The following is a 60,948-nucleotide window of genomic DNA, read 5'->3' as shown; positions in this document are numbered from 1 at the left end:
TTTCAACACCTGTCAGTTTGTTTTGCATAAAGCACCGTTCTCCCCATCACTGTACAAAGGCAATCCACCTACGCATCTACAAGTTTCACTCTTTCGTTAACATTTAAAAAAGGCATTAGGATATTTCACAAGGACGACATGCTGAATGCTGGTTAGCTGGGTAGAATCCCGCTTGATCGGCAGGTGCGGCTTTCTGAATGGCAAGTGCCGAACACAGAGGCTCTTAAGCCTGTTGGCTGTGCTCTCTTGTATTTTTGAAAAGCCACCAATGTCAACTGCTCCTTTCTAAAAAAAAAAAAAAAAAAAAAAAAAACCTGCCAGTCTGCCATCTGATAAATGCTCTTAATGCTAACAGCTACAAAAGCCCATTCTTGTTTAGTGCAAAAATAACATTGTCAAATGTTTGAGTTTTATCTACAGGAAAAGCAATGCCGTTCTGATCTACTTTAAGGTGCTGGTATAGGTCATGTAAAACAAGAAAGGAGCAGTAACAACAAGCACAAAGCCATCTCCCCCAAAAGACAACCTAAGCATGATTTATACTTACGTATGTTGGTACGTGGAGACACGGACCTACGTCGGACTCTACGCCGTCGCCTGATGTGCACCTCTCGAAAAATGTAACACATTGCGGGCGACGCACGTCGTGTCTTGGCAGTGCTGCATTTCCCCCTAGTAATTTCCTGGTTCTCCTTCTCCGTAAACAATGTGAAATCAAGGAGAGGGTTAACTTCTCCTGCCATAGATTTCACCGTGGTCAGAAAGCACAGGGGAGACACTTTGTTACTCTCACTATGAAGCTAATCACCGTCAAACTCTCACTTCTCCCTCGCTCTACACACACACACACACACACACACACACACACACACACACACACACACACACACACTCTCACTTCTCCCTCGCTCTTACACACACACACAACTTACGTAGGCTACAGCGAAAGCTCTGCATGGAGCCGACGCAGAACCATAAATCACGCTTTAATGTTCTGAATTTCAGCACGCTATCATTTAGACGCGTCCCACTTTCCAAACAATATGACACTCAAATTTCCAAACGATGGGGTTCCACCTGACATCAGTCTCCATAAAACCCAACGGAAGATCACATTTGTACTTGAATAAAAAATGAATTATGGCATTTGATGACAAATTACATAATGTTCTGTGATGAAATTTAACTGATAAAATGTAATTGATCAAAGGACTTCCTGAATCAAACACTGTACAAAACATTCTCACATGGATTTCAATACGTGCGCGACTTTTTTTCAGGCTGATGAGGTACGCTCTCTATTGTTTTAGGTTTGCAAGCAACTCTAACAGTCTAACAGCACCACTAGGGTGCGTTTACAATTTCTCCAACTCCAGGATATGCAATGATCATAGCTGATGTGGGCTTTGCATTTGTTGTTATACTGCTGAGGTGGAAAAATCACGGTGTGAAAAGTCTGTCATTTCACTGGTGCATAGAATAAAAAGGAAAGAAAGAAGGGAAAGCTGTGTGTGAAAACAAACACACTTCAAGAATTTGGTCATACAGCTCAATGCTCAAAACCCCTAAAAGAAAAAAAACAAAAAAAACAAACAAACATTCTCTCTTATCAGTTTGAGTAAAATATAAAATAAAATATCACAACATAAACTGAGAAAGCGCTTTCACCATCATGCACACTAAGCGTTTAAAAACCTCTACTGTCAATGCAAGACTCAAACAATGCCAATTAGATAGATAGCAGGGGTAATTATACAGAAATGGCCAGCAGTGTGATGTTACCATAACACTTAAACAGGTAACGAGAGGTAGAACACACAGCCATTTCCATACAATTACACCAGTGTCACGCAATATGGCCGAGCCTCCTGCTTCGATTGAGGAACACACATCTGAAGTCCTACCAACGTTCTGCTATCAAAAGTGCATCCAAATTTACATGTTGTGAGACCAGCACCGATAGGAACAATATTGACATCTTAACAGTAAATATCAAGTACATGATTTTCAGAATGCCCCACAAACACAGTCAGTCGGATTTCTAGTTGCTTTACAGATAATGGCTAAAAAGGGTAACGCACAGAGGTCGTCGAAGGGAGAGAAAAGATCCTCAAAATGACGAAGGATCTTCTATTATTTTTTTTTTTTTTTTTTTAAGCATACAAGTTAAAAAGCCTCATTGACCAGTCCAGTGAGGATTTAAGGTGATTTACAGTGAAAACTTCTAGCACCTAGAATCAGGATGTCCTTTTGTGCTTCCATGTGTTTTGAATACTAATCATGTAAAAGTCAGTAATCTTGTCTGGCTAAGAAATATTGTGTTAAAGGATACATCGAATTTTCAGGCTATAAAAACTACAATGTTACAAATGACCACAAATGCTTCATCCCATTAGAAAGGCATGAAGACGCTGATAAGCACTAAGAAACACTACTAAATGCAACATGCTAAAAAAAACAACAAAAAGCCCTGATTATCTACCTCTATAAATGACCAAATGTATGTGAGATGCCCCACTGCTAAATCTCTAGGTTAAAAATGATGCATAGTTAGAAAATATACACTACTCGCCTCCAATCAAGACTATAAGAACATTCGCCAGCTTAACTTAGTAGTAGAACTTAGATGGGATGTTAGGAAATGTCTAGAATTACTGGTAGTAAGACAGTAAGTCTTAGAAGGCAAGAGAATAATTGCATTTAAAATCTGTATACAAATAGACAGTGTTAATTTAGACTACATGTGGGCCAGTCATTTAAAAAAATGCTAATATTTTCAGCAGCCTCCACTGAAAGCTTATTCAAAATATACCTTATTACCAACATTATTATATAGTATAAAGACTCACAAAAAGTAATTTGCATAAAACTCAAGCGTTTGTGCAACAACTGCTCCCAATTCATAGAGCAAACACTATATATATATATATACACACACACATTATATATATATATATATATATATATATATATATATATATATATATATATATATATATATATATATATATTTTTTTTTTTTTAGGGAATTTCAAATCAGTCAAACTCTAAAACGTTGCAGCTTTCACTCCACTGTACCGAATGGCTGGATATCAAGATGCCACACAAATATCCTGCTCTGACAAAGACACCGCCGAAAACACTATCCTGCTGCTATTTACATTAAAACATAGAAGTAGGGTTAATGTTTAAAAAGGAAGAAATAAACAATTATTACAAATGCCTAAGTGTCTAAACATGAGTCAGCTACATGCATATTCATTACAAAACTGATTCAAATTAAATTAGACTATAAAAACCAAAGGGAACATTAAAAAAAAAAAAAAAAAAAAAAAAGGATTTTGTTAAGTTCCCCTCTATGTTGATCTTTTATCAACATGGCTCAGACTACATTAGAAAGGTGTCCTTGTTGGGAACCGGTCCCAATACACCATGTCTTAGCATGGGAATAGGGTAACACAAGAGGCAAAAGAGGATACAGCTGCTGTTGTTTCAATCTCTATCTGAACACTAAAAGCCCTCATCCAGAATAAACTAAGTGTTGGTTCAAGGGTTGACAACAAATCTGATGCAAAGAATCCTTTGGTTATTTGTCACCAGATTTGGCATAAAATCAAGGACAAATACTGAAAACCCAGCAGACGTGGGACTAATAATTCATAGTTTTACACAGAAATGACAACAGAAAGGTGGTCTCAAATGGCACTTTTCATCACATAGTGCCCTATGTGAAATCACACAACCCTCAAATTCCTGATTGAAGTACCCATTTTGGTCAGTGCACTTTGCTTTGATTGGCTGATAAATAATATTTGTCAGAGGAGCAAATCTTTAGGCATATAAACAGTGAACAGGCCCCCTTATATTTTGATGAATGTGATCCTTCTCCCTTCAAGCACCAAGACCCTAACATACAATAAAAAACAGGAGGGTAAACGGCTTCTTCTAAATTATAAATCACCCCAATGTATAATGATACTGCCCACTAGTTTAGAAATTGTAGATTTCTTCTATCAGTGTACAAACTTTTCGTTTTCCTTTCATACTTTGAAACATATTTCCCTACAACAAATACAAACGCACACTAATGCACAAGATGTAAATAAAACCTCTTCCCGCTCAAACCCCATGAAAGAGGGATGCCTTTGCATCTTACAGTCTAATAGCTGGCTTGATTTGGGTGGGTCAGGGGCTGAAGTACAATTGAAGACATATGGGTAACTGGACAGGTATGTTAGGTAGGGAGATCACTATGTGAAACCACTGTGATGCTATCCACAGCTGACAGTAAGACAGCGAGGGGTAGTGTGTTCCGTCAGTGGGGTCTCTCACCCATGGCAACCTGGGGTTGTGTGCTCTCAGGCAAAGTACATGGTGCGCAGGGTGTCCTGGTGGATCTGAACGGCCTTGGCCAAGGCTTGTTGGTCACGCCCATTACTCTGGCCTGATGTATGACTGCCCTCGGCACTGAAACAGCAAAATAAAAAATAAAAAGTTGTAATTACACAAGTGTGAAAACTGTCATTAGTTTCGGTTTACCAGAATACTAAAAGGTGGCAAACACAGGAAATGGCTAATACCATACAACCATATTGTTTAGTATGCCAAAAAAAGATTGCGTATGCCCCAATACATAGCGTGTCAAATGTAGCATGCCAAAAATTCCAGGATGTCCTATTGCATCCAGTCGGATTTTGTAGTACGCAGGCCAGCATGCTTTTCTGGCTATTCGGACCCACAATTCTTTGTGCAGGATATTTGAGCAAGAAGGTCAATGTTCAAGGTGCAATGTTATGAATAATTAGTATGTCTCAATTGTGTGAATACTGCATGCAACAGTACATACTTCGAAGGGCAGCTACAGTTTGTATGAAAAGTGAAAAGAAAAAGTATGCAATTTGGAACTTACCTGTCGTGCTCTTTGTCCACCAAATGATAGCGAGCCCGGAATGCCACCAAATGGGCATAGTAAGCTGGTGCTGGGATGGAAACTGATCGGGTGCAGCGTACATAGGTGTGGCATAGCTGGTACGTTAGGACCTGCAGTTCATCTGAAGAGAAGTGGTTGTCGTCCCAGAGCACATGGTAATGAGACGGCCTGCTGGTACCCTGCAAGGTGTGATCATGGACGACAGGTGTTGCTTTTCTGTCCACGAGGAGAAACACTGCCTACACTATCAACAGTCTTATGCAATTGGCTAATTTGGCGGATGATCCATTTGTTTTTCATGTAAATTAAAAATCCATTAAATCTGACCTTAAACTTTAATTCCTTTCCTAAAATAATTCACAGGCACAGTTTCACTTTTTAGCTCAATTTCTGGATCAGAACTTACCTGAATGCCAGCGTGACTGCAAAGGTAGAAGTCAAATTCTGATGGGTGAGTGATTTTGGTGTCCACTGTGGTGCCTGCCGGAATGTTGCCACTCTTCCCAACCTGTAAAATAATAAGAAATAAAATAAAAATCATACAAAAATGCATTAGTGAGTTAGATGGTTGTCTTACAGGTTTGGACAACAAACTTAAATTTGGTGGGAAGCAAACATGAACCACAAGATTTTGACCTATACACAACTTCTTTTTTAAATGATTATAGAAAAGTCAATTTCCAGATATGTGAATGCCATTTCCAAGAACAGGTTTGAATGCTGGTGTACGCTAGTGTCACCAAATTAGTTATGATTACCTAGTTTTCCCAATATAGGAACATTGGATGAACATATTTTTCTACTGCTGGTTCACGTTTACAAGGTAACCGCAACTAAGTACTAAAACAATGGTTTGAGAAATGTGTGTGCGCTCCTTCATCTTTTTAGTTAGGTTTGCTAGAAAACTGACAAAACTCCCACTTCTACCAATAACACAATACTGACCCTCTCATTTCTGTCCATACAGAACAGTCTCGTGTGGTGTCTCTTCTGCACGACCACAAAAGTGATACCAGGCTGGTAGTCCTTCTCTAGTTTTATGCAGGCCTCGCGGATCGCCAGCAGTTCATGCTGAAGGACCTGCATCTCAAAAGATATTAAAAATTAACATGTAAAAGGTTAGATTTATGTACATGTATATGTATGAGTATATATATATATATATATATATATATATATATATATATATATATATATATATATATATATATATATATATAATAAAAAAATATATATATAAAAATAAATATATATATAAAAAAAAATATATAAAAATAATAATAAAAAAATAAAAAAAATAAAAATATATATATAGACACAAACACAGGAATTAACATTAAGCTCTGCTAAGTACATTTTTTTCTTGTACTGGTACTAGCGTCTAGGAATGCACTGATCGGATACTGATATGGGGTTGATACTGACCCAAATAGCTGGATCAGGTTTTGGTGCAATAGGGCCGATGTATTCAATTCAATTCTATGTTCATGTCTATATTGTGATTTTTGTTCTCTCCACTCCTGCATACATGCGCTTATCTGAAGAAAAAAAAAGCGTAGCTTACAGGACGGTAGCGTGCAGCTAACATGGCCACTGCCTAAACAAACAATGAACGGTAAAGCAGGTGGAGGGGACTGCATGGTGCGTTCAGGCGCCACTTGTTAACCTCTTGGCGCGTTCAGGTGACCCACTAGTAAACTCATGGTGCATTCAGGTGCACCTCATAATGATGTTGCCTTACACATAAAAGAATGATTCCAGTTCCACCCACACTGGGAGGCATACAGCTTATTGGCATCGGATCAGTAATCTGTATCAGCTGATTCCTAAAGCCCAGGTATGGGTATCGAGAATGAAAAATTTGAATCTGTGCATCCCTACTAGTGCCGAAACATACTTGTCAATATTTTACTTATATTGATAGTTTATTCTGCATCATCCCTGATATGTGTATCACCTGGTTGAATTGGCCCTCAGAGATGCCATCGCGGTAGTAGATGATTCTGGTGGGCTTGAAGCGGGTGGACTTGTAGAATTGGATAAGCAGCTCCCTCACCATGGTGGCCAAGTCCTGGATGATGTCCTGACGGTGCTGCTGCACCCGCACTGTGGCACAGTATCTGCTGGGATGGGCATCCATACTACCAACAACCTGAAAAGGAAATATCATTTAGTATCAAATGAAAGGATTGACTTATGGGGTTTTCTGCTGCAGCTCAGCCACACAATAACTGGTTCTGCCATAAAATCAAAACAATTACTTGAAAGAAGCTTTAAAGTCCCCCTCCACCCAATAAATGTGATTGATGAGAGAGAAATAGATAGAGAGATAGAGAGATAGATAGATAGATAGCAGGGCTCGACATTAAGGCTTGTCCGCTTGTCCGGGACAAGTGGATTTTTTGTAGGGCAAGTGGAAGAGAAATTTACTTGTCCCACTGGACAAGTTAAAACTCAAACAAAATAAAATGCCATGTTAGTTCACGTTATGTGCCACTCATTACGTCTAGGTTACCGATTTGAAACAATACATTTTTCCCCCCACAATCCCGGGCAGCTGACCCAGCGGTAGTCGGTCAGCGGGCTGCCAACTTTAGACCCAGCCCGCTGTTCAGCTCGCTCTCTGTAAGCAATGCAGCATGAAAGCACGGCGAACCTGCCGGTGTTAGTTAGCTAATGTTAGCTTGCTAACTCCGCCTTAACGTTACCTCCTCGCCACATCGTTGACAGAAAACAAGAGACCCGGTGCTAATACGGCACCGGTGCCTTAATGACCGTTATCTACCGGACCGAATTGCAACGCAGATTTTGGTGCCACTGAAATGCCAGCGCTTCTCTCTGATGCTCCGAAAACGGACAAGGGAACCTAAACATCGCCGCATGTCACGTTAGTTAACATTACACTTGGCAGCAGGTAAAGTTAACCTACGGTTAACTAGCAGCTAGAGTAAACACGGTTAAAATGCTGACAGCTAAACGGTGTAAAAGTGTGACTGTATTTCACTGGAGCTGCTCCCCCCGCGACCCGACACCGGATAAGCGGACGAAGATGGATAGATGGATGGATGGATGGAACGCATGACGTTGTAGCTGCTGTTGTTGGAAAAACACAATTGTTGCGTTCACTTGAAATTGGCCTCGCCATACTCGTGCTGCATTCAAAGCTGTTGTAAAATACCCTTTTCCCATCCAGAGGTCGTTTTTGCCTTTCTATAATGTCGTTTTTTTGTGCTCCTTTTTGAAACAAATAAATAAATAACATGCTGATTAAATATCAGGTAATAATCCTTATGTAAAGTAGCTACAGCTTTTAAAGGATCTCTAAATCAGCCTCTGCTGGTAGAAATTAGTGAAATTGTATAAAAAAAAAAAATTTGTTAACACCAACATTAAGTGGCAAAATCCATTGTTATGTCTACAAAATTATTTTAGATATAGTATAAGTTCAAGTTTAAGTCACCACTACGTCTGGTCAAAATATTGACTTAGTATCTCAGAATATAAACTAAGAATCTCAAAGTAATGAGAAAATGTAAAATATTGCTTTAGAATCTCAATATATTGACTTAGTATCTCAATATATTGACTTATCTTAAAATATTGACTTAGTATCTCAATATATTGACTTATCCCAAAATATTGACTTAGTATCTCAATATACTGATTTAGTAACTCAGAATATTGACTAAGAATCTCAAACCAATGAGAACATTTAAACTATTGACTTACAATCTTAATAAATTGACTCAACATCTCAAAGTATTGACTTAGTATCTCAATATATTGACTTAGTAACTTAGAATATTGACTGGGAATCTGAAAGTAATGACAAACTTTAAAATACTGACTTAGAATCTCAATATATTAACTTCTGCACACCGGCGTGCAACATATTACTTTGTACTATGAAGTCTGGAGATCCTTTTTTCTTGTTGAATGGGAAATCTATTGTTGGGACACGTTTGTTTCTACTGTTTCAACTAAATTGTATTAATGCTGATAGTGTTTGGATGCTTTCAACGGTTTGTTCGAATTCTTCATTAGCAAAACAATTTTTTTTTATAAAATGATGACTCTTTACCCGGACAAGTGACTTTTGTGCATGGACAAGTGAAACGTAAATGTAGCTAGTGGGTAGTAGGGCGTTTGTGTCACATTGAATGCTATCGCTACGTGGTTAACCGTGCTAATATGGTCAACCGTGCAAATGCAGTCAATACGGCTTCACTGTGGAAAACATCGCACCTCCCTGATAGCCTCTGTGAGTAACCCCGCTAGCAGCATTGTTGACCGTGTTAGCACCGTCAGCCACGTTAGCTGCCTCCCCAGCTCTATCATCTCCACGGCTGCGCGTGTCCCCACACGGCCTGTATCTTGATAGATGTAGTCGCTCTTAGCGAGCTCATAGACTTAACTGTTATGTGTGGACTGGGGCATGTGAAGGCATCGCGCAAGTTAAAGCTGCCAATCTACAGACGACACACAGTCGACACCTGCCTGCAATTACATCTTAAAGCCAAAGCTGCCACTAGAAACAACTTAACTTAAATCTTAAGGAGAACAACTTTAACTATTTTGTAAAGGGTAGATGGGCATGTTGTGTTGTTACTTACAGCAGCGATGGAAGGCTTTTTTCCATCTCCTGCAGGCGGATGAGTCACATCTGCACCAAGGAAGATCACTGGCTGCTGGAAAACCAATGGCCTGGAACAAGAATGCAGAGTGTAGACACAATTGAAATTTAGCACAAAAAAATATATTTTCAAAATGTGGATAAAAGTTGATAGGTGTCACATTACAAAGATATACTAATTGATTCATTTCAGGATTTTATTATTAGTATCTTCACTAACCTGCCCTGCGGGAGGAGGATGTTATTGACACCGCCCAGCTTGACATTGATCTTCAGACAGAGGTTGGAGAGGGTCTGAGGTGTTGTCTTTTGAACATTCTTCACCTGCACACACTGTGTGGCCATGCCAAGTACCGTGTCCCCAACACGTTTTACCTCAGCTGCAACACACATCAGGACCATTAATATATATCAATTAATTAAACAAAGCAGATAGGAAGAATGTAGCTTTATTTGGACTGTATTTCCTTGTGGTTATTTCCCAAAAGCAGAAATAGAAGCATGTTGTTTGCTCAGTTTGAGACCAACTACCGGAGCTTCAAATATAACCTTCTCTCTCCTTAATCACACAAATCCGCACAGATTTGGAAAAGTGTTTTGTTTTAAGCAATGCCTTGCAGCTGCAAAAACTTTAGTATAAACATCAGGAGTTTGTGATGTCAGTTAGCATGACAACTAAAACTATCCAACCTTAATTGCATGCTGTCATAGCATTATTATTAAAGTCAATTTGATCTCTAAAAGTCAATTTGATCTCTACAAATAGATAAATACTTGTGAAGAACAGTGATCCATAACTCTAGCAAAATAATCATTAGAAATAAGCGATAGAAAACTTTAACCTGTGGAATCAGCAAGATGTTTGCAGTTTGAAAGAAGTCAGTCAGGATTTGACTTGACAAAAAGTCCTGCATGTATCTTATCTCTGTTGCAGGAATATAAATCATGCAGGAACAGACTGCATGAGTGGATCCCTCACCGTAGACGGGCGTCTTCCCCGGTAGGATGACGACCACCAACTGGAGGCCCTGGTAGGTGTACTTCAGGTGCCTGAACATGGGCTCCACACTGTCCGCTCCCTGGGCGTACTTACAGAAGCAAGGCTGACCCTGGATGGGCATGCCTGCATCCCTAGAGATCTTCCTCAGCTGATCTGTGAATGCTCTGAGACAGATTAGGAAGTTGTTTATTCACAATTCAGTTAGATTTAGAGGTTTAGGTTGCAAGAGAAAGTAATAGACAAACATCAAAGAAAGAACAAGTCCAAGTCCAGTTGTGAGCCCCCTGAGCTACCTTGACTTGAGTGTTCAAAAATCAATAAATCCAACTACTTAAATGCTTCTTTTAGCTTAACAATACTGCATGTGGAAAATTAAGGACATGGTTTACTCTGATAAAAACTAGCCTGTTGAGCTAACTCTGGCTCATTTACAGTTGCTTTGCGGTTAATTAATGTGCATTGTCCCTGTCAAACAAACAAATAAATGAAACCACAATGTATCTTAAAAAAAAAAAAAAGAAGACAAAACCCAGATACAATGGGACGTTTATGTCTGCTCAAGAAGCACATGTACATAATGACATTAAATACATGCACTTTATGTATCTCACTTACTTAAGCAGGAGTTCAGTGCACTGCCTCTGTGGCGCAAAGCAGGCGATGGCCCACACTTTGATCTCAATGCCAGTGTGGAACTGTTTGTTCCTCATGTCCCATACTCCCTGGATTGGTGTGGCTATTGCTTTGTTCTGCAATTTGTAATGACAGCAGCCTTATAAGTGCTTGTCACAGTACACAATATGAAGTCATTCCAATACAGATCAATTCATTTGAGTTGTAGCTACATGCAAAAAAAAAAAAAAAAAAAAAAAAAACTATCAATACATCCAAACTGGTGATCAACATACCCTGCCTCCATACAGAATGGAAGGTGCTTGAAGGACACGGCCATTCACTTCTGTCATCTCATCCCTCACCATCACTCCAAATTCACGAACATAAGGGTCAGTGTTGAAATTGGCACTTCTCATCTATAATAAATAAAAATAAAAATGAAAAAAACAGCAGTTGATTAAATGTAAATGTCATCTGAATTCCTGCAAACTTAACCAAGTTAAGATTTCAGTTTGGATTTCTTCAACTGTAGTCATGTTATATAAAAGCCCTTTCATATAAAATGTATATAGCTTCGCACTAAAATCATTCATATAAAAAATTCAATTAATATCACTAATCCTTAGTTCAAATTAGCCTAACTTTCTAAGCAGAAATCTCAATGTGTTGCTGTGGCAGTGTTGGCGTGAATCCACACGCAGTATACAGTATACCGTACGCAAATCTACAATATGATGGCTGAAAACTATAGTACGAGCCAAGTATGACCGAGGTCATGAACCTTCTACTCCAGTAGCCGATCAGCAAACACCGCCAAGCCTGTGCTTGGCATCAAACTGAAAAACTTGGCAACACGGGCAGAAACTTTTTCTTATCTCACCAAAGCAGTCAACTAAAGCCTATTTTTGAAAATCAGTCAAGCAAACAGGACGCCTAGCCACCGAATCTTTATATGTTTTGGAACCATTTCTGTTCTTTTCCTTTGCTGCTACAAATTTTCTTGACTGAATATTGGACCATTGTGTTCGTGACAGTGGCAATACTGTGCATTCAGTCAACCTTTATCTCACAACAACTTACCAATTTACTAATCTCGTCCTGGCGGTCTGGAGCTGATCGGGCTGTGGCACGAATCATAGTGGAGGTCTGATTGTCTGTCAGCTTTTTTATGCAGCGCTGTCCTGCCACTATGTTACACACCTGTAGAAACACACACAAAACAGGTTTAGAGGGAAAATCAATATTAAATAGGGTACTTTTTCAAAAAGTACCCTATTTAAGTTAAATAAATAAGTACAGGGGGTAGTGATGCTTACCTCTAGAGGTAGGTAGGTGTGCTTCTGCTCCTGTCCCACCTGTAGACACGGAAGGTGAGGGTATCTCAGAATGAGCTTGTACTTGTCTTTGAAGTACTGTGCTACTGTGCATTCAATAGTTTGGCCGTTCTCCTGCTGCAGGGGGAACCTAAGGGGAAGCACACAGCAGAAAATTAAGAGGAAGAAAAATACAGCAATTCTTTTTTTTCATATAATCTGACAAATTTATCGACAACATGATGGTATAGAAGAGCTTTCCTACGTTTGGTGGCTGGCTGGTCTTCTGGTCACGTTGCACACTCTGTACTTCCTCTTCATCTGCCCACAGTGAGTGATCTCCACCTTCAGGCCTGGAAGGAGGAATCCCGATGAAGGATAACACGATTACAAAAATAACCAAAAACTAAAATAAAAGCTAATTTTTAATGGCCTGTGACAAAAGACATAGGTCACAACTCCTTACTGGAAAAAAACCTAGAGTTACCGCCTTGTGGTAGTATGCCCACGCCAACCAGTGAAGTTGCAGTTTAAATCCATTTCTGTCCAGGTTCATATATTATGTAGTGTAGACTTTGAAGCAATTTAATAAAAAGCTATTAACTGTATTTTTGGCAAAACATGGATCTCACACACACACACACACACACACACACACGATCTGTACAAGCACTACAGTTTCAAGGTGGGCACCCAAGATTAGTGTCACATATAGAGAATCCGACCAAATGTGAAATATGGTCAGAATCTTCTGTTCCAGAGCTATGGCCTTTAATTATGCCAGAAAAGGGATTTTGCTGAAAAAAATATGATGTTGACCTTTTGGATATTAAATGTCATCACTTCATTGTTGTATTCTATTAGACATTTGTGTGAAATGTTGTCATAATTGGCGTAGAAATTCTTGAGTTATGACAAAAAACGCTTTTTGTGAGCTTTGACTTCCAAAAATCTAATGAGTTCAGCTGCTGAGCTTAACTTACCTTTGATTTCCTTTGTAAATTTCACTCGTTGAGAGTCTGTTAAGGGCTTCTGTTGTTCTTCAATGCTTTTGAAATCTAAGACCTCACACATGAACTCAATTACGGGCTGGGCTTTGTAGAATGCAGTGGCAGAAACTGCAAACAAAACAAGCACACAGGTAAGATTCATAGAAACAACTTTACTTTATACAACTTGTTTGCAATCAGCAGGAAAGTTACCATCAATGTTGAGCATCATTTTCCAAAGGGAAGGCCTGACAGACTGGTGAAAGCCAAACCACACCTCTCTGCCACCACCGAGGGGGTTCGAACATCCCTCTGAGGGAGTGAAGAAAGAGCGGCCCACCGGGGTATACCTGTAACAGGACAGTCAGTCGTAAAACTTGATTAACATGTTCTAAAAAACACAAGTTATTCAACAAACTGGTTAAGATAACAAACCCTTAATAAAGAATACAATTAAACAGAAGTCTTAACTCTCTACCTTTCAGTTAGAAAGCCTTCATCCCAGTGGTACATTAATTTGGTTTCTGTATTTGAATACAACTGGGTAATTACTCATATTGTGCGACCAGATTTTCACTTATTTCAATGGACTCTGCAGGTCTGCACCTCACAGCATATTGAAAGCTTTAGAAGGATAGTCAGATACAAATTAAAGTACATCTCATTTGTAATTAGTGCTAAAACATCCACTGTAGTCATTTGACTACAACAGGCATAAGGTTAGCCATTCATTTATACTTTTTTTTTTTTTTACAACAAATATGGGATAATCATAATAAATGAATAATTGTTCAATAATAAACCCACCTCATAGAGGGCAAATGTCTCATGACCACATCCAAGGCTTGGACAGTCTCAAAGGGGACGCTGGGTAGCCGCCCTGATAGTGCCTCGTGTAGCGCTTGCAGGCTAACGCAGGACATCCACTTGATGGAAACTTTGAAGCTGCGGTCCTTGCCTTCACCAGGAATGGTTACCTCAAGCTCCACCTGTGTGGGAGATGGGCAAGAAATGAAAAAGACAAGAGGCACCGCTTTGATATTTTAAGACTAACATTTTTTAACAAATTTTTAAGCAAATTCTTACAAAGTGGAGATTTTATTGTTGCAAGTTGTTCTGAATAATGCATACTTTGTCTCTGCCTATGGGCAAGGGCATGGCAGTGTAGAGATTCTTCCTCCCGTCATATACTGGCTTTCGATCACCAAAGATTTGTGTTTTAAAGTGCTGGACCATGTGCTCCACAATTTCACTGAGAACAAAATGAAACCGATAAATTATATTCCAACAACTGATCTACCACATGCCAAAGGCTGAAGAATGAAGTATATACATACCGGTTGACCCTCCTGGGGCATTTCTCAGGCTTGATGTCAATGTCATAATGGTAGACCTCCAGTTTGGGGATTTCCATCTCGAAGAAGTTGGCCTGGAGCTTGATTGTCCTGCCCATGGTGCCAAAGTCCGGCCGTGATGGTGGCTTGAACACATATTCTGGCACTGGGGAGGATGGCGGGTCTACAACAGGGGGGTCAAAAGTTGGAAAGGTGCAAATTGCTTTATTAGGATCACATTAGACATAGAGATGGCCAGATACCACTTTTTTGCTTCCCGATACAGATACCTGAACTTGCGTATCGGCCGATACCGAGTACCGATCCGATACCAGAGTGTCATATATTTCATTATGTTTTAACAGCTGTATACTACTATCCCTGTATGGATGTGATATGATTTCTATCTTTGTTGTCGGTCTGGCTCAGGTTAAACTCTTTGTGAAACATGAACAAACACAAACAATGAATGCCCCAGAACTTTCTTTTATTCTCCAGTTTGACAGTCAGTTATAACGGAAAAAGAACATAAATAAACTGCTATAATGTAGATTTTCTTTAGGGCTTTATTACGTGGTATCGGATCGGTGCATAAACTCCAGTACTTCCCGATACCAGCGTTTTAGGCAGTATCGGAGCCGATACCGATACTGGTATCGGAACATCTCTAATTAGACAGACATCAAACATTTCCATCAAGGCCCAATTAGTATGTTTTCACCCAATATAAATAAAAAAAAAAGAAATATATATATATATATATATACATACATACATACATACATACATACTGTATATACATATATACACACATATATATATATATATATATATATATATACATATATATATATATATATATATATATATATTTATTATACACACACACACAAGAGGTATGTGCACATAAATAACTACAGTATCACTTACAAATAGCAAAAATAAGTATTGTGCGTTTTTCAACTGGTCATAATGAAAAATAAATTTGTTTTTCTCCAGTTAAACAGTTTTGATATTAACACATTACCAAAGGAATGACAATGCCAAATTAGAGATGTAAAAGGTTTTCTTTTTAATGGTTCCCTGTAGCAAAAACAATCCAAGAGCTGTGTGTGACATCTCTCAACTAATTCTGCACATCCTGTTCAGCCATGTCAACTAGTAGGCTGTGGTGGCCTAAAGGTTAGAGAAGCAAGTGTGTGACCGGGAGGTCGTCGGCTCAGTCTCCGGACAGTGACTATCGAGCTTGTGAGTAGGGCTGGGTGATATGGACCAAAAGTCATATCCCGATATATTTTGGCTGAATATCGATATACATCCCGATATTTTTTTCCGCAAAGCGAGAGCAGTTCAGTCAAAGTCAAGTATGACATGTCACAAGTAGTTTCATAGAAACCGGCTATTTCAGTGAACAGTGGCAAAATCAAATGAATAAATAATAAACAGGTTTCTTCACCTTGTTCATGATTTAAATGCTCAGCTGTTCAAATAACAATATAATGTAAACATAAATACTGTATAACAACAGGAGTAACTTTTTTTTTTTTTTTTTTTTTTTTTTTTTTTTAAATCAAAGCTCCATAAGGTGCACATTTAAATAAAAAAAAAATCTTAAATAAAAACAGCCTATAAAATAAAAGAGGCCAAGTTCCGAAAATGACATCACTTTACTGTAATGTAGCCTTTAAAACCAGGAAAAGACACTTATGTCATATCACAATATCCAAAATCTAAGACGATATCTAGTCTCATATCACGATATCGATATATCGCCCAGCCCTACTTGTGAGTTGGCTGGCATCAATGAGCTATGTGAGTATTTGGTAGCCTCGTGAGACCGTCCTGATCTCGCGAGCTCCAGTTTTCCACTCGCAGATCAGTCTGGCATCTTGAGGCAGAGAAAATTTGGAGCCGTTAGCCAAACGACCGGGCCAATCAGCGTTGGTTTTGAGGTGGGTTAGGTGGTGATAGACAGATGGTTTATCCAATCAGCTAACCAGTATTTTCAGACAGCGGTAGCCCTAATTCTGTTAGCCGCTCGCTAATGCTTTTTTTCTCTTGGATCCTTCTTTTGGAATATGGTCCGGCAACCTGAAATGGTGCCTTTTATTCCTAAATTCTCGTTACACAAACGGCAAATCTCCTTTACCGACATGTTGCTTGTATGCTGAGCTAACGAGCTATGCATTGCCTGCAGCAGCAGGGGCGGGCTTGTGGTTGTATTTTCATACGCTTCGTGGATCTGATTGATTTGGCCCATCTATCACCAACATAGGTGATAAACAGATGGTTCATCCAATCAGCTAACCAGTATTTCCACCCCTTCCCAAAAGTTCTCCAACGGAAAGTTCCCAGATGGATATGCCGAGCAAATGCGAAGCAATCCATCTGGCGGAGTCAGGTTAAGTATTTGGACCTTCCCAGCTCCAAATCAGAAGTTTGTTTAGATTCTTTGAGGTGTCATCCATTCTTGTATTATCCTGGAGAAAATACACTAGGCTTTCATCACTGAACCAAGAAGCTCCATATCTGCAACTTCAGGTATAACAGTAAGACTGTCAGGGCACACTTAATTGCCCTCAGTGCCTTATCTTTGTGCTCCAGCTCTGTTCATTCAAACAGAATAACACCCATAAAACCTAGTAACATATGGTGACTATTATTGACTAACCTTTATTGTGTAAAAATGCATTGCCATTCAGAGCACAAAATAAGGTGCATTTAGAGGAACTTGACTATTTAGAAAGACATTGTTTTCTTGAAAATATCACCTACAGCACCAAATTGCGTGTCCAATTTCCAGGACAATTCCTTTATTCAGTCAGAAGGTTAAATTGTACTTCAGATGAGTAGCCTACATACTGTAATGTTTGAACAATGTAAAAATGCCAGATGTTGCAACTTACACTGGACACCAATGATGGGACCAGTTTAAGGCTTGAACGCACAAATATGGGAGAAGCTTACCAGAGCCGGTTGATCCAGAGGAACGGGGTCCCTCTTGCATCTCGGTGACTACAGATGATAAATATAACATGTAATGATGAATGCTTAAAAATCCACTTTCTGATACACACTGTACTTATATACTTAAATAGAGTGGTAAAAACATACATTTGAGTCAATTAAAACATGATAGAAATCGAGGTTTACAGCTTAACAAGTGAACACAAACAATTTACTTATGTAGCAAGTGGCAAAAAGAGGCAAAGTACATTGTGCTATTCATCTGTACTCGTACATTTCCATTGAAAACACTTGCTTCATTTCAGTATGTCTTGCTCTCTTATCGCTTCCACAACACCATCGTCCACAATCAAGGGCGACTTTTCCAAACTCTTATCAATATGCACACAGAAGGAATCAAGCAAGCTGGCAATCTAACTCTGCTGAAGCCACCCATTCTCCTGGAAATAGCCTGATCCTACACGCAAAAATTAATTAAAATTAAAAGAAAACAGAGCTCCATCCAGCAGCATAGAAAACAAACCCTAAAGCAATTAATAAATTCAAGAGAAATATACTGATTGTTTATTCCTCAGGATAAAAACCCAACGACAGAGAGAAACCCTTATATAGTAAAAGCTGCAATATTCTAACATAGTTAGTCTAACTGCTAAATAAGAGTTAAATGTATTTATTTCTTATAGTGTATTTTACATAAAGTTGCATTGTAATATTTCTATTCTATATTTATGTCTTTAACTGTTGCAGTACTTTGCTCTATTGTTTATTCCGTTTACATAGGTTTATTGTGTGCATCCAACACAAATACATCCAAGGCAAATTCCATGCAAGTGAAAATTTACTGGCAATAAATCTCATTCCGATTCTGAACTGCTTAAACTATAACTGTAACGTTACCTAGCCTCAGTCAAACTTCATATGCCTACTTCTCGTCATCCCCTTATATGTTCAATGTCACAAAGTCCGTGGTACATTGACAGAGCAATATGATGGCGTCGAGAATGTTTTTTTTTTTTATCGTGGACATAAACGATGCAACATAACTACATTAACCAAATTTAAGTTGCATACTGTTAGCTAACCATAGCTAAAATTGGTGATGAGATTAGATAGCATGGTCGGCCGCTAAATATTGCTTTAACTCTGTACTTAGTGTTAAACTGCGAGACAGTCATAACAAAGATCACCGTGTTTATACTTGTATGATTTAACAAGAAATATATACGCCAATCGATCCCACGTCGTAAAATTACACCGGGATGCTAAGTAACAACAAGTTCAGAAAACGAGGCACCGTTGAAGCTAACTTGGCTAACAGCAGCTTCTTGTTGTTGCACGCTAGCTAGCTAAGCTTGCCTCTACTACTAATGCCTCCACTTAAGACTGGGACGACATGTTCTTGATCAAAGCATTTGTTGAGTTTTATAATAACAATAATAATAGTAAGGCAAATGACAGAAGTCGAGACTGTGTTTCAGCAATATAGCAGCTAAATGCTGCAACTAGTGTGTTAATTCTTGCTAGCTGCATCACTTAGCCGATGCTAATGTTAGCTGCACCACTTACCTCCAGCAGAGGAATACATTTTGTCGAGTTTTTAAGCGTGTCGTGGACGTACAGATACTCCACTTTATTTTGGACAAATTCCACTTTAACTCATGCGTAGTCGAAAAGTTGTATATACAAGAGCGAGAGAGGAAGCTCAGTTCGGAAATAAAGATATTTAGTTAGCCAAGTGGTAAATATTTGGAGTCTCTCATCCTCGGCACGGCCCCATCCCCCCAACACACAAAACGGGAGCCGAGAGAAAAGATAGCACAGAAAAGACCCATGCAGCAAGTGGTTTCCCTCCCTTCTACTTCCGTCTTTGGTACCGTTAAGCAGCCTAAAACTTTATGGTTCTACTTTTTTGTATTTTTTATCTCACAGATGTATTTGTTCCACACGCGCAATAGCTTGAGTTGTTAAAAAGCTAGTATTCGTGACATCTATCGAAGCTTGACACTTCTGTAAAAGAAAAATACAACAAGTACAATGTGTGCTGTTTCGGTATAAATTATTTACAGTTTAGATAAACTGACATTTATCACACATTCATGCTATTAGTTTCATAAAGTGACACGCGTAAAACGCTTCAAATTTGCTTTAAGGGACAACGTTTTATGTGATTCGGAGGGGAACTATCTTGTTAGTTGAACTCTTCAGTGACGTCAGACGCATCAGGCGCAGTTTAAATCTAACAACAGTAAAGGCAGTTTTTCTGTTTTCTATTACAAAACAAAAAGCACGACCCTGTATAATGTGGCATACAACACTGGCCTAGTTTAAAAAAAAAAACTTGTCACAAGCAAGACACCACAGGAAGATCGTGGCCTCGATGGGGGGAGTGTTTCCCTATGTCAATGGTGTTGCCGGGGTACCAATGTCAGGTAACACATTTATTAGTATTTAAATAATCTTCCATCATTTAGCCCCGTTTACGTTATTGATACAAGAAAAGCATAGCAATGTGTGCAGAAGGTTCAACAAGGCAAAGTAGTTTGTTGAGGTTACTTGTCGGCTTGAAGCAGTAGAAAATCAATAGAACTACAATTTAGACATGTAGGCCTATATTTTATTTCTACAGGCGGTAGGCTACAGTAATAAAAGCACTGGTCTTACGGTACACAGTTAAGGATTGAACGGTATAAGAGACATTTTCAAAAAAAAAACTTGAGTTGTGAAAAGAAAGTAATGAAAGAGCAATGAAAAAGTAATATATATAGGCCTATATGCCATAATTGGTATAGGACTTAGTAGGCTAATAGTAGAAACATAGGCTATAGACTGGACATGAAAGCATCAGACTTATTGCAAATGTAAAGTGAGTGCAGTTAGAAAAGCCTGGTCTCCACAGTGAACTCTTCCTTCCTTTTCCTGCACTGTGTATACTGGGTACAATGTACAATGATGGCTACTGGCAATATACTGGTACAATGTAATGCAATGTATCTAGTATTGGTGATTTCTATCCTCACACATTTTGCCCTAGATAAAGCCTTTTGGTTTGTTCATTTTAGTTTAGGTTTTATCAAGCTTTTATTTTGAATAATTGCGTGTTGTCCTTCGTTTTTATTAGGGGGGTAATAAGGTGAGAACATTCCTTATCTATTTTTCTGTGTCAATATTATATTTCTTGTCGGTTTGCCACTAGGCTGAGCGTAGAGTGCAGCGCGCCAGTTTGCCCACTGGTCGGCGCTGTTCACCACTGAATGTGTAGACTGAGGGGCTAAGCGTTGATTTTGCATCCTCTGCAGCATGTTTTAAGATGAGATAAGATACGGCGAAGCTTGAATTATCCCTTTGGAGAAGCTGGTCAATTTTGAATTTTTTTTAAACATGCCAATCAAAGAGCAGTTGGCATGAAAAAAAAAAAAAGATTGTTAGGTATGGAATATATTTTATATAGCACATTAAATATTGGATCCGCTGATAATATATTGGACATTTAACACTGTTAGATGTAAGTCTATTTTTTCAGGAATGGGCTAGAATATCTAATTAGGTTTAGCCTATGTGGCTATTAAAACAGAAAATAGTAACCAATGTGCTCAATAATAAGCTATTCTGTTGTATGTAGTCCTATTATTTATTTTTAATGTGAGATGATTGAAACATTTGATTTGATGCTGTCATTTTGGGGTTATTTTGGCTGTAAAAAAGAAAAAAAATAACGCTGATTTTGATTTTTATAAAAAATGCATATATATAAAGAATAACGAAGACAAACGTAATAGGCTAAGTCTTACAGCAGGTGGCCGTTTTGGCAAATGAGGTTTTGTCCCTCTAATTCATCCTCCTGAAAACGTCGATTGGTGACACGGCCAACACTTTAATTGCTTCCATTGATTGATAGTATAAAAACACAACAATGCAGCCTCATAGCCCGGGTGGTTTCCCCCCTATAAGAAAACTGGCTGAGTGAATTGGGTGTAGCTGTGTGTGTGTGTATGTGTGTGTGTGTGTGTGTGTGTGTGTGTGCGCCTTGGCCAATGGAACCAGATCCTCCCTGCAGTGCGTAAGAGCACGATTTAGGATTTAACCAAGTCTTTGCTGCGGGGCTGGCTGCAGTCTTCACCAGAGCCCGACGGCCCGAGAGCATTTCAACAATGCCAGTGTAGTTTTCACACCACTTTGGAGTCAAACTGCCTCGTTTTTTGTTGTTGTTGCTAATCAAATAAAACAAACTCACGCGTTTACTCTCGAAGTATGACTGGAGTATTCGACCGGAGGATTCCGAGTGTAAAAACTACAGATTTCCAGAGCTCCTTTCAACTCTCCACCATGCACCACCCGTCTCAGGAATCTCCTACTTTACCCGAGTCCACCACCACGGATTCTGGCTACTACAGTCCCGCCGGTGGAGTCCCTCACGGCTACTGCTCGCCCAGCTCCACCTCGTACGGGAAGCCTCTCAATGCCTACCAGTACCAGTACCCGGGTGTAAATGGATCCGCTGGAAATTACTCGACAAAGTCCTACACTGATTACAGCTCGTACACGACCCCCGCCTACCACCAGTATGCTGGGACTTACAGCAGAGTGCAAGCCCAGCCGAGTCCACAAGGTAAGGCCTGCATATTTCCCCATTATAATAATATTATAGGCTATATATAAAGAACAGAGTATTTGTGGATAATCACATATACTTACTGAATAACCGAATTGTCAAATGTCATCTTGTTTTATAATTTATTTACTATTTTTATTCTATACAAATCCAAACTGCAACCTAAAGCTAAATGAGGACATCTATTGTCAATTATGTTGTTATTTGAAACCACGTCATTCAATGTGATTTTTAATTAGCCTATTACGAGAATACACGTGCTTTCCTTGTTTGCCAGCATAAATAATATGGTTAATGAAATTGGATTTTCTTGGAATTTAAGAGATATAGGCGACGACACCCACACAAACTATAAAAAAAAAGACTCTTTGTAATAAGAACACATGCTTATTATTGTTGTGATTATTTTAATAGAAAAAGAGATAAGCGAGCCTGAGGTAAGGATGGTGAACGGCAAGCCGAAGAAAGTGAGGAAACCCCGGACAATCTACTCCAGCTTCCAGCTGGCCGCCCTGCAGAGGCGGTTTCAGAACACACAGTATCTGGCGCTGCCGGAGAGAGCCGAGCTGGCTGCCTCGCTGGGACTCACGCAAACACAGGTGGGATTTTAGATCTTTTTTTTTCTTAAACAATTTACATTATTTTAAATGTATATAATGTCGCTTCGTTTAAAATAATAGCCGTTTTGGTGTGCTTTGTTTCTGTGCGCATTTACGCGCCGTGTCTCTTCTGAATCTATTGTTTCTGAGGTTACATTTGAGATATTAATGCTCTTGTTTTTCGCTCTTTTCCAGGTCAAAATTTGGTTCCAGAACAGGAGATCAAAACTGAAGAAGATTATGAAAAACGGAGAGCTTCCACCGGAGCACAGCCCCAGCTCCAGCGACCCCATGGTGTGCAACTCTCCACAGTCCCCGGCCGTTTGGGACACACAGGGCCCCTCCAGGCCGCACAGCCTGCAGCCACAAAACATCAACACGACGGCTTCTAACTTTTTGGAAAACTCGGGGTCATGGTACACCTCAGCCGGCAGCTCAATGACTGCCCACCTGCAGACCCCTAACTCGATACAGCACTCGTTGGCTCTTGGAGCGGGGACGTTATATTGAAGAAAAAAAAAACCCTGTTGTTCATTTCAAATCTTTTTTTCTCCTTCTATGGGACTCGTGTTCAAATTTCAGAGGAATATGCAATGTATTTGATGACAGTCATAGACGAAACGTGTAAAATGTGTAAATGTGTGCATGTAATTTATTGCATTTTGGAAGACTATTAAACGTTTAAATGGACAATGGAACTTTGATACCTCCGGCCTCACTGCAGTCTCTTGTTATTTTAACCCTCAGTTATTTACACTGAAAATCACGACGAAGACATACAGACATAAATAATGCTTGTGAGCCTCAGGTGACATTTCCACAAGGTTGTAAATCACAGCTTCTCCGTATTGTGATGGATCTAGAACATGTCGTAAATCTTTGTAGTTTTCATTCGTCATAACACCCACAATTTATATTTGTTCTGTGAGTTATATATATTTTTCAGATATTTTTTAAAATATTACGCAGACAAACTTAACAATGGTTTTGGACATGAGGATGAACTATCTGCTTTTTGGGAAAGAATGTGCCTTTATTTTCCTTTTTTATTACTGGGCTCATTTGTTAATCTACATTTGCGATTGTGAAAGACTTACAGTACAAATGTATGACTTTATTAAACAGACCTTAAGCAAAAATGTGTTATTGTAAATACATTTTTGAGAAAACGGCTACAGTGTGTACCACTGTAAGGCTTAACCCATAATAATTACACATAACTTCACTGAGTTTGTTTCTTGAACTGGATTGATAATAGCCTATTACTGTTGTCATTTCTGCAAAATATTATAGACTAATAGGGTGCCTGTAGAAGTCAGTGGCTCATTTCCTTGATCATACTCTTTTATACAACCTGGTTAATAGTGATGCTTTGTATCCTGATATTGTTATAATTCATATTTTCAAATTAACCCAAATTGTTCCAATAATCCCACGGTATTTTGCTGTGTATTTTCCCCTCATATTTAACATTCTGAAATCGTTGGGTTATTTATTATTATTATTATTATTATTATTATTATTATTATTATTATTATTATTATTATTATTATTATTATTATTATTATACTATTCGCTACTGCCTCTGATCACCATGCACCAGTATGATCACTTTTTATCATCATAACCTATTGTATTTAAGTGGAGAACCTGATTGAGCCTTTCAGTTGGTTCCAGTTCGTCTGTAAAGAAAATGCCCGCTTCTCGCAGCAGACAGTCTGCAGTCGCTCTCGCTTTGTGTCCCCTACAATTAGCCGCTTTGAATGGCAGAGAGGAGGCGAGGGGGGCGGCACGGAGATCTGAGACAATCCGCATTCCTGTGGGGGTAGACCGGCTCCAGAGCTCTGCCACTCCCGGCCGCAGCCCACCTTCCGGGTGAAATAAAAAAAGAAAAGGAAAATCCTTCACAATATCACCATGTTATTAGCAGGCAGTAATAGCATCGCCGCCGCTGCAAAACCCGCTAAACAAACCGTGTCAATATGGGAAACATTGGGGATTTGAAAATTGATCTAATTGTGCCCGGCCATATGCACAAATACGTGAGTTTTTTCAAAGGAACATGTTGCACAAAATCCTCCATTCTCCTCTCTCTCTCTCTCTCTCTCTCTCTCTCTCTCTCTCTCTCTCTCTCTCTCTCTCTCTCTCTCTCTCTCTCTCTCTCTCTCTCTCTCTCTCTCTCTCTCTCTCTCTCTCTCCCTCTCTCTCAAACACACTAAACAACACTGCATCTGACCCACACACTGACCCATGCATGGTACCATTTCCACCTGACACAGAATCCTCTTCCTCTTCCTGATTGCAGCCTATACTCCTATACTAAATACACACACACACACACACACACACACACACACACACGCAGGCGCAAACAGAAAATGCGCTTCTAAAACGGCACCGTTGTTTTCATCTTCATTTCTGCTGTAGGCTAAACGGTAGTCTCTTAATTACAATGCGAGCAGGTCACTGAGAAATTTGGATTTTTCACATTGCACGTGCAAGCTCTCAAGAACACTCAGGCGCGCACAACCTCGTGCACACATATGCTTTTATATCTCTCTCATACACACGTGCATACACGTACACTACTATCCCCCACTATCCATCTCTCTCTCTCTCTCTCTCTCACACACACACACACACACACACACACACACACACACACACACACACACACACACACACACACACACACACACACACACACACACACACACACACACACACACACACACACACACCCCCCACTATCAATATCTCTCTCTCTCTCTCACACACACACACACACACACACACACACACACACACGCTGGTGGTGCCATTATATCGAGAGCCCCCGTTTATTTCCCACCGAACATTTTCCACTCAGCTAGTTTCCCCCCGTTTTGCAAATCGAGTCTAAATAATGACAGTTAGCTTTACTGGACAGCTTCAACTGTAACACTCCACAATAATTATTCTCCAGGATTAGGGCCTCCATTATCATAATCTGGACATTGACAATTACCTATAATTTGCAAAGATGCGCTTGGTTCTTGATTGCAGAGGGCTTTTTTTTCAAGCTCGCCATCACTAAACAGTGACAGTAATAACAGCTAATTTTGCAGGCAATATATAAGAGCTTACCGGGGTGTGCAAACACTTTCCCACCTGGATTTGCTTATTCAACTACCAGCAGTAAAACCGTGCAGAGCTTTTTGGTTATCTATGTTAGAGAAGCGGAGAAAGGTAAGGATGGGTCTTATATTTTCTGTCCTGTGACTATACCTGATCTTAGAGGACACTCTTGGCTGAATATTACTCTTCATCTTAATCGTGTAGTTGGGACTGTGACAGAGAAATGGAAACATTTTGCATTTTCCTAAAACTCGGATTCCTTTTTTTATTTGTTGGAGAGAATATTTGGATTGTGGATGTGTTTATGAGAGGGTACAGATGAGGTGTAACGTGGTAATGTGTGAGATCTTGTCAGATGCTGTATGGAGCTTTTATATGAGAAGCCTGGTGTATAGTGCATCAGCTACTGCTGATAGAGCTCACAGAGCAAGAAGTGACACATACCTCTCTGCACTCCCCACCCCCATATCTGTCACAGTGCTGCACTTTACATCTATCTATTTATCTATCTATCTATCTATCTATCTATCTATCTATCTATCTATCTGTGTGTATCTATCTATCTGTGTGTATCTATCTGTGTGTGTGAATCTATCTATCTATCTATCTATCTATCTATCTATCTATCTATATATATATATAAACTCATCTGATATAGCTCATCAAAGCCTTTTCCCATTACTGTGCAAAACACGATGAAACGTGTCAGTTCTGTGTATTTTTGAGCTTTTGTTGATGTTTGCTCGACTGCTGCTTCGGGCTCCATGCAGCCTGCAGATCAGGGTGCACATGGCCAAGGAGCTGTTAGGCCCCAGTCTGGGGGCCCAGGTATAGGCTGAATGTGCGCCAGTGGGACATCCGCGACTTGACAGCTGCACGAAGCTTTTCAGCGTTGTAATTTCAAATAATATTCCGAGCGCTCACTCTTCTCAGCAATTTGTATGTGAATAACCGAATAATTTCCCCCTTTTGTTCCATCTGTGCTACCTCAAATCCAAATAAAGATGCCTTTTAGTATTAAAAGTGGTAGAAAATTACAGGTAATTATCTTTGACGGTAAAAACGCTGTAATCAGCAGGCTACATCAAAAATTACCCTAATTATGCCTGCATTTATGAGAATGGGGGGGAAAAAAAGCCTCACTTGGATAAAAACCCACAAATTGTCCCAAATATCTCCTTCATATTGAACGCCGCTGCAGCTGGCTGCTTTGTTCAACATCCATCCCGTGGAGCTTGGCATTTAACGGCCTGCATTAGGACGGAGAGAAGGGAGAAAACATTTTGTCAATACTTCTAATAATTGAGGGTGAAATGACAAGATAAGCTGGACCTGGAGCAAATGTTTTTCGAATGTAGGGAGCGGCGGGGCAGGGTAAGTTAATTTCCTCCGCTGTTGAGTGCATTTGATAAATCTATATACTGTGGCGTTCTTAATCAGCCATGCACTGTGCGCTTTGGATTTATTTAAAATGTTTACTCTGATGAAATGGGCTTTTCACTGAGCACTGTGTCATTACCTTATGTATCGTCTCTTAGAAGCTCGTACACACCAAGGGGACGGGAAATGGGCCTGTTATAATGTGATGTTGGCCCAATATGAAGCATTAAAAGGGCTACAATGCATTTATTAAATCATTCCACATCAGGCATCTGTTTTGAGTCACGGTTTACTCAATCTGACAAAACATAAAAAGTGTATGTACAGCTAAAATCGCAGATTATATTTACAGACAGACAATTTGCTTGGTTTTGCATGTTGGAGAAACAACCAAAAAATAGCAGTCAGGAGTCCACCGTGGCGAAAGGCTCTGGGCGCCACAACGCATGAAGAGTGTAAGCAGTCTTTGCCCAAAGTGGCTAAAATGTCACTGGTAATATTTGGTATATTGACGTTCAGATGTTGACATGAATGAAAGCATAACAATTATGCGAGCCCACTGAACAGTCATGTACGCTAAAAAAAAAAAAAAAAAAAGAGTTAGTTCCCTTGTTTGTGTCATCACACCGAGGCTTGGCTGCGTTTTTATCCTTCAGCAGAGGAGTAGCCGAGGGGGTTTTCTCCACTCCAGCATCCAGTCTCTGCGCTGACACAAATTGTAGGCTACGTTGGAAACTGCATGGCGGAGATCCGGGGGCCTCCAGACAGCTCACTGACCTTCTTGTCTCATCAGTCTATCTCTGCATTGAATCTTGATGTGGGGAGGAATACCAGTGAGAGTAGCCGGGCATATAGCTGTTGGCCGGCATGTTTACTCCTTTGGAAGAGGCCGAGACGTCCCATATTGGAGGGATGGTCGGGGAGCGCGGGGAGAGGGACATGGAGCCCGGCATAGGGTCGCTCTCGTGCGGGTTGCCGCCTTGCTTGAGCAGCTTCTTGAACTTTGACCTCTTATTCTGGAACCAAATCTTTACCTGTAGGAGAGAAGGGCGCGTGTAATTAGTGTAAGACGTGGATAATGTGGGTTAGTTTCTGCAAGTTTTCAGGTAGCCCATTACATTTAGTATTAAATAGAAATGTATAAAACAAAAATACACAACCAAAGAATATAGACCTAATAATAATAATAATAATAATAATAATAATAATAATAATAATAATAATAATAATAATAATAATATTGTAATCTTTATTATAATTCTATAAATGATGGTTTCCCGGAGTTAATGTAAAACCCAGACAGTGTAAAGTCCCCCTCATACCTGGGTTTGTGTCAGTCCTAGAGAGGCAGCCAGCTCGGCGCGCTCCGGTAAAGCGAGGTACTGTGTTTGCTGGAAACGGTGGTTCAGTGCTTGAAGCTGCAAACTGGAATAAATTGTCCGAGGTTTGCGAATCTTCTTGCCTTTCCCATTAAATCGAATTTCCCCGTTTTCAATCACCGTCGTTTTCTGCTGCTCTGCAACAAAAACAACCAATGTTAGTATTCAAAACCCACAGGAATGGCATATCTGCATTTTTGTGAATAGGAAAAATACAAACGCGTCCAAACAGCTGAGGGAAGGTGAATATAAATTCATAGGCGCCGAATGAAACCGTCTAAAAATTAAAAAATGCAGGCCGATAGACGTTGACATCTCACATTGCCTTTAAGCGCCGTGGCAGCCACAATCCTCATACGCTGTCATATTTAGAATATTGCTGGTAATGACATGTCAATTAAATGCTAATTACAACAGTCAAGGCGTGCGGGCTGCCTAATTTTCACGAGTAGTTGGTGAGGATTGCACGGTCGTGATGATCACACCCCGGGCATTAAAACGGGTTTTGTGGGAAGTGAGGGGAGAGCAAAACAGACTGGGAAGGCAATAGGCTGGATCTCGAAATATCCGGTGCCGTTTACGCACGAGTTTCTTCGATGTAATCGCCCACCGACGCTTGAAAGATCATTCGTCCGAATTTGGAGTGGCCGGTGACTTGTGTATGACACCACACTGGCAGGCAGAAAGGTTTGATCCCCAGTACTAAAAAAAAATGGACATGCCGCGGTGCATTTTCCACATGGCTGGTGAAAAGAAGGTCTCTTACCTGTGCCGTCTAACCTTGTCTGTCCTCCCGTGTTGTTGTGATAGGATGGCAGGTACGGGCTGTGGTGCGGATGGCTCACGTAGGGGTAGGGTAGCGACCTGTTGTAGGTGTTGGTCCCGGTGTACGCGGTGTTGTCGTGCTGGTGGTGAGCGTGTGAGCCGGAGTGGAGACAGTGCAGCGGGTAGTGGCCGCTGGCCATCGACGGGGAGCTCTGCTGTGAGTGCGACTGCTGCCCAAACTCCATGAAGGCAGACTTGGACGAGTCCTGAGCCTCCAGACCGTCAGCCATCGTAGTCATGGTCATCATCGAATTTTCTGCCTTGAGAGCACTCACCCCCCTCTCTCTCTCAAGACCAAATCGGGTTTCTCTCTCTCGCTGTGCTGTTGTCTCTCTCCCCTCTCCACCGCGAACAGATATTGTCCTATTAACACCCGTTTTTTTTCCAGAGGCGTCTTTATTTCCCCCCTTGTCGTGTGATATGCTCACTCAAAGTGGCGGAAGGTAGGCATAAGTTAAGGGAGAGATTTTAAGGTGGATTCTGTTAAAATTGAGCCCTTGCTTCCAGACTTGATGCAGACACTACAAGTAAAATGGTTTGTCTCCAAAGGGCAGCGCCTCCCGATTGGTCATCCAACCCAACGTCATCAGTGCTCTGCGCTTCACGGAGACTTGAGCTGGAGTTAACCCACCTTACCAGCTCCCACCACAACTATGGGGGAAATAATATATGGTGGGAAAGACGCATAATTCCTACAGACAAGCTTCACACAGTAAAACCAACTCTTTTGGAATTGCCGAGTCGATTTTGTTTTTTACCCAAACCCCCCAAATTACGCACGACGCGCAACATATAGCATGCACTTTGATTTAGCCTGATGAGCCAGCAGTCTATGTGCCTCTTTTTCTCAGCCTTTAACTCCTCCTCTCCTCTGGAATTTATAACTTATAAGCATCTAACAAGCATCCCATTTATTCTTTTAACAATATTAAAGTCCAAATTGATTTTCAAACCAAATACCAATACATTATTTACAAGATAGCCAGGAAAAAAACATCAATCTTCACAAGTTATCTATTGTTGTTTAGAAGGATAAGATATTTTGTATCAATTTTATTAACGATAAAAAAAACTATAGAATTATCTCATTTGTATTTAAAATACCTTTTTAAAGATTTTTTTTTTTTTTTTTTTTTTTTTTTTAAAGACACTATACTTTGGCTATGGTTATTAGTGATGGGATCGGTTTTATATCAAGGAAGCTTCTGAAACAGGTGGAATGGCCTTGGAAATAGGTGTTAAAAAAACCATACAACTCTTACTATTTTTTTAAATTTACAATTAAGAACTTTGAATTTTAAATAAGTGTAGTATTTGCTTTGATGTTGCCAAATGAGCAGCCCCCCTTTAAGCCCCCCCTCTGCTCTGAAAGTAATCTAACACATATTATAACTGTTCGTTTTCCCTGGGGCTACTGACCATATGATTAAAGATCTTCAGACAATTGAAAATGCGGTACATGTGACACATCAAATAACAATATGCCTGAGGTACAATAGGTTATTTTGCACATAGAAGGATGGATACCGTGATAAACTGACAGTGTCTTTTATCCCTGCTGTAATATGAGGCCCGATAGGGTCCTCAATATATGTAAATTATACAGTTTGCCTCTGAGGGCTGCGATGTTCGATTCTCATATAAGAATGAAATGCTATTTCCGCTTACATTAATGCAATAGGTAAGCTATTCAAATCATGTTTTGCAACACTTTAAGCGCAGTTTTTTTGCCGCAATGTAGCATATTCAGCGATTTCACCCAAAAAAAGGGCGATGAAAAATAATTATGGTTGCAATCAAACCTATTTGATTAGCGGCCACACTTTACTCAAATTGCAGCTATAAAATTAAGAACAATTCGCCTGTAATGATTATGGACTGGATCTATTTTGGGAGGGTGGAATAAAAGTGGATATAGCATAAATTATCCCCTAATTATCCTCTTATCAAAAATGGTTGTCTAAATGCAGCGTTTAGTTTCAATTTTCTCCTTTTCTGTAACAAGAACTTGGTACCTTGCTATTATCGTCAGCTACGGTTGTTATTTACTTTGTGGGATTTAAAAGTGCACAACCCAGCCGGATAATCATTATACAGCAGCGGACCAAGAGAAGAGCACAGAGGCAGGGATGTGAGCAGCAAGACATCCAGGCGGACTTCCTTTATGCTTCCAGTCTTAGATTCATTTCCATTTTATTTAAAAAGAAAATATAATAAAAATTAAAAATTAAAAATCAGGGTTCTTCTTTGTCGTCTGGAGGGCTGCAGGTAAGAGCTTCCTTTGAATGTTGACACTGATGAATGATTTGCATTACCTCTGATAATTCTGCCTTTTAGGCACACAGTAGTGCGGCCGTGCAGACCTCGCAGGAGTCAGCACACCTTGGTCACCCCTCAGTGATCTAACATAGAGGCCAATTCCCCTGCCCGTGTTCCACTTGGACACGCAGAAGAGAAACCAGATCCTATACCTTTTCTAATCGCCTTTGAGTGCTACTACAAAGACACGCATGCTTTGCACTGATGTTAGTTGCTTCCCCGCGGGCTGAAATCTCCGGGCTCGATTCAAATGAGACATATTCATTCTTCAGGGTTTTTGTTTTTGCAGCATCATCTGCGTGCCATTGCAGGATTATTAAGTTGAGGGATAACTGTGCGGGTAATGCCAAACTCTTGGTGTCCCGCAGGCGTGATGGGAGGCTTTTCTAGGCACACTGAGATTAAGTGAAGTGGTGAAAGGACGGATTTGTTTGAATAGAGAGAACATGACATACTCGACCTTGGTTCTTTTGAAATGTTTAAGATGTAGCCTATTGCGTGCATGCTGACAACCGTGTCTGATTGCAAAGCACAAGAAGAAACCTCCGGCCTATAGCCTACAGGATGTTATCAGAGGACGGAATTCATAAACCATCATTACGTTTTCGTTTAATAATAATAATCAATTGTGCGAAATCTTTTGAAATTTCGAGACATTATGCCCCTAACGCATGCTCCACCTGCTGTATCATGCCCCCTGTTGTAGCTACTCTGCCCTATTAGGAGTTCATAGCCTTATTCTGGAGAGAAATTATTTTATATTTCACTTCGTCAAAATGTCAATCCCAAAATGAACAGCGTTCAGCTGCAAATCTAGAAATCACTTTGTCCCTAAGTAGATGATTGACCTTCAGCACAATCAATGGCCGTGGTGGTTTAACAGAAGTGGTCTTTATTTTCATCTTTCTTATAAACGCTGATGAATGACTCTCTAAAATCACTCCAGGCCTGGGATTTCCCTGACATCCACTATCCGCGCCGGGACACATGAAAACAGAATATTTTACATTGCGTTTGTAGGTGTAACCTGGCGTTATTTTGGCACTGTCAGTTTAAATGTTATTAAGACGGGTTAGGTACCTTAACCTGAATTGGTCATATCAGAATACGCACTTAGGTAAGGTCCTTTACGCACATAGCCAATAACATGGTAGCTTTATGCTCAAATTGCCACTACAGCAGTTTAAAAATATGTAAAATGTGACTAGTTCCCTCTCTTCTCTCTCCTCCTCTCCCTGAATCCGTGTCACTGATTGTTTTTAACTCCGCACGTCTTTTCTTGTCTATCTGGGCACATGTGTTAATCATATGTGAGCGTTAACACGGAGTTCCAGCAAGACACAGGTCATAATTGTAGCGACAGGCTGGGCGTTTGTGGTCGGTCCCTGTAACAGCTATTGACTGGCTCGCATGGAAAGCCTCCTCCTTGGCTGCTCAGGGTCCGGGCGGTTTGGGGACGCAGAGGCTTGTCACTGCAGACAGAGACCGGGAGGCACATCCTTCTCCGCATCGCAAAGCCACTGGCGCTTCACAGACAGCAAGGCGTCGACGGCTTTCCATCTCTGCTGTGTGAATGGCGGGAAATGGCGAGGGGAAGCGCAGATGCATACACAGCCACACTGCTGTCAGTATAACATGGTTCATTGTTACTAGATTCAGAGGGAGCCCCCCCATTCACACGCACAAACACACACACATACATATAATGATAAGCCTTTAATGCTCCAGTAGAATTCATCCGTCCGTGCCATAATGGTGCTACGCCGCTTTTACGCACATAAATTGCGCACAGCGTTCTAATGCAAACCCACTTATGCAAAGCTTTGATGTGTTTTGTAAAAGCGTGTAACTACACCAAGAAAAATGAGTGCGGTTTTGTCATAAAGAAAACCACGCGCTCCCGGCCAGACGACTGTTTATAATAAGTTTTGCATCATAAATTAGGATTGCATTATCTCTCCAGTAAATAGCAAAATTGGCATATGCATGGCCCCAGGTGCAGGCGAGGGCCTTCAGATGGACCCAGCGTAGCGTGTTGGTAGTGGACTTAAATGACCACAAATAAGCAAAGGCCTGCACCACTGAGTCTTCACAGCCTCTCATAGACTAATGGATTTAATTTGGCTCGACTGAAACTGCACTGGTCCCACTCAGGGCCCGAGTCCTAATTAAGACTGCTTGTTTCTCTTGTCGCCTTCTCTCGCTGCATGTTTTGGTCCAGCTGAGTGATTGCATCGCTCGGTTTCCTGCAGCAGTCGTATTGGTTTTTATATGCTGTCATTTGTTTCTGAAATAATGAAAAGAAACGTTGGGCAATAAACCTGAAATTCAGTCATTTGGTGAAGTGTGACAATAGATGATCCTGATCAGCAAAAGGCTATGGAAATGGAAACAATGGCTTTAAATGTATAGCCATATTATCAATATTATTAAGACAGTAAACAGAGAAATAGCTAAGGAGAAAGATAATAGGGTTTTAACATACACTTGTTGGCAGTTTTAAGCCCAGAATATCTATATGGCCTACTAATATATATTTGTGTCCGTTTAGGCTCAATGTTGCTGGTTAATATAAGACCTGGTGAACACGCCTAACTCTATGATCCTGTGTACCAAGTCAATAACAAAGAAGCTATATCCAAAAAGTTGATCTGGATTTTATGTTTGTGACAAATAAGACTATAGAGCCGGGGCATGCATTGGTCCCCCTTTTTCTCTCTCTCGACTTAATACGCGACATTATTAGGTCTGACAGCACAGTGGTCGGTCTTGAAGGAGAGGATTTGGTCGATAGATGACAGACAGGAAGGCCAGCAATCATGTGCTCTTTTTTTTATCAGAATGTACTGTTCGATGCCGTTTATCCCTGATGATAGAAAATTGCTCTGTTGCCAGGACGCTGCCGCCGAAATAGGGAGCAGGAGCAACATTTCCATTTTCCTGTTTGAAAGCCATTGAAATGAATTAGTAGAAATGAAAAAAAAGAGGGAAAATGAAAAAAGAATCCACTGGTAAACAAAGGAGAGCAAACAAAGATACCATTTTCTTTTGCCGAGAATCCACCCTCCTCATTTCCCCCGTTGTTTTTTTTTTTTCCTCCTTCCTGCAGCAGAGTGAGGGTTTTTACTTCAACAGTTGCAAATCACATGCTTGGCTTCTAATGTAGTCCCTGGCCCGAGCCTACTTCAAAGACAATAATTTATTTCCCAACCTCCTGGAATAATTAGAGCGCCTTTTCATCTGTCGTGACCGAGAGAAAAAAAGAGAGAAAGAGAGAAAGAGAAAGAGAGAGAGAGAGAGAGAGAGAGAGAGAGAGAGAGAGAGAGAGAGAGGGAGAAATTAAGAAAGAATACTTGACGACGAGGAGAATTAAACAAACTCCTGAAATGTTTAATCATTAGGCAGAAATAAATAGTAACCTGTCACAGTGGGGTAAAAAATTAATATTAAAGAACGAAATCTGGGTTCATCCGAATTTAGAAAGCGTTTGGACTTCATCACATATAGCTAAACATTATGTAAAATATACTAGTCGGCAATTATTGCAAGCTCTTTGCTTTTAATATTTGTGTTTCTCAAGCATTTTGCGTCGAAACATTATTATGATTAGTGGGCTATTATTCTTGGTGTTTATGTTGCTGCTGTTATCGTCACAATCCCCAGTTCGTTTCAAGTGTTTAAATATTGTATTTGGCATTATGCTGTAGACACTGTTGTATTAAAAATAAGAAAAGGCATTTACATTTAAAAAAATAAAATAAAATAAATGAATATAGTAGAAATCTATTAAACAAGCATAATGTCAGGATGGAGGATATTTTAGGGTCTCTTATAGGGATTTTTCGTTAAGGTAATCTGATGGTGGATTATTTATCAGTGACGCAGACAGATCCTGTGGCTAGACCATCATCAGTACACAGGAGAGGGGCTACTGTCTGTGCCCGAGCAGGCAGGTGGTTAAAAACCTCCACACAGTACTCTGAGCGCGCCTCCAGTGCGCGCCACACGCTGCATGGAGCCTGATAGATGGAGAAAAAACCCCAGAAGCACTGGATTAAAGTGAGCCCTTAAAAAAAAAAGCATTTAGGCCTATTTAATTGCGCAAAGATACTAAATGTCCCACCTGTATCAGTCCGGCTGGTATAATGGGATAGAAACTGTCTGGATTCTTAATGCGGTGTGGTAGCAACCTATAATCTCAAATACAAATGCGACGGATAAAATGAAGTGTTTACTAAATAAGAAATAATTGAAACTCAGAACACAGTTCTTCGTGTCACACTACACGTATGATATTAAAGACCTAAATAAATAAATTGAGTTATATGCTTTGTAAGGCCTGCATGGACTGATGTGAGCACATTTTTTATGGGATAAGGCTGCATAAACATGTCAATATAATCTTTATAATAATAAAGTTAATAATGACAGTGAGACTTAGAATTTGGTGCATATGGTACATCATATTTGCATATGATGGATAAATAAAGCCACTATATTGACCAATTCAAATAGTACCTGCGTTAATCATGCAAATGCAACCAGATGCACATCATAAAAGAGGAATAAACACTGAGAAAGGGTACTAAACTCTCCATGGACTGCTTTGAAATGGCACTAGAGAAAATATAGACTGCTATTGAGCTTATACAGGATTAACTGCTATGAAGGCCTGTGTGTGAAAATACTGAAAAATCCTGTTGGTGGGAATATTTTGTAGATGCGTGTCTCACAAGAAGACACCCACACATCCTCAATGCACACAACATTAATAAAGTTGTGTGTGTGTGTGTGTGCCCCCCCCAAAAGTCCTCCTGGCTCTCATGCAGGAATGAATGCATCACTGGAGGAAGTGCTGCACACAATAGCCAACACTGACTGCAAAATAAAAGAGCTTGAAATTTAAGAGCACGATGTGAAGTGAAGTGGAAAACAAAGTGAAGAGAAAGGGAGTCACACCTGGTGAAATGTGGTGGTGGTGGGGAGATGCTGCTCGGGTTCTCGTGAGCTGTGAGTTGTAGGAGTTTGTCAGGTGATAGCTGTGGACCTTTGTCTGCTGCACCTTAAGACACTCCTACCTGAAACTGCATTTCAGATCAGGCTCGGTTTTGGTTTGGTCTTGTGCTTTGCCCTCTTAAGTCATCGTCTCGCTCACAGAAAGTTGGAATAACAGAGTAAATGTTGTGTGGTATTTGTGCAAACCCTACATTTTTACCAAGAGTAGGCCTGTAATTGAAAGTTCAGATTCTGAGTTCAGTTTTGCATTGAAGAAAAGAGAAAATAAGGAAATGTTCCTCTTTCCGCTGAATGTCTGAAACTGAATATGAATATTTGTCTAGTTAGTAAAAGTGCTAAGACCTATCAAATGTTCTGTTTCAAAGGAAAGGCTCAGATCACATAGTAAAAAGGTTTTCTTTGTTCCAATTGAATTCTACCCTGCAAAATAATATAAAAGCTGATCCATTGTTGCTTTTATAAAGACTCCGATTAGTAAACATATGTTTAACATATTTACTCAAAAACAATCATTTTCTCACATCTCTCATAATCACCATTAATTTCTTACTATTATTATTATTATTATTATTATTATTAGATGGCTCTTGTTGTTTATTTTGGCGCTTTTGTTATTGTTGCTGCTGCTGCTATTATCATAATCATCATCATTCATCACATCTCCAGTTCATTTTAAAGTGTTAAAATCTTGCATTTGTTATCATACTGCAGCTAAATATTAAAGAATTCCCATAATAACACCAATATATAGAACAGGAAAAATAGGAATATTAGAAATATAGAATAATTATTACAGCATTATAATTGTATGTTTAAAAAAAAAAAAGAAAAAGCATAATGTCAAAATGCACTCATCGCTGACTACACAGACACATTGAAATGCCTTTAATATTGGTACAAGATTATATAAGCTTAAAAGTACCAATACAAAATAAATTGTCTGTTGGGGTGCACATATAATGCAGAGGAAGGCCATTCACATTACTTTTGTTTTTAATCAAAGTCTGTTTCACAGCTAAAAACTGATAATAAATAAAGTGATTATTATTTAAAATGTTCAGAAGAACCTCTTTAGCATTTTTGTTTAAATGAATCCAAAAATTTGACAAAATCTCAATTCAATGGCCTCTTAGTTTTTGTGACGTGCATAAAAAAATGTTTCATTTTTGAAATTATTAAGGTTTATGACTCAAACCAGGACCATATTAACATCACTTGAGCCTTGATAATTAAAATATTAGCTTCCTCACAGAATCCTATAAACTGCTGTGAAACACTTGTCAGCCGGACAGTCCAGGGTCCTCTTAGTTAACAAAATCACAGATCACAGATCAGAGTAATGATTTGGCCAGCAGGCCAGCCTCATAATATCATAGTTATTAATTTGTTGGCTGGAAAGCTCTTAGAGCCTTTATTTTCATTTGCTATGAACTGACAGATTCGAGTGGAGGGATTTTTAGGACTTAGTCCATTTTGGTGAAGTGAAGGTAGCCAATTATTGTCATCATTGCCCTTGAAAAGGCATTACGCCTCACCTGAGGGCTCACTCAATCAAAGAGACTGAAGGGGCGATTAACAGATGACTTCTGACCTTAATCCATCGCAAAATCACCCAAAAGAGCCAGACAGCAATCAACATTTCTCCTTCAGTTTCATGTTGCAAACTTTCTTATTGTTGACATCTAACCTTGGGCATCAGAATGGCAGTTCTGGGTTTGGGACCTTGAATGTTGTCTTCAGTCAGCATTGTTTGAAAATGGTTTGGCCACATTCATTCTAAGTTTGTTCAACTTTTAATATTTTTGAGTCCATCAAACAGAGCTGTTGCAGTTTGTGAATCTCTTTAATTTTTATGAAAAATGTGTCAACAAAAATGTAGCCTACTTTAAGTCCCTCCATTTAGCATGTATTAGCCATACATAAACATTTAATAAATGGTTAATAACACACTATAATGTAGTTGTTAGCAGATGTGTAAATGAATGTACAGTATGTGTCTGAAATTATAACTTCTCCTATGAAGACATAGTTTATTACAAATGTGTTTTACTATGTTATTCACTTATTCTGCTTACAACACCATTACAGTGTTATAAACCATTTCCTAAATGTGTATGTATTGTGTACAGATATGATATGGTATATATGGGGGACTTCATTTAAATTGTTACCCTTTAAGGTAAAATCAGATTATTTCAAAATGAGCTTAATCAAAGAAAATTACTTAAAACTTAAATAGACACAATATGGTGTCTACAGAGAGTTTAAAATCAAACCATTAAAATGTTTCAAGAAAAACAAAATAATCAAGAAGTAACCATCTTTGCATCATTATACCTGATACTACTGTATGGTCCTGCACTTTGATTTCAATTGAAACACGTGCTTTCTCTGGTGTACTGCAGGCCTGGCATTAGCAGCTTCTTCACCTGGGGAAAGATGAGCACGAGTCAGGCATCATGTCCTGGCGGCAGACCTTTTCACTCATTCTTTCCCACCTGAGTAATTCAAATGAGCACTAAGCGACTGAATATACTGCGCAATGTTTTTTAATTTCAACTATCAGCAAAAGGTGAAATCGATTTTTTAAGGAAATGCTTATGAATAACTTTTTTTTCTCTCTTTGTCTCTGCCCTGTTTTCCCCTCTCCAATATCTCTCCCTGGCTTTTCCATCACGCCCACCTTCCTCTCATGTTCCCCCCATGCATGTCCAGCCACTGGTCTCCATCTCTCCTCCATCCTGTCCCCTTCTCTTCTCTCCTCTCCATATTCCTCTTCATACCCACTCTACTACTCTCTTCCTCTCGCCTCAACCTCGCTCCCTCTCCCTAACCCCACACCCCTCTCCCCCCTTTCCTTCACTCACCCCCCCCAATAGGTACGCCTCCATCCCCTCTTGGCAGCTCCATCTACTCCTCGCCTCCCCCGTCTCTCCTCCCTCTCCCTGGTTGGTTTCCACAGCTGTGGTGAGTGAGGGGCAGATGACCGGAGAATTGGCCCCTGGGAGAGCGCTGAGCCATCCTGGTGCTATTAGGCTCGTGGCTAATAATAGGTGTTTCAGACCAGGGGAAGATCAATCAGGGGGAATCATGGGGAATGTTCAGAGCAGCGCTTTTTACACATCGGCCCAGATGGATGAAATTACACTTGTCAGTTTTTAGTTGCATTACTCCCAAATTGGTTGTCTACTCTTTTTTTTCTTCTCTCTCTCTCTCTCTCTCTCTCTCTCTCTCTCTCTCTCTCTCCCTCCCTCCCTCTCTCTCCTCTCTGTTCTCTCCTTTCTCTCTCTTTGCCCTCATTCATGTGTCAGTGGCCTGCTAAAGGGATTCAATGGTGAAATCCCTGTCATTTTTGTCTTTTCCCTGTTTAGCCCTCAGCCAGCAACTCTGTTTCCTGCATATGCACTTCACAGAAGAAATCAGTTTAAGATCTGGTCTTATGGCTTGGACAATTTCCATGTTAAAGGCAACCATGCAACTGACATTCTGTATGTGCTCTGCCTGTAATGTGTAATATAACAATTTGAATGATTCTCAAACACACATGAAAAGATTAGCCGATGAACAGAAAATGAAACTATTTTAATAGATTATTTCACAGATTTTTCAAGGCAAAATGCCAGTTTTCACAAGACGAGCATGTGCTGCTTTTGTCCGTTTTTTTTTATATCATATTAAGTTGAATATTTTGCTGGTTTTAGACTGTTGGTCAGACAAAACAAATTTGAAGGTGTGACTTTAGGCTTTGGGAAACTGTGATGCACATCCATTCACTATTTCTTTGACATTTCATAGACTGAAGTCCTTGTTTAGAGTGTGAAATAAAGGCTTAGAATTATATGTATATTATATAATGCATTTCTAATGTTAAGTTGATTCACAGAAAGTTGTTGATGAATTGATAAATGTGGAAAAAGTACAATGATTGTAATGTAATCAAATCTGTCGGGTGCAAATGAAACCTTTAGGTTGTCTCTCACTGTTTGAAACGGAATAAAATTCACCACACAAAACGCCCTCTCTTTGGTATTTTATTATTTTAAACATATCGATTTGTACAAATGACAGCCTACTATTTAACTTGTTGCAGATATCTTTGAAGGAAGCGCCTAAACAAAGATTTTCAGGAGGATGAAGAAAACAATGAAATTATGATGCAGGAGGTTTACATTCGGTAGAAATCAAGGCTTTGAGGAGTAGGCCTACAATGCTTCTGTACTATTTCCACCCTAATACTTCTCTTGTGATTGACTGATTTAGACTCAAAAATTGGAAAAAGCTTCACCAGCAAGGCAGCGCAGAATATGATGGCAGAGGCAGAATCATGGTAATAGAATGACCTGAGCAGGGAGACAACAAGCTCAGGAAGGTGAAAGGGGGTTTCTGCCTGGCAGTGCATGCAAGCCATACAGCATATCATTTAAAACCCCTTAAGCTCCTGATGTGTTACATGATAACTAGCCCAGCGTGTCAGTCACAAAGGTGACTACAGAGGCTGAGAGGGAACATTTTGAGACAGCCACACAGCTATTTGTGTCAATGATTTCCACTTCTGACTAGGTGTTGACAGACTAAAATGTTTAGTGTTGAGAATGCTTTCCTTGAAACTTGTCGTCACATTAGAAATTTCCCCTTGATGTGGCTACCAGCTAAAGCATCTGGCTCAAATGGGGGGTATGGTATTGATATATTAAAGTGCTTGCTTGTGTTACTCCTGTGTAAGACAAGTGACTACTACACCCTGCCATGATAACACAAGCATGACAATCACACCAGAAGATTGGCTGTGTGCTAAAGTAGCTGCTCTGAATAGCTCACTAGGGAGACATCCCCCCCCCCCCCCACCCCACTGGAAATCAATACAACCCCCAGATGTTGGGGTCTCCCGGTCCACGGAGCAGCCTAATGCGGAGATGTTCCTCAATGTCTGATTGCACAAGGAAGACTGGAAACAGAAAGGCTTCTTTGACTGAAAGCACAGTGACCATGGGGGAGGGAACCAGTCCCTCTGTGAGAAAGAGTCTCCTTAGCAACTGGAAGAAAATTAACATTGACATCCTGACTTCCCAGCAAAACTCATCCCAGGGCTTCTCCTAGATATTTTCATGGGGCGAGCAAAAAAAAAAAAAAAAAAGAGAGAAATTCAAAAGCTGATATAAAGACACACACTCCCTGCTTGTCTTCCATTTATATTGAAATGAGTTTCTTCCCCCTCAGCTCGGCTCGTGTGTAGTGCAGAGAGTCCTAATGTATGTATTTTGCTCATTTTACTGTGTCTGGCGTTTCCGCGCCTCTCCTCTGTGACTCTGTGTTTGCCTCCTGCTGTGGTAAACACAACATTGCTATGATAGCACATGCATTTCAGAAAGCTTGCTCAAAACACCGCAGAGGAGCCGAAACATTCATTCTCTCTCTCTCTCTCTCTCTCTCTCTCTCTCTCTCTCTCTCTCTCTCTTCTCTCTCTCTCTCTCTCTCTCTCTCTCTCTCTCTCTCTAAATCTCTCCCCCCGCCCCCCACCTTTCCTCTGCCTCCGTCAGTCCTCTCCCTCACTTCCAGCCAAGGTATTCAGCTCCCATGATTGCAAACACGCATAATGACAGCATCTCCCGGGGGCCAGCGGAGGTACCCCACTGATGCTGAGAGACTCTATCCTGTCGTCACATTGCAGGGAATTTGTCGGCAGTGCACAGTGGAGCCTGGTGAGCCTTGGCAAGGCATAGCCAGAAGCTGGGCTGGCTGTTTTTTGTTAATAAAAATGAAGTGCAAATTGTGCCGGGCTCGTATGCATTGGAACAGCTCACTGCTTCCTCCGATTACGAGGCCAGGGCGAGCGCCATGGAAGCATAAGCGTGAATACATTATAAAGTAATGAGGAAACATCCAGGAGAGGGTCACGGGGGGCGTCAAGCGGCTCCAGAGGCCTCACCAAGAGCTTTCAGTGTGCTCCGTGATGGATTAGTCATTTGCGTTTGAAGAGCGAGCGAGAGGTGGAGTTCAACAATGTTACACATAGCAACAGTTGCTAAGAGTTGCAGCAAGCGAGGCCTATTCAGTTTATGAATATGTACAGTTGCTGCTGAGCAGGAATATAGGTGAATAGAGATGTTTTGTGTATCAATGATGATGATGATGGTGACATTTCCAACAATGCCACATAATATTCATGAGCATGGTAACACTGCTAGGAACCATGGGTAGTGCGGAGGATACAACCATTCATACCATAGCAGCAGAAGAGTGGTTAAGAAAATATTTCTCTGATATTTGGAATTTGAAGCAAATCTTGCTTTGTGGTTGTAAAAAATGACATCCCAGTTCCTACCATGGCTGCAGCTGGAGCATATTGTTCTGAAAAATGCCCCCCAAAAATGAAACCCATACAGGCTTGGTATACTTGGAAGGCCTGGGGTGCAAAAAAAGAAAAATCATGCACACCACTCTTACCAGCAAATCACCCGCCTAACAGGAATTACCAAGCCCTATTTTAAACTCTTTCAGATATGTCACAGAAAACATTCAGTTAGCAGTGACACATTTAACCGAGGAAGCCAGCCTTGAGTGCAAATAGACTCTCCCTGTCAATCATGCATCACACAAACAGGTCACATTCTATACATTCCTTTAGGGTGGGGTGGGTGGGTTTGAGCCCAGGGCTTTAGAGCCACTTTCGGTTTCTCCACAGCACAAACACCCTCCCACTGGCATTCAGTCTCTGATGAGCCCGCCGAGCCGCAATGGAGTCGCCTGATGGAACGCCATGGCAACGGCCGACACCTGGCAAGAGTTCATCCCACCTCCTCTCTCTCTCTCTCTCTCTCTCCCCTCCATCATCCCCCTCTCTCCTCCCCCCAGATGCTGGAACATATTTCCCTCAGACTGACTGAAAGCCCCTGTGAACAAATAATGGGTGCACGCCAGTCTAAATAAAGTGCGGTTTATGAGTTGCGGTCAGAAACGTCTCCCTCTCTCTCTCTTTTTAATGTTCTGCACAAAAAACAGTTGCCAACATTTTTTCCTTTTTTTGGGTAAGGGGGGAAGGGGGGGGCATATGGCTGGTTGGTGATTATACAAAGCCATTTTTTCCTCTCTCACAGTGAGGCACATAGTCAAATAAAAGAGAGCGGCTCCACACCAGTAGTCTGCAAACCCATTTCGTAGAATGGAACAAGGCTCTCAAGCCAAAACAAACCAATGTGTCCCTTTGCCATTTTTCAGCCTCAGCATTTCAATAATATGTTAGACCTTAGCATTGAATAAATCTTCTGCAGCAAGCTTCAGCTCAGCTGTGTTATCAATTAATCAAATTAATCAAGACTGGATGGAGTTTTGCAAGGCCCTTGCTATTCACTGAGAGGTTGCATAAATATGCAAGTAAACCACAGTTTGATGGAAACTCCATAAGTATTAATCACATAAATCAAACCTACTGATGATGGAAGATGTTGTTTCAGAGTTCTTCACACAGAAGTCAGGTTTAAGTCTTTGTTATTTGTAATATATTATTGAGTTGTTCAACATTTTGAGAATCACGCATATCTTTCCAAGAGTGCCATGAAAAGCCTGATATGAATTTCAGGTCTTCTACGGAGCTGGAGTCAAAACATGTTTAACCAAGCTTAGACTGGAGACAGAAACCTTGGCTCTGTCCCAAGTGGAAAAAATAAGCCTATAACTCAAAAGCTGACTAATGAACACATTGTATCACTGTACATTAAACCTGTATATTAAAGGGATACGCCACCGTTTGTTGAAATAGGGCTTATCACGGTCTCCCCTAGCTGTAGATAGGTGGGCCAACACTTTTTTGTGCATGCATAGTTTTACTCCAGTGCAACACCGGCAGCGCCACCGCTAGTTAGCTTAGCGTAGTGAATGGAATCCTATGTTGCCAGTTAGCATGTTGTGAGTAAAAGTGAGCCAACAAAAGACAAAAAAAACAACCTAATTACTTGCACTGAGACAAAATATGCATTGGCCCACCTATCTACAGCCAGGGTAGACTGTGATAAGACCTATTTCAACAAACGGTGGCGTATTCCTTTAAATGGAAGGACAATTTGTGGTTTCAGGGGGGGTTATATGCTAAAGCTTTGCTAACGAAAAATTGAGAAAACTAGCAATACTAGGATGAATGGATAATCATGACATCAAAACATCTGAGAAGTAGCTAATGTGTGGAAGCAGTTTGAATTTGAAACAAAATGGTTGATGAACGTAATGCTATTTCCAGAGTTTGTAAAACTCTACTGCAACACAGTAACATTAGCTTGTTACTCAAAGCAGTGTAGCTAATAAACGGAGCTTCATTAGCGGTGCAGTGGCCAAATTTACTAGCACTCTGAGGCAAGAAGCAGGCAGGCTCTTAATAGCATGGACACGGTAAACAAACAGCGGGAGCTAGCGTTGCTTAGCGAACAACACCCTTCCTCAAGCTAAAAATGATACAGCATTTTTACAAACACTTTTGTCATTACAGTATATTAATGTATTTTACTCACTGCAGGCAAGTAGCACCCCTCCTTCTCAAATTCAAATTAATTCATATTGACAGCCCCAACAGAGACCAAAAGCCAGAGGAGCTGGCCACCTGCTACGCTATAACTGGAAATGCTATGTGCATACACTCACCTAAAGGATTATTAGGAACACCATACTAATACCGTGTTTGACCTCCTTTCGCCTTCAGAACTACCTTCATTCTTTGTGGCATTGATTCAACAAGGTGCTGGAAGCATTCTTTAGAAATGGTGGCCCATATAGGATAGGGTAGCCTCTTGCAGTTGATGGAGATTTGTGGGATGCACATCCAGGGTACGAAGCTCCTGTTCCATCACATCCCAAAGATGTTCTATTGGGTTGAGATCTGGTGACTGTGGGGGCCATTTTAGTACAGTGAACTCATTGTCATGTTCAAGAAACCAATTTTAAATTATTCAAGCTTTGTGACATGGTGCATTATCCTGCTGGAAGTAGCCATCAAAGGATGTATACATGGTGGTCATAAAGGGATAGACACGGTCAGAAACAATGCTCAGGTAGGCTGTGGCATTTTATTTTTTGGGGCATTTTAGGCCTTTAATTGACAGGACAGCTGAAGACGTGAAAGGGGAGCGAGAGGGGGGAATGACATGCAACAAAGGGCTGCAGGTTGGAGTCGAACCCTGGCCCGCTGCGTCGAGGAGTAAACCTCTATACATGGGCGCCCGCTCTACCAACTGAGCTATCTGGGCACCCAGGATGTCGCATTTAAACGATGCCCAATTGGTACTAAGGGGCCTAAAGTGTGCCAAGAAAACATCCCCCACACCATTACACCATCACCACCAGCCTGCCCAGTGGTAACAAGGCATGACGGATCCATGTTCTCATTCTGTTTATGCCAAATTCTGACTCTACCATCTGAATGTCTCAACAGAAATCGAGACTCCTCAGACCAGGCAACATTTTTACAGTCTTCAACTGTCTAATTTTGGTGAGCTTGTGCAAATTGTAGCCTAATTTTCCTATTTTTAGTGGAGATGAGTGGTACACGGTGGGGTCTTCTGCTGGTGTAGCCCATCTGCATCAAGGTTGTGCGTGTTGTGGCTCAAGTCAAAGGTGATCTCAATAACCAGAATCAGTCGCCCCATTCTCCTCTGACCTCTAGCATCCACAAAGCATTTTCACCCACAGGACTGCAGTATACTGGATCTTTTTCCTTTTTCAGACCATTCTTTGTAAACCCTAGAAATGGTTGTGTGTGAAAATCCCAGTAACTGAGCAGATTGTGAAATACTCAGACCAGCCCGTCTGGCACCAACAACCAGGCCACGCTCAAAGTTGCTTAGATCACCTTTCTTTCCCATTCTGACATTCAGTTTGGAGTTTAGGAGATTTGTCTAGACCTGGACCACACCCCTAAATGCATTGAAGCAGCTGCTATGTCATTGGTTGATTAGATAATTTCATTAACAAGAAATTCAACAGGTGTTCCTAATAATCCTTTAGGCGAGTGTATATGCAACATATAAACTGTTGTTCTGTTAAGAAATAGCTCCAACATGTGACCCTAAAATTGCTAACTGGTGTTTTTACATTTCTGTTCATCTATGGCTTTAAACAAACAAGGAAAATCATGTAAGTAAGAAACCTATAGAGTTCTTGGTAGTGTAGGCATATTATTTCCAGTTTGGACAGAGCCAGGGCTCGCTGTTTCCTCTGCTTCCAGTATATGCTAAGCTAAGTAAACATAATCTCACACCAGCTCAATACCTAACACATGACATTGATATCAATCTTCTCATCTCGTTTTTTTGGAGGGAAAAAAGGAAATAAGTGTATTTCCTAAAATCTTCATGGTTTTGAAGAATACTGTTCTATCAAATTCATTGTGAATACTTTACCTTCTACTTTCTAGATATCAAGTATGATGAGTGATGCGTCATAAAATACACCTGATATGCCATCATACATAAAGCATCACTGATAGCTGACAAGATGAATCCCTGTGTCAGACAATAAAAAGGTGCAGAGAAAAATGGTAACTGGCTATTTTCACTTAGTCCCCTGGTGACTGGTTGCACGTTTATAAATACACCTGCTATCAGGATTTGCTTTAGTAACCTGTGATTAGTGTCTGGGTCAGTGCTATGGTTTGGTGAATCCCTTAGTCTCAATTTCTTAGGGTTTGGCAGCATATTTAGGCCTAATTTTGTACTTCAAACCTATCTTTGAAGGTAAGAAAACATCCAGCTGGCCAATGCTGGTTTGAGCAAGGAGAATGGCACAGACAAACATATCCATGAATGTAAATAATTCATTATTACTACTATTAATTTAAACAGTTTAATAGAGCTATGTGTAATTCTAGCTGGTGAGAATGCTGCTCTCACCATAATCACATTTATGCATGCAAGCAAGGTGGAAAATACTTTTTGTAAGTCTATTAGTACAACGCTGTACTAACAATCACTGCATGAGCCTAACAACTTTCAGCAAGTTTGATAATTGCCTCTAATCCCAGTAAAAACAAACTATTGTAACTTGCAGGAGAAATGAGCAGGACAAGCTTTGCATTGTCATCCTTGTATAAAACTTTGGAAAAGGTGTGCTAAACTTGAGAGCTCTTAGTGAATGCTCTGCTTTCAGTCTCTCTGTGACAAATTGTGCTTTGCGTGTAATGTAATGTGTGCTAAGTATTTAAATGGTTTATATAAATACCAGTAGCAGGATACTAACTCCATGTTTATGGATGCTTTAGAGGGTCTGGATATTATCTAGATATTGTGGCACTTACCACTCAGGTGTTTCAGAATGATACAATCAAAATCAAAATATCATATCTATCAAAATGTCAGAGAAATTTCCAGGTTTGCAAAATTCCATTTAAATTTAACAGTTTTTGGAAATTATCTTTCTCTTTTATGTTTTTTTCAAGAATGTACAATGTTTTTATATCCTACATTTCAGATCCAGCTTCATCTCAGTTAGAGGGAGAAGCCAGGATTCAAACCAATGGGTTAAGCAAATCCAGAAAGCGTACCTCCTATGGGGAGATTCTGAGGCTGACAAGCCATCACCTTCCGCTAGTATTCCATTGACTCCCACTCTCATTTTGGCGTTACTTTGACAGCGAATAACTTTACATCTGAAGTGTTTAAAGACTCTAAAGAAACACAACAATGTATAAAAGGCCCCATTACCTTGTATCTTACGTTATGGCCCCATAGCAGCCGTTTTTGTAAAAAAATAGGCTCACGATCGCATGGTAGAGAAATTACCGTATAGTCAGGAGAAGCTCACAGGCAATCGGGGGGACGTGGAGGCATACAGTCAAGGGAGAAGCCCATAGAGAGTCCATGAAAAGCATCGGAACAAAATGTTTTGCTCCTGCTCCTACGCTCATGGACAGCTCCTACTCACGTTCTCCGTCTCTGCAGGATTCGGGAATGATTCAGATTTCTCTTGGCACAGCTACCAGAAGACTTACTGGTTGCTCACGTCACATCTACGTCGTCAAGCTCAGTTTGAGGCTGCGCAGTACGCTCAGCCATCACCGCAAAAGTGCTTCTAATTGACTTTACTGGTCTCTGTCGAAGTCTATGTGTCCATGTATTTTACTGTCTATGATTCAAACCCAGGCCTGAGAGGATCCAGAAGTGTTAATAAGCATTAAAAAGCTCTTAAAGTGTAATCATCTCCATGGCTCACTCTGAGGTAATGCCTATCACATGGCCTCTGTTGGCACCCTCATTCCAAACAACAACCCACTCTCCTCCAGGCCAAGAATCATGAGACTAGAACCCTTGAATCAACCAACTCACACTACAATGTTACAGGAGCTTTCATAGATGTGCAATATGATGGAGAAAAAAAGGAGATGCAGCTATGATATTATTGCATTTAGCACAACAATCTACTCTCCGATGTGAGAATTCATTCTCATGTCACTCATTCGTTGGAATAACATGCCTGTTGGTTGTTTATGAATTTGTCTTTGTTGGAACAATTATTAAATAGGCTATTTTGTATAAATTCAATAATCACATATTGGTCCATTCACTGGGAAAACAATGACCCTGTCATCATGCTTTTGAATAGACAGGCTGTGATAGACGTGAATGACAGGTGTGAAGTGGCCAAAATACTTTATAAACAGCAACCAAAAAATAGTCAATAGTCTTTGTGTTCTCTGAAGACAAACAGGTGACAAAAGACTTTGCTTGTGACACGCCACATCATATGTCACATTCAAGGTTCTGAAAAACGTGGCGGATGTTTGTTTTTCCCATAAATTTAATGTAATATTAACAGTCTATGGTTTTTCCTCACATAGACTACTTTCTGGAATTCCATTAAAGAGGGAAACAAAATGAAAAGTGATTACTCCTATGTTTTACAACAGCCAAAAACTGCCAAGAAGAGAATGAAAAAGAACTTATCAAAATAGCAAATCTTACATCTTAAAAAAACAACAACAAATGAATAGGAAATGTTCTGTTCAACCATGTTTCATATGAGGCAGAAATACCATGCATTTGTAATTGTCTGTGTGAAGGAGATTTGGGGGTGCAGGATGGCCTAAAGGTAGTTGGTAAATTATTTGGGGACTAATGGTTTAATTTCCTGTAGGTCTGGCAGTACTGGGGGGTTGCCATTGAACAAGGCATCATCTCCCCCAAATACTCCCACGTGCACTGACATGTTTTTAAGCGACGTCATTGTGGGAGTTGTGTGCATGGGGCTGTAGAAAATAAACCTTAATGACTGAGAGTTTATGGGGCGATCAACATGAGAATAGCAAAAGTTATGGGTGGAAAATCTCAAGAAAAAAACCCTCCTTTTTAGCTCAGATTGAATAATTAGCTATTAACATCTATTAGAACATTTGTCAGGCTGTATGATCAATGCTAAATGATTAGTTTGACAGTAGGTTTTGCCCCTTCACACTGTAGACATCTAATTTGAGGTTTTTCTCTATCTTAAAACACCTGACATGTCTAGTGTCTGGTATACTGTGATGGTAGCATTTTATACATGCTGACATTACTAATGAAATATACCAAATAACAGGGCTTCTGTGGTCTTAACTTCTGTAGCAGTCATATAGCCGGAATTCCATCTATGCTAACGTAGTACTCGACGTTCCACTGTCCATTTCCTTCCACTTTCTTTGTGTTGGAATTTTAAACTCCGGTGGATTTATGAGGACTATGGTTAACTGCTCCTCAGATCTCTGCAGGGTAAATCCAGACAGCTAGCTAGACTATCTGTCCAATCAGAGTTTTCTGTTGCACGACTAAAACAACCTTTGAACGTATACATTCTAACAGTTCCTTCCCGAGGCTATTTTGCAGCGGCACCAGTGCTTAGCGCTGCCCAAGACGATTGTGATTGGTTTAAAGAAATGCCAATAAACCAGTGCATGTTTCTCTCCCATCCTGGAATGCTATTTGGACTAACCAGTGGAGGATGGTCTGGTAAAGCGAGACTAATGCTAACGTTATTTGTGTGAGTGTGCTTTTAACCCATTTGGGACAATTGCAGGTAATTTCATACTACTTGCATGAGTTTGTGTTGCTTTGGTTAGCGCTGTCATTGCTACTAGCTGCTGTTTCTCACCATGCGTCATGTTTTCACGCCAGAACCAACAGATGTCTATCAAGTTTTAGGAAAATGGAGGATGAGTGCCACATACTGTTTAGCTAAACAGTATTTTTACGGTTTTACAGCAAGTTGCTTTATTTCTAAATACTGAAAAGGTCCATATAAGCTATCATGGCATTGTGGCAATTAGCATCCTAGATTGTAAACAGAAAACTGTCTATACTGTGGCCAACCACACACTTGAACCCCTCTGAAGTGAATACATAAATTTGGCGCCCACTGATACTAGTTCTTTTCACTTTTCACAAGTACATCAACACCTACTGGGTGTAACTAATTTTCATCACAACAGTTACAGTCACACTAACTCAAACTACCTCTGGGATTTATTAGCTTTCAGTGCTAAATTAAATGTGTCTGCCTTTGCATAACCACCTGAGAATGGCATCGTAAAATATAACACGCTTCTGGTGTGTAACAGTGTTGTACCTCTGCTGTAACAGGAATCATGTACAGCAAGCACTAGGGGACAAACATCACTCTGTCCTCTTGATTACAACAAATAAATACTACTGGGAGACGGATACATCTTACGTGACAGTGTACACGGAGCACAGCACCAGGATGTATTTATGAATTAGAGCAAAGAAACCTAAAAATGTCAATCTCTCCTTTGAGCAGCAGGGTAGCGATGGTTAGTTACAGAACACTTTCTGACTCACTCATTCAAACTTTGTTTTACAGCGCTGACACGCACTCATGACAAGCAGCTAAAAGGCTGCCTAATAAATATCGCCTTCGTTTTTATGCCTGCTTTGAGGTAGCCCAAATTAACCAGGCAATACACGCACTCCCCAGTGACATATGTCCCAGCCCAAGCCAAAAATAACACTGCCCTGAAGGAGGACGGAGGACGAAGGAGGAGAAGGTGTGTGCTTTGTCATGTGTCTAAGTTGCATGCGTAGGTATGTGTGTCTCTCTGTGCTGCTTGTGTGAAAAAGAAATGTTCCAAGGGCCACAGTCCCTCAGATTTTCAACTTGAGTGTGGCTGCACATTTGCATCAAGAGTGCAGGCCTGGTTTTCTGGTGGATTCTCCCAGAGGAGTGCTTCAGAGGCCCCGGGCAATGAGAAGAGCCGACTTCCATGTTAGTGAGGCTGGGGCACAGCCACCTGTGAGAAGGGTGCAGGAAGAGGAGGGAGGAAATGAAAAGAGAGGGAGGTAAATAGTGATAAATAATATAAAGACAGAGGAGGAAAGAAAAATAATTCATCTGCATTATATTTGTTAGTTCATGCATACATACGGATGCCTGTCACTGTGGTTTGCAGGGGTGGAGGTCAAGCTGTGGTAGACTGGTCAAAGAAGGCTGAGCGGTCTATAAACCCAATCATCTGTGCAGTGAGGTAAGGAAACAAGCTATAAGTTATCGCAGGGACTTCTGCACATAAAGAGCAGTGTGTGTGCCTCTATACACCTGTACAACCTTTCTGCTAAATGGTTGTTTGCTCTGCATCTTCTCTATAACCTCCTTGCTCCTATTTTCTGCTTTTAGTCACCTCTCACCTCAGTTTTAGTCATTAAAGATTGTTGGCCGGCTTGACTCACCCTCAGTTTTAAACCTTGTGCATCCATGTATAGTTCCAAACAAACGACAGAAAAACAGGAAAGTTGTAAACATTAAGCATTGTACCTAGTGGCCAATATTCTGCAGGATGTTTGAAGCAAAGTAAATGTAACAGGTACATGTAAGTGAAAAATACAACATAGTCACACACGGAAAAATTTGCATTTGTGTGCTCCAGGTCAGTTTAACAGTTGTTAAACCTTCATGGTTAAAAACTATATAATACGAACAAACAATTAACCTTTTGTGCTGTTGAAGGTGTCCTGTTGCTCTCTTAACATGGCCAAGGTTCTTTTACAGCTTTTCACAACCTTACATCTTAATGAGACATTTATTTTAATAGAATTTCCATAGTAATAAAGATTATGCCAATGAAATCTGTTTTTGTGGCATGTTTTTTTACGGCTGCATGCACTAACAGGCACACGCAAGTAGTTTTGTTGTTGGTGCCAGCACATGATTTTAACACGTCATTCACATGATTTTAACACATGTCATTTTATCACATTACGTGCCACAACCACATAATGTGGTGTAATATGTCGTGGTCATTTCACATATTCAGGTTGTTATAGAGCAACATTAGCATTAAATTGGATCTGTGTCTTTGTAGCTCTGTTTTTGCAGCTCCCACTAACACTTGAGGGAAATACCAAGTCCTTGCTGTTAAATGGTCCACTGTGTTCAACAGCAACTGTGTCCGTCTGCTGTTTAGTGCTGAGCAGGTAGTGGTTGATGAAAGCGGTGAGAGTCGACCAAAACAGTAGTTGCTGGCTGGAAAACCAAACCAATGAGCTGAAAAACATAACAATCTTGTGTAGAGCTGAGGGGAAGTAGCCTGCTCTTGGTTTCATAAAATGGGTTTTATGTCACTACTGTATTTAATACATTTGACAGTAGTGACAGAAAACTCAACAGGAAAATGGTTAAAACAAAGACTTCATAAATTCAAATGTACCCAATTCCTTAAACTAATTGTAACCCTGCACTATTAGATTTATATGGCAATGTGCTATTGAACCTAAACTGAGTCATCTACCAATAACCCAAGAGCCCAGAGTTGAAGAGCTGATCCTTTTAATCCAAGAGTGATAATTGGTTGTGTCAGGTCTTGACGCAAAAGTGTGGTTTCAAGACAGTTGCTGTGTCTTAAACATCTTATGCATCAGCTACCAAATAAAAGTCCACATTTGCACCTAAATGTGCCTAAATGTTCACTAAGAGCCAGAACCTCAGATCCAAAACATTAACCGCTTTTTGTAGCCAAGAGCTAATTGATATTTTTCCACAAACAGCATCCAGTAAATGGTCTTAAATCTTAATCATTGCAGTTGCTCTAGACTAGACATGACATCATGGCAACAGGTAGCCCAGTTTGTTCCACGGGTCTTTAATCATCAAGATTGCCATCATAATGGCTGAGTGGGCCACAAAAGAAGGCCTCTCTGTGTGGAGGACTCAGATAAGGTATGTCTCTGCTTCAAACAGTCTGGAAACAGAAGACAGGAGAACAGTGTTTCCTTTATTTTGATGATCTCGGAAAAGATGATACTCCAAAACCGTTCCATTTATGAATACCTGGAAGCTGCAATAAACAACCAAAATGGGAATTGACAAAACAGATTGAAGACGCTTTCTAAATATGGTGCAGTGCAATGGACTAAACAACCACAGATGGCTCTTAGATTTTGGACAATCAACAGTTATAGAGTCAAACCATCACCAATGACCAGACCCCTGCCAAAACACAATCAACTCCATGTCAACACGTTCGCTGCACTCCTTCCTCTTTTCTCTCTCCTCTTCCCTTCTCCTTAGCCCTGCATGTTGGATGCCTCAGTGTCAGCCACACCAGTTATTCCTCTAATCCTAAACAGATTGGCTTCCGCCACAGAAGAAAACCCTCAGTCTGGCCGTCTCCTCGGTGCTTGCTCCGCAGAAACCCCATTAATCGGCAGCACATGGCGATAGGTTATGGAATGGATTATGGGCCTTGCAACGTATGTGGTCCACTGGCTGCACCAATGGTTACATGGTGGTGTTTAGGGACACACTCCCTAACGAGGAGACAAAATTGATCGCCGCTGTTCTCACTTTTACAGCCACCTCGACTAAAGGGGGAGGGGGACAGTTGTCAGTCATTCCTAATAGTTGCTCCCCTCAACAGCGGAGTCAATGGCTTTCTCCCTGATGTGAACACTGCATAGAAACTCATGCGGCGGGCTGAACGTGTAATTATCAAACTTGGAGCTGCTTATTAAGATGAGAAAGAGGACAGGGCGATTGTGTTTCTTTTATTTTTTGTTTCTCGGCACAATAGAGTAAGTGGAGGTCTGTGAAATCATGGCGAGGAAGAAGGATCTGAGAGGAGGAGGACAAGGGAGGGAGAGGGGAGGGAGCAGAGGAAGAGAGAGACATGGGGAGAACGAGATAAAGGAGAAAGAGACAATCAAACACACGCATACATGAACACACACGCGGGCACACACACACACACACACACACACACACACACACACACAATAGTCACAGAACATAATAGTGAGGTAACCACAGTTCTCTTTTTTCTACCGCTGTGCCAGTAGGTGGTATGTGTGAACAAGTGTGTGTGTGTGTGTGTGTGTGTGCCTCTAATGGGGTGGGTGAGGTCTCAGAAACACAGCTGCAAGGACTGCTCTGTCATTTGTACAGCAGTAGTTTGCAAGGGTGAAAAGTGACCAAAATTATCCAAGAATCCAGGGTTAACGGTGTGTGTGTGTGTGTGTGTGTGTGTGTGTGTGTGTGTGTGTGTGTGTGTGTGTGTGTGTGTGTGTGTGTGTGTGTGTGTGTGTGTGTGTGTGTGTGTGTGTGTTGGTGTGGTAGGGGGTTCCCTAATTCAGGAAAAAGGGGTGAAAATTACACCTCTGCACACATGTCCAGAGAGTGGATCATACACCGGGTGGTTGCAAAGGCTACTAAAAAGGGTGTGTGAGATTGTTTTTGTGTGTGTGTGCGTATGTGTGTGTGTGTGATATCTCAGATTTTGAGCTAATATGCAAGACAGATACATCTCACGACCCTAGCATTTAAAAAAAAAAAGACCAATCAGATATTTATATAATGCTAGAGCTAGATGAAATGGAGAAGCTAATACATGTGTTTATCTCATTATGGTTGGACTACTGTAATTCTCTTTTTAACCTGCCTTAATAAATCTTCCTTACACCATTTACAAACTGTCCAAAATGCTGCTGCTATGCTTTTAACACAATCCAACAGATGATCACATATTACACCTATTTTAATCTCACTGCACTGCCTTCCTGTTAGTTTTAGAATTAATTTTAACATTTTGGTGCTTAATTATAAAGCCCTACATGGTCAGGCTCCACACTATATCATGGACCTTCTGCATCCCTACACCACGTGCTAAGCTCTTAGGTCCTCCACTCAGGATTTTCTAAGTGTATACCTATACATAGGAATAGTCTCTCAATAAGCTTAAGGTTGTTGGACTCTCTGCACTCGTTAAAAAGCTGCTAAAAACCCATCTGTTCAAACAGGCATTTAGGTAGCATGTGTTTTAAACTTGTGTCTGTTCTTCTTGTATATTTTATCTGGTGTCTTCTGTTTGATTCATTTATTTGACTGTATAATATTTTATTTCTTTTCTGTGAAGCACTTTGTGACGAGTGTGAAATGTGCTATATATAAACTTTGCTTGCTTGCTAATTTGCTTTGTCAACTTAAGCAAAGCACAGACATTTGACACCGGATGTTGCGGTTCACATGTGTCTCATGTATGTTTTAGGTCTTGGTTAAGATTAGCGAAGGTTGTGGTTTTGATTATATATTGAAAAAGTCAACGACTTCCTGCTTTTTCAAAATGAAACCACAATTTCCCCAAACCTTAAAGAGCTTTGAGTTGCCACAACAAAACAATAAAAATATGAATCTTGCTTATTAGTTATTAGTAGAAAAAGAGAAAAAAAAATGAAACACATAGGCAGTGAACATTTTGTCAGATATACTCAGTATGAACATTTAGTGCTGGCAATGACCTCAGTTTACACATAAACAATTCCTCATTATTTTTGACAAAAAGAAATTGTTGCAAGTATTTTACATTTCATGCAGCAATAACAATGTAATGTAGGGGTTACAATTTGATTCATTACAGTTACTCTTCAGTAAATCTCCGTCAATTCAACATTTATGGAGATCGGTTTATTTTCTGTTTTACCAGGGCCTAGATAGGAGGTGATATACGCAATATACATTACTGCCAATTAAAGCCATTTGACACTATTCCACTGATCTACAGGTGGTGGTAATGCGCCAAGAAACACAGCAATGTGCCAACAAAGGCAGGGAAGAAGAAGACTGCTAACAAGTAAACATGGATGTAAACAATGCAGGATTTAAAATGTGTTTTGGTGAGTACTGAATTTGTCACCCAACTCCAAAGTTGTCTTGACATGCGATGCCTTGGAGAGCTGTGTACAGTCATGTGGAACTAAGGTTAAGATAGCTATTGATGGGTGTGGAGATTTTGGAGTTTTATAAAAAATATCAAGGCATCTAATATGGAGCTATGCAGAGTAACGGAAAGTTACTTTCCAATTCCTTTTGCTGTTAAGTAATTTGTAAAGTAATGTATTAAGTAAGTAAGAAGTAATAAGGAATTGATAAAGTATCTTGCACAACTCATCCCACGTATATTTAGTTAAAAACTATATTTTATTGAATTAGTGTGTAGACTTGGTCTCAAGCATTCACTTGCTCTATGCACAAGCACACGTGATTGGCCATTATGTCTGAGTGTGTGTGTGTGTGTGTGTGTGTGTGTGTGTGTAGGCCTATGTATGGCTGTAAACAATGGAACTGGTTCATAGACGCAAGCGCATGCAAGCGGCCCATGCAAGGCCAGAAGGACATTGGCCCGACAACAGCTCATACAGACAACTTCCTGGCTTCTCGCCCACGATCTTCCCCCAACCAGCCAGCCAGAACTACTGTGTGTTCTCTTTCCTTTTACAAAAGACTAATAAATAGATGCAGTAGCAAAACTTGAGGATGCCTAAAAGCCCATTCTGGGCATAACACAACTTTGAAAGGATCCAGTAAATACCATCACACCTTTTGGATGGTGTATCTTAAAATCACAAAGATTATATCATGCTCATAGTTTAAAAATGACAAGTAAAAATACCTGATGTGATAAACCTCTCTTTGCAGATGATAGCCCGCTTTTGTTTTAAAGTAATGCACTTTTCTGACACATCAAAGAACGATGAACAGGTCAGTATTTGACAGATTAATATGCAATGTTTCTAGAATAAAAAAAGTGATGTTCCCAACCTTTATTTCCTTTAGTACCAAGCAATCAGCCATATTTTTTTTAATTTCATATGATTTTATTACTATCCAGAATCAGCTGGATTTGATTTCATTAGAGTGAGCGACCTCTTCACACTGCTACTGTGTACTGTACAGCATGGAGTGTTACTGATGATATTACCAGGTATGTGTTTTTTTAAAATGCTTATTATTCTGAGCTGCGGATGTTCACATAATGGGAGAGAAGAGGTGTTTCACTGAATAGGTCAACTCAAAGTTACATCATTCTAAACTCTTTATCATCTCTTCACAGAGTTAAAAGCATTTAAAAAGTGTGTACTTTATTACATGAGAGGATTTTTGGGAAACTACTATAAAACGGCTGCATGCACATGGTCGTGTTTGTGTGTCATTGGACAATTATTTCTGCAGCCTTGCAAAATAAATTTCAATAATTAAATGCCACTGAATTTGAGCTTTGTAAGGCATGTATACATAAATGGTAGGCTACTGTTTTTAAACTGCAGTAGAGAGAAAGCAAGGTAGAAAGCAAGAAAAAGAGTGAGGCCTCTTCCTGCAGCTCTCCCCTCTCTGTTGCATGGGCATAAGCATGCTCAGAACAGCCAATAGAAACGCACTCTCTCTGAAATGACCTGTGATTGGTCAAATCCTACCGTCACCAGCTATATTTTCTAAAGCCTGAAAACAGAGCCAAGAGAAGGTTCAGAAGTAAATTGTCTTTCAGACCACTTGAATTACAATATGCTAAAAGATTATTGTGGAATTTATGCCCAACGACAAAAATAAATTGCTTACTACAGCTAAAAGTTAGTGGCTACAAATACCTTTTGCATGTAAATAATTTCGGGGAAAATTCACTGATATCAAATGTTTAGTCAAAAGCAACAGAACAAGTATGTTGATGTTGATTAATTGACTCATTCTGGATCAAAAGACCAGGTTATCCTCTACAGTAATCTTTTTTTATACAAGTGGGTGGGTCCCATTAACTTTGCTAATAATTAACTATAATCTTACTTTCAAATTACTTTTAGGAAAATCTCATTTTCTTCTGCAATGATGGCGGAAAGCATCCAGTGCAACCCTGAACTGCCCTGTGTTTCCCTTTTGCGTGTGTCGAGATCTGAGAACCACCCACACAATCCCAGACTGCCTTGCTCTTGATCAAAGGTACAGTGTGTTATTAAGAGAGCCTGGAACTATGATAAAGGGGCTCCTGTTACAATTAGTGTGAAGCTGTACTTTTTTCACCGCTACCCCTCCACCATTCTCGTCTTGTAGACGCATTGATCGGACGATTGTGGACATGAGAGCATCGGCTCTGACCTCAGTTTGACAGTAATGATTGCGCCTTGACCCCAGGCTTCTCTGTCTAAGTGATAATGACCCTGCATGTATTTGTCTTGAGACATGACTAAGCACGATCTAATGCAGATGCTTGGGTAATATGATAAAAACTCCATTTGTACGAATAGTGACAGGATGGTTAAACAGTTAGGGGGGGTGATAGAGTTTCACTAACCCTAACTTTTTCCCCTCTTTAAACTTTACCTCTGTGGGCTGTAGGACTCTTTAAACCAGCAGCTGCACTTTCAAATCTCATATCCCAGTATATATGCATGCATGGGAACTTGTCCTTTTTCCCCTGCAGTCCCCCCTCCCTGCATCCCCCAATCCACTTCCTGCTATCTCCAGGGCCAATCTAAAGCTGCGCTATTATGAGTCCTGTACTCGGTGTGTTGGCGGCCAATTTAGAACATCAACACCATCAATCAACAGGCCGATGGGGCCAACCAGCTGGCTGAACCGTCCTGTCCCACTGCCGGACAATTTGTCATCCGTCGAGGCCAAGTTGCGTTCATGTATCTACACCCAAATCTTTCTCCTCTCTGTCTCTCCCCTTGCTAAAAACCTCTTTTGATGACCTTTCAACTACTTCCTTGAAGCCTCGGCATCTCGACTCACAACAGCCTTTTTACCAAGAGCTTTACAAATGTTTTCTTTCTGTCACTCCATATGAGGATAATAAACACACACACATCCACAGGACAAGGCTCACTTTGGTTCTTCTAGACTAATGGTTTTGTTTCCACAGCCTGTTTTATTCTCAGTTGTTTGCCATTACTTTTGCTGGAAAAATAAGCTGTACATTGGCCATTACAAATGTTTCCCCTTTTGCTTTATGTGGTTTGCTGGGGTGGGCTATTATCCCAAAAATGGCCACAAAATAAACAAACAAATAAACATGCAACGGAGAAACCATGACTCATCGTTGTATAAAACATTGGATATGGCTATCCTGCTCACATAAACTACGGAAATATTTGATTGTATGTTTCCTGTATACTTGAGCAATAATAATAGAGTAGAACAGACTTTAAACGTTCATAAAAGTCGTAAACATGGTCAATAAAAAGGAAGGCTTTCCCCAAACTAATAAAATATGTATCTTCTAAATTCAACATATGGAAAAAAAGAGAGACACTGCAGCTTTTTCAGATTAAATGACTGTTCATTATTTGGTTAGTATTAATAATAAGAAACCTGAATTACTTGAGCTATACATGAGACAAATGGCTTTCATAAATTCCTGTAACAATGATGTCATAGATTCCTCATCACCCAATAGCTCACACACACACACACACACACACACATACACACACACACTTGCAGACACACACACGTCCCCTCGTAATTGCTCAGTGTTCACTGCTATGCCTTATTACTTGGTCGCTCTCACTCTCCAGGCCAGCTGAGAGGCCCCTGGGGGCACTGTGGGGGCCTTAGAGTTGTCCAAACACCCAAAATGAAGGTCTGGGGAAGTTCCTTGCTCTTTTGTCTCTGCCGTCTCTGCCAGGGAAACAAGTGC

At 40.3% G+C, this 60,948-nt stretch overlaps 3 protein-coding genes and 1 long non-coding RNA gene across 4 annotated transcripts in view; 1 reads left to right on the top strand and 3 right to left on the bottom strand.

Moving 5' to 3' along the window:
* Positions 1-3,308: 3,308 nt before the first annotated feature.
* On the bottom strand, positions 3,309-19,565 carry ago2 (argonaute RISC catalytic component 2). The gene is made up of 20 exons (XM_028597211.1): positions 19,348-19,565; positions 17,782-17,829; positions 14,818-14,998; positions 14,612-14,732; positions 14,288-14,469; positions 13,694-13,830; positions 13,475-13,609; positions 12,757-12,844; positions 12,495-12,642; positions 12,259-12,378; positions 11,472-11,594; positions 11,179-11,312; positions 10,543-10,727; positions 9,784-9,943; positions 9,544-9,634; positions 6,888-7,082; positions 5,876-6,010; positions 5,337-5,438; positions 4,910-5,109; positions 3,309-4,467 (listed from the first exon to the last, which is right to left on the bottom strand). The coding sequence occupies exons 1-20, from the start codon at positions 19,364-19,366 to the stop codon at positions 4,359-4,361; spliced, it is 2,613 nt and encodes an 870-aa protein (XP_028453012.1). The 5' UTR covers positions 19,367-19,565; the 3' UTR covers positions 3,309-4,358.
* Positions 19,566-20,056: 491 nt separating this feature from the next.
* On the top strand, positions 20,057-23,592 carry dlx5a (distal-less homeobox 5a). The gene is made up of 4 exons (XM_028598071.1): positions 20,057-20,210; positions 22,029-22,387; positions 22,805-22,989; positions 23,185-23,592. Exons 2-4 carry the CDS (start codon positions 22,030-22,032, stop codon positions 23,497-23,499), a joined length of 858 nt encoding a protein of 285 aa, XP_028453872.1. The 5' UTR covers positions 20,057-20,210; position 22,029; the 3' UTR covers positions 23,500-23,592.
* A 4,572-nt stretch (positions 23,593-28,164) lies between these two features.
* On the bottom strand, positions 28,165-29,938 carry dlx6a (distal-less homeobox 6a). Its single transcript, XM_028598244.1, has 3 exons — positions 29,632-29,938; positions 28,809-29,002; positions 28,165-28,520 (listed from the first exon to the last, which is right to left on the bottom strand). The coding sequence occupies exons 1-3, from the start codon at positions 29,936-29,938 to the stop codon at positions 28,281-28,283; spliced, it is 741 nt and encodes a 246-aa protein (XP_028454045.1). The 3' UTR covers positions 28,165-28,280.
* Positions 29,939-50,965: 21,027 nt separating this feature from the next.
* Positions 50,966-60,948, bottom strand: part of LOC114568148 (uncharacterized) — an 18,788-nt gene continuing 8,805 nt past the window's right edge. The window contains exons 2-3 of the long non-coding RNA XR_003694251.1: positions 52,416-52,503; positions 50,966-52,281 (exon numbers count right to left, since the gene is read on the bottom strand). This is a non-coding gene — a long non-coding RNA (uncharacterized LOC114568148). The remainder of the gene's footprint in view (positions 52,282-52,415; positions 52,504-60,948) is intronic.

The sequence above is a fragment of the Perca flavescens genome, chromosome 14 (assembly GCF_004354835.1).
Source record: "Perca flavescens isolate YP-PL-M2 chromosome 14, PFLA_1.0, whole genome shotgun sequence".
NCBI classification, from domain to species: Eukaryota; Metazoa; Chordata; class Actinopteri; order Perciformes; family Percidae; genus Perca; species Perca flavescens.
This window is presented reverse-complemented; position numbering and strand designations above follow the sequence as displayed.

What these genes read in the sequence shown, in the direction of transcription:
- dlx5a (XM_028598071.1), top strand. Translation starts at nt 22,030, where the DNA reads ATGACTGGAGTATTCGACCGGAGGATTCCGAGTGTAAAAACTACAGAT. An exon ending in AGCCCAGCCGAGTCCACAAG is followed by an intron (nt 22,388 to 22,804) that starts GTAAGGCCTGCA and finishes TTATTTTAATAG; the next exon opens with AAAAAGAGATAAGCGAGCCT. An exon ending in TGGGACTCACGCAAACACAG is followed by an intron (nt 22,990 to 23,184) that starts GTGGGATTTTAG and finishes GCTCTTTTCCAG; the next exon opens with GTCAAAATTTGGTTCCAGAA.
- ago2 (XM_028597211.1), bottom strand. An exon ending in AGACATTTGCCCTCTATGAG is followed by an intron (nt 13,831 to 14,287) that starts GTGGGTTTATTA and finishes GTCCTGTTACAG; the next exon opens with GTATACCCCGGTGGGCCGCT. An exon ending in CCATTCTGTATGGAGGCAGG is followed by an intron (nt 11,313 to 11,471) that starts GTATGTTGATCA and finishes TACAAATTGCAG; the next exon opens with AACAAAGCAATAGCCACACC.
- dlx6a (XM_028598244.1), bottom strand. Translation starts at nt 29,938, where the DNA reads ATGATGACCATGACTACGATGGCTGACGGTCTGGAGGCTCAGGACTCG. An exon ending in GACAAGGTTAGACGGCACAG is followed by an intron (nt 29,003 to 29,631) that starts GTAAGAGACCTT and finishes TTTTTGTTGCAG; the next exon opens with AGCAGCAGAAAACGACGGTG. An exon ending in TAGGACTGACACAAACCCAG is followed by an intron (nt 28,521 to 28,808) that starts GTATGAGGGGGA and finishes TCTCTCCTACAG; the next exon opens with GTAAAGATTTGGTTCCAGAA.